Below are 72,089 nucleotides of genomic sequence, written 5' to 3'. Positions count from 1 at the left end.
AAGCAAACATAAAAAAATTATTAATAATGTAAACTTTTAGAGTGCAATTTTATTTTCTATCACAATATAGAAATATTGAAAAACACACAAAAGAAATTCTAAACACATCAATAAATCTCAAATTGATATATTGCTATGTAAATAAAAACTACAAATCTTAATTATCTAATAATACTGACCTCACCAATTAGAATTTTAAAGAAGACAAGTTGATTTTCGTTTGAAATCTGGGGGAGAACAGGAGAAGAAGATTCGATTTTGTTTTATTCCGCTTGTGTTTTCAATATTTACTCTTGCATAAGACAAAACCCTTTTCAAATTCAACACTTTACAAAAACGTGGTCAAATTTTATAAAGTGTAAGACATTTTTTATAATATTTGTAAAGCCTAAAACGTTACACTCAGTGAGGAATAGGATATTGACTTTTTCTTTTAATATTATTTTAATCATTTAAGTTTAAGTGTTGTTAATTCATTTTCTTCCTTCTTCCCAACTTTATTCACCGCCATTATTGTAAGTGGAGTAGTTTTTATCTGTAATTTTATTTTCAAGCCCCTCCTTCCATTAAACGTTACATTTAGACACCAAAGATATTACCTTGGGAAGAGCTGAAGATACATCCTGAAAAAGTTTGCAATAGATAGTAGCATTTTTTATGTTTTAAGTATTACTTGATTGTGTGAAACTAAATTGCTATATTTGTTCCCTAAAAATCATCACAACACGTATTTATTGAAAAGATGAGGAAGAGGAATCCTAGGTAGGAAAAAACATGTATTACCATAATGACATATAGTGTAAATAATAGTTTTTGTATTAGGATACGTGTGTTTGTCTAATAATAGAATGATTAATGCACAAGGCAAAAGGTCTTGGATACGATATCCAATCTATCTTAAGGTGGCCTTCAAATTTTGTTCCTTTATCCATTAAAAAAGTGTATTAAAGTGCTAGTTATATATTGAATTTCTATTTTAGATAGTGAACTATTGGAATAAAACGACTAAATAAAATAAGAAAAGATAGTCTATGAAATTAGAGGAATAGAGTATATCGAATTACATTATTATTCTCACACGAAAAATGAATTGAATTTACAAAATCAGTTAGTCATTTTATTGTACTAGTAACAAAATAGATTTAACTGTCCAATAGTCAAATTACTTGATTAAACGAAGGTCAGCTGAATATTTGATTGGTTTGGGCCACAAAATTTAACTTTTGGTGTAGCGTTAGATGAAGTCCAATTTTGTATGTGGGCATTTATATGGGTAGAGCTGCCATTGAGATTACACGCCCAACCAAAATATATATGTTAAGCCCATCATATTTTGGCCCATTTTCATCTAGGGAGAATAATATTTCGCCATGAATCCAACCTAAAAAGTAGAAAATTAAGAGGAAAGAAATGAAAAAGCAGTTCCATTAAACATAATGAAAACATCATTAAGAGATGCATTTGATTTTAGTCTATAACAAGTAGGTCCATTCTCTCTCTCCCACTTAGAACAATGATCACATACAAAAAAAAAAGCAAAAGAGAAGTGATGATTTTCATGCAATTCATTAGGGAGTACAAAATATAATATTTTCTTGTTTGATAGTGAGTCCGGAGACATTCTCAATGACCAATTAAAGTTATGTTTGGCATATTTGTCAATCCCTAAAAATTAGTACTATTAACCTCTCACTTTGCAAATTGCCAAACTCTATTTATTCTTTCTTGGGATTCCTAATTAACTACTATATAATTATTAGTTTAGGCATGCTTATTAGGTTGATAATCCTAGGATTCAGATTTATTAGGTTAAAAGTTCTCATATGAAATACTATGAAATAGAACATTATTACACTAGAATTTTCAATTGATCTTTCCTTGTGAGTGATTAGGGTATCAATCATGATCATCACTACCAAAAACTATTTGGTGAGCGTTAAAAAATAAAAATTAGATTGCTTGAATTTTTGAAATTGCCTAGAGATTGGCGTGGCCATAGCCACCATGTTTATATGTTTACAACAAATAAGCTAATTATTTGATATGCATTTTATTTTATTGGTGCTTTTGTCAAAACTTTGACTCCAAAATTGAATTTTTCCTAATATCCTATGACTATGACACTTTATAAGCAAAATGATAGTAGCAATTGGAGGCATACATCCTAGAGAATAATCAGGATACGAATATTATGATTGTGATTATGGTTAATAATTATATAGTCCTTAATATAAAACACAATTATTAGACATAATGGCCGCTGATAAATTTGTGACATTGGGCCGCACCGCACGCGTGAGGTTGATTTCTTGGTTATTTCTTTCACAGAGCAAAAAGTCTAAACCCAACTTGCTATAAAGTCTAAATTATGCAATTTACTATATAAGCTATTGAATTAAATAATCATATTCCCCAAAACAGTAAATAAATAATCATCATAGTACAGTTAATAATTCGGCTATATGAAGTATGGACTAGACAGTCAATTTTTAACTAATTCTAGATAATAATAAAACATTATAAGTATTACATATACTTATTAAAGTTTTTCTTCACTCTTTTCATCAAAACTATTTAGAGGCAAACACTAAACCTTTTTGTATGTATAAAAAGAAAAGGGATGGGAGAGCATACATAGAAGTGTATTTAGTTTCGAAGGGGCAAAATTACCAGAAGAAAAATGGACGGAAGAGGGTCGTCAGTCATTAATTATGAGGTATATGTGGTGTAATTAATACTAGTACCCGAAAAGTGAGTATTTGTATCCATTAGGCCATCCACAATGGGGCGCCCTAAGGTGCGTCCTATGACGCGTCACGTCATCAGTTTTATCCTCCTACCCACCACCTGCAATGGGGCGCCCTAAGGCGCGCCCTATATGTTTTACAATTGTTTTGTTAATTAATTTAAATATTTTTTTCAACAAAAACGTCATTTGTGGGCGGGAGGTTTAGGCAGACCTCCAACCCGTAAATAGAATCAAAATAAAATGTTCTAACAGCATAATCTTAGCCCAAAAGTAACTAGGATCTAAACAAAAACATGAAGAAGCCAAATAAAGGTCCCACAAGTCGAGATCCTCCGTACTATCAAGTGGAAAGAAACTGATTATATATATACGAGGGAGAAACGAAAATTATCAAAACCAGCCACCAAGGACGCTGGATCAACCTACATCTCTACGTCGGAAACGAAAGTTAGGATATCCCAGCTGGTCCATCCTAACCAGCGCCTTCAGATACCGAGGCGCAGAGATTGGATCATAGTAAGTAAGGGCAGGCGTCTGAACCCCCTACCTGCAAGAAAGTCAGCAGCTCGGTTCCCTTCTCTGTAGATGTGTGATTTTCAAATATATAATGCAAACTAATTAAAAAACAGAACGAGTAACTAAAAATAGGCGAAGATTGCATTAATTACACAAAAGTTACACGATTCAAGTTAGCTAATCTACGCAATTTCCAACTTCCGGCGCAGCTCATCGATCAACCCCGGAGATATTCGGCTTCGACGGGGTCCATACACTTCTTGAGGGCCCTGTGCGTCTGCAACAACCTCTTCGCCATCGAGGTTGTTGCCAACGACTCATACGCGGCGGCCGTCCGGCTCGGGGTCGGGATGGGGACCGGGATCGGCGATGGGGCGGCGGCGGTCGAGGATGATGTCGCCGCCGCCTTCCCCTTGGCCTTCGCAGCCTTGACGCCTATGGGACGCAGGGAGGACATCGGTGTGCCGGAACTCTCAATGTCCTCGTACGTCCGGTTGAGGTCCATCGGACGAGTTCCGCTTTCGCTGCTCGTGTAACCACCAGCTTCGGTGGTCTTCGTCCTCTTTGTCGCACCGGTGTGCAGAATCTCGCCTTGTAACTTCTGCTTGTCCCTCAAGAGCGCCCAGATGGCCTCATGCTTGAAGTCGCCGTACAGGCACTGGTACGACAACAGCGCTTTATCGCGCACGTCGCTCAAGCTCTTGCCGCTCCCCTGCTCCCTCGAGCACTTCTTGTACTCCGCCGCGAACAGGTTGACTTTATTCTTCACCTGATCCCAATGCTTGCGGAGCTGCTCCCGTTGGCGCTTGTACGCGCTCGGCGGCTTCGCCGTATTGTAGCGCTCGGCGATGCGCTCCCAGTACGCCACCTGCCTCTCGTTGTTCGCGAATATCGGATCCTCCGATATATCCACCCAACACCTCGCCAATACGAGGGTTTCATCCGGCTGGTAGTTCGTACGGCCGGGGGCGTACTCCTCACAATTGCCCGGAGGTGGCAAGTTTTCCGCGCGGTGTCGGATCCGCTTCTTTTTGGCGGGGGCGGAAGTTGCGGCGGCGGCGGATGGGGTGGCGTCGGTGACTGCGTCGGTGATGGCGGCGCGGCGAGAGGGGGCGACGAGTCGGTTTGGAGATGGCTCCATGTCATCCAAACCGTACGATTCCATACTGAATTTGGGATCGTACTGCGTGTTGGCGTCGAACGGCCGATATTCGTCGGGTTCTGTACCCGGCCAACGCGCCTCACCAAACATCGGACTATTGGGACTTGAATCCATTTCGTAGTAAATGTGAGTTTCGAGTGTGGAATCGTGAAATGAAATGTTACAAATGAAGGTGGGGTAGGGGTATTTATACAAAAAATAAAAAAAAAGCGTGCCATCGTCCGCGCCCATTGTCCGGGCGCCCGATGGCGCGGAAGAGCATGATCTTGTTGGTTGCGCATTGAGGCCTGTCTAGATAGAACGTCATTGTAGCCCATAGGTAATCCTCGAACGTGGGGCGGGGTCGCCGTGCTGGAGCTAGATCCAGCTTCATCATCGCCCCAATCGGTGACTCTTCCACCTTCGTGTTCGACTATCATGTTATGCAAGACATTGACGATGACTTCCTTGTATCAGAAACGCGTCGGACCTTTCACTATTTCCCACCGCGCTTGGAGCACACCAAATGTCCGCTCCACATCCTTCCAGCCTCCTGCTTTTGCGCAAATAAAACTCTCTTATCACCCATTGGGCAGTTGATCGCCTTCACAAAAACAGGCCACCTTGGGTATATGTCATCGGCCAAGTAGTACCCCATATGATATTGGCGTCCGTTGGCAGTGAACTCGATGGTCGGGTCGTTGCCATTGCATTGCTCGGTGAAGAGGTTGGATGAGTTGAGGACGTTGATGTCGTTGTTCGACACCGCTGTTAGAGTTTGTATACTAAAAATCACCTTTCGAGTGATTAAATACTGTAAAAATCTTTATTTTATTTCTCAATGGATGAAACAGATTATTTTTGTCATAATGTTGTTATGTTTTACATTTAATGGATGTTTATTGCATGTTTAAATGTAAGTAACTTAACAAAGCTAAGTCTTTGTCTTAGTAGACCGGTTGTGGGCGTCGTCTACTTTAAGGTAACACGGTCAGTTCTGAACAAAATAAAATAAGAATTTCACAACCCAGATAGGCCTAGACTACCTATCGTGAAGTTGCAATGTCAGTCCGCATATTTCTAAGTCTTACTGAAATAAGATGACATTGGTGTGGTAGAGCACTCAATTGGATCTAACATCGAGACAAGTCTTTATGCTATATACTGAAAGACGAGGTCTTGATAAATTATTTAATTCTTAATCAATGTACGTTAGCATTGAGCATACGGTATTGATTATGCACTACTTTGACTTACCAAATGGTGCGGGTTTTTTGCAACCCAATAATCATGATATATTGGGTAGTGATGATTAATATCTAGCGGTGCTAGGATTGCTATTATATTGAATCGTGCGCGAGGTGAGTCTCGTTTGATAACGTCCTCAAGAGGAGCTCGAAACAAGACTTTATTATTCGAAACCTAGCTAATTGGAATTTGATTACTTTGTGAATAATAAATAAGCATTTCTTTCTAAGTCCACTCTTGGAATTAATAAGATGTTAATTAATTAAGTTCATAGCAGACACTAATTAATTAATTGACGTTTCTATCTTAAGCGTGAGAAATGAACGACAAACAAATGGAAACCCTGATTACTTATAATTTCATATTTGGATGGACAGTGCAATATTACTTCTGTAGTGGGTGCTCGTAATATTCCAATATAAGCTTGTATTAAATTATGTGTTCAATTTAATTAGTAAAAAGCTAATTGGGGGAGGTCATATCCAAAACCTTCTATAGATCACTGACTGGGCCCAATATGTGACTTAATATAAATATGAGAATAAAGGAGATAGAAAATACACTTAATTTTACTCCAAATTTTAAGCCCCATCTCCTTCTCTGTGAGGGATGATTTTTTCTCTCCTCCGTGAGATAGGATTCTGCCTTCTTTATTTAAGTCCTAGTATTCTGGTGAGATCAGCCCACACTGATATCAGCATATAGTCCAGGAACCAGTCAGAAGATCCGTGGTTTAGTACTCAAGATCTTCACATGGAGAAGGAGCTAGCTATCTTTGATTCTTTGGAGAATCTTCAAGGTAAATTGACTAATCCGTATAAAGCATGTTTTAGGTTTCAATTACGCTAAATCATGATTTAATTCAAGTTATGAGCATGATACATGAGATAATTGCGCGAATAGAATTTGTCTAAATAATCTGCTAAATAGATCAGAATTGTTATGTGATCAATTTGATGCATGCTTCCGCTTCCAACCCCTTCAATTGGTATCAGAGCCAGTCTTTGGATCTGAATATTTGGATTAAAATTTTGTGAAATTCATGTATGCATGTGTTATTTGATTGCGAAGTATGGTCTTGTTGTTGTTATTATTTTATGCATGTTGAACATCGAATCAGAGAACTTGAATTATTCGAGCACACGAGACGTGCAATCTGTCGGCGCTTGCGCCGAGACGAATCGCGCAACGTGCGCACGAAGCGGGGGTGTCGAAACAGTGGGAGCAACTGGCAGCTATCACGGTGCGACGCGCAGACGAGCGAGGGCTCGTGCGCGCCGCCAACCGAGACCGCACAAGCCCTTCCGGATGCCGGAACAGATTCGATAAACGGGCAGCCACGGTGCGGCGGTTCGACCGAGAACTCGCCGAGACACCGCGAGCTACCAGCCCAAGCCCTAGGCGGAAGACCCGGCAGCAGCTTCTAGCACTGCCAAGAGCACCGTGCCCAGGCGCGGGTGCTGGCTGGTGCAGCGGGAGCGGCTGGGGACCGAGACAGGCGAGACGTACATCGCCTCGCTGGCCGAGAGGAATCACGCCATCGTGCGTGCTCCTGGCCGAGAGCAGGCACCGCCTGACGTGCCGAGACATTGATCCGGCTGGCACGAAGCGTGGCCGAGATCAGCGGTGCCCTGTACGCAGGCCGCTGGCTGAGACGTGTGTGCGGCTGGGCTCGTCGGATACCAACGACGTGTTCATCGGAGTTTTCATCATTGTCGATTCGTGTGAACCTCGATCGACGAGATAATGATGAAATAATTATTTTATGATTATTTAATTCTTGAAATTAAAAGAAATTATTAAAATATTATTATTTAATGGAAATAAAATATTTTGGGAAGATTTTCCTAGATTTTAGGAATATTTTAATTATTGACTATATCTATGGAAATAAATATATTTTATTATATTCCTAGATGATATGGACAAGATTAATTAAATAGTTTCCTAAATATAATATATATCTAGAATCCTAATTATGATAGATATGTAGGAATACATTAAATAATATAATATTCTCTTCCTAATCTTGAACGAGGAATTAATTTAAGTTTAATTATTCATGTCAGTCTGAGATATAAATAATTTAATTTATTTAAGATACATCTTATAGAAGACATGAATAAGAATAGAACTTTAAGTAATTAATATAACTTACTTAAATAAGATCTTTAAAGATGATAATGCTTTAATTATCTAGTCAATTAAATACCAACAGAATTTAATGAAGTCTTTTCTTCCTTTTAAGGCTAAGGATAATTAATGAAAAACCATAACTAAAATATTTAAGCGATAATTACGAAGCCATGTTTTGTATATGGTCTCCATCGATTGGTCCACAACTTATGAAGCCATTTTTTGAATATTATCGCCACCCATGCTGTGGGGACAATAATCCTAAGAAATTGCAAGTTTATATATGTGGACTTCTCAAATATAAATAGTATGAACTAGAAAGTAGTTTCCAATATTATCTCCACCCATGTTGTGGGGACAATAATCCTAAGAAATTACAAGCTTCAGAAGTCCAAACCGAATTTATGAGATAGCTTGGTCTTGTTATCAACGCATGAGCATTGTTGTGGGAGTGTGTTGTAGAAACGAGATTCTGTAATGCTAAATCTGATGGTCGTGCTTAGGCAACATTTGGAGGCCATGCCGTGCTGCGGTCTCTGGACTATTCGTCGGTGTTGTGACCAGTAAAAATGCTAAAATTTTAATGCGTATTGACCTCTGCTTGAGGGTACAAAATTTAAATTTTACAGTTGTAAGATTTTGAAATGTTATATGGTTAATCTCTTCAATTTCATTACATAAGTTTATGACAAATAGTAAATCTTCTGTTATGCGGTGCAACCTAAATCGTCAAAATGTCATTCAATCCTCTTTCTGCAATTCTTAAAGAAAAGAAACTCGGGAGCCAAAATTATATAGAATGGAAACAAAATTTGGACATCGTTCTCATAACCGATGAGTACAAGGTTGTGCTCACTGCTCCACGACCTCCTGTGCCGGCGGCTAATGCCACGCAGGCAGTAGGAGATGCACATAAACGGTGGCATAAGACGAATGAGAAGACTAGGTATTATATGTTGGCCTCCATGTCAACAGTGCTTAGACATCAGCATGCAGCCATGGCGACTGCCGCCGAGATTATGCAAAATCTCACAAATCTTTTTGGTACTGAGAATCGAACGACTAAGTGTCAAGCCTTTCGGAGTATCATGGCGAAGACTATGAAGGAAGGCACATCTGTACGGGACCATGTCCTCGAGATGATGAGCCACGTCAATCAAATTGAGGTTTTGGGAGGGACGATCGATCCCGAGTCCCAAGTCACTATAATCCTTCAAAGTCTACCTCCTAGCTTTCAGTAGTTCAAGCTCAACTTTGTGATGAACAAATGGGACTACACCTTGGCTGAATTGTTGACTGAACTTCAGTCGGCAGAGGATCTCATGATCCAAGCTAAGGCGGCGATGGTTATTTCGACACATCATTCCTCTGGCCCTAGGCCTGGCGTGAAAGAAGAAAGTGCCGAACCAGGTTGCCGCTAGGATGCTAAGGGAAAGAAGAAAAGGATGGTAAACAAGAAGCAAACTGGTAAGTGCTTCAAGTGTGGATAGAAGGGGCATTGGAAGCCAGACTGTCCTAGAAAGGGCAAGGCTACAGGTATGCACCAAGCTCTAGTGGTCGAGTTATGTTTGGCTTCGACGTTTACTCATACTTGGGTTATTGACACAGGAGCTACTGATCATATTTATTTTGATTCTGGTTTAATGCAAGTGACAAGGCGGCTATATAATCGTGAGATCGAGGTCCAGCTGGGCGATGCTACAAAAGTGGCAGTCGTTGCAGTGGGAGACGTTTATTTGCGTTTTAGTAGTGATAGATTTTTTATTTTGAAGAATGTTTTGTTGATACCTTCTTTTAAAAGAAATTTAATTTCATTTTCTAAATTAGTTTTTGATGGATATTCGATTTCTTTTAATGACAATTGCGTTATTAAAAAAGATGGTTCTTATATCTGTCGTGGTATCATGGAAAACAATATGTACACAATCACATCTACACAATTTAATGATCGCAAATCAGAACTCAATACAACATCAAAAATTTCAAGGAAAAGGAAAGAACCTTCAAGTTCAATTAATGAAACGTACTTATGGCTCCTTAGACTTGGTCATGCCAACAAAAGAAGGATCCATTCTCTTCTGGACCAAGACCTTATTAAAGGTCTAGAGAGGGAGCCATTTTCAACGTGAGAATCCTGCTTAGAAGGCAAGATGACTAAGAGACCTTTTAGGGTGAAAGGTAATAGGGCCAAGGAAGTACTAGAGCTCGTTCATACTGACGTGTGTGGACCAATGTCAACCGAGGCAAGAGGTGGCTATCGATATTTCATCACTTTTATTGATGATTATTCGAAAGTCGGACACGTTTATTTGATGCGTTTCAAGTTTGAATCTTTTGACAAGTTCAAAGAATTCAAGGCTTATGCAGAGACATATCATGGAAAACGTATCAAGAGCCTGCGATCCGATCGCGGAGGCGAATACCTAAGTGCCGAGTTTTTGGACTACTTGTCAGTAGAGGGAATTGAATCCCAATTGAATGCGCCGGGCACACCTCAGCTGAATGGCGTAGCTGAAAGAAGGAATAGGACCTTGTTGAACGTGGTTTGATCGATGATGAGTTATGCACGGCTACCTATTTCGTTTTGGGGACATGCCTTACTTTCTGCATATTTTAGACAATATACCATCAAAATCTGTTCCTACTACTCCATATGAGTTGTGGACTAGGCGCAAGCCCAATCTAGAACATCTCAAGATATGGGGTTATCCGGCTCATGTATTCGAAAAAGATCCAACTAAGTTGGAATCAAGGACGGAGGTATGTTTGTTTATAGGATACGCTAAAGGATCGAAAGCTTATGAATTCTATAGTCTCCAAGATAAGAAAGTCATCGTGAGCACTCACGCGACATTCTTAGAGGAAGACTTTGTAATGAATCATAAACCCAACAGTGAAGTGGCTCTTGACGAGCTAACTTCTGTCACAAGTTCCATTAACCAAGAACCAGTACCAAGTGTACAAACAATTCCCGTAACTTCAACTTCTACTCCAATTGTAGTAGTGCCGCGTCGCAGTGGGAGGGTCTTACATGAGCCCGATAGATACATTGGTTTGACGGAATCTATGGATCACTCCTCAGACAACAATGTATTAGATCCCTGGAACTTTGCAGAGGCGCAGACGGATGTCGATCATTGCGAATGGGTGAAAGCAATGGATTCGGAACTACAATCAATGATAGACAAAGACGTCTACGATCTGTCCATCCTACCCGAAGGCTGTACAGCTGAAATGCTCGTAGAAAGTATGTTGCACTATTGATATATCACAAACCCCTAGGTCCAGAGGATTCGCTAGATCACAGGGTCTAGGAGATCGTAGAACCTTCAGAATTCGGTCGTTGGACACACACTTTTCCCTCTTCAAAACCTCAACCCACTATACTATCGGCTAGTATAGGGAAGTAAAGGGTCGATCCCACTAGGACGGATGAGTTAGCATGCATTTGGAGGGTTTTGAGAGGGTTTGGCTGCTGCCACGCAACAAGTGGGTCGAGAATTTTAAACTATTGGGTCACGAGAATTAAAAGCACTCAAGTACTAACTAACTACTAGACCTAAGAAATAATAAGAACACGTACGCATGCATGATTCAAGACTTGAAATTAACTGCAGAGGGTTTATAAAACTACTAGGTCAAGTAAAAAGAATTTCCTACTACGGTGAGACAACAAAGCAAGAAAAAGTAGCAGGACAGATTCCCGATTTAACTACTATGACAGGTAAAGCTACAAAAGCAAACAAACAACGGATCTGGATCTAACTACCAAAGATTTTCATCTTCTTCAGCAAATAAACATGAACATGAACGAAACAGAGCATCAAAAATAGAGCAAACTCGGATCGAACGTCAAACATTATTATTAAGCAGGAAACTATCAGATCTAAGCTATCAGGTCAAGTAAATCGAAAGCAACAGACAGCCATGCAGATCCAACAAGTACGTATCAGATTCATCTCACGAAACCACAATCCACTTCAGATCCAACCGATCCAAACTCAACAACACCCAGATGCATATCCATTCACTCCGATTCAAACAATTCCTCAACAAGCAAACTCAGATTCAACCAACCACAACTCCAATTAAACAGTCAATTGCGGAAAGCATACAAAATCAGTAAAACCAACATCAAACATCAGAAGCCAAAGTAAAACAGAAAAGAGAAATTGCCATAACCACGGAAATAAGGTTCAAACACAAAAGCAGTCATCGAGCTCCCGGAAAGGAAGTTCACGGCGAGAATAAACGACATAAAATAAAAACAGATTGTATCTTCGCCCTCGTGAGGACGGTGTTACACGAAAGAGACTAACTATCGCCAAGCCTGCCCAGAATCTCCCATCGGTGCCAAGTGCGTGTGAAGTGAGCTAAGACTAGAAAATGAAACTAAGGAGACTAAGAGTGAAAAATAAAAAGTGATGAAAGAGGCTCTCTCTTCAAAAGGGGTCGTCCCTTTATATAGGCATGGATCCCTAGGGCACTCCTTCTTCGTAATTTGTCTTTTTTGCCCTTGATCCTTATACTTGCTCATTTCTCCATTTTTTGTATTCTGCCAGCGTTTCTTTTCATTTCCTTGGTCTGGTAAATTGCTGGCATTTTTCACTTCCTTTTCCTCTGCCCCTAGTAATTTGTATGCGCTTCCTAGGTTCGGCAGATTTTACACGCACCTAAACTTACAAACACATACTAGTTCATTGAATTTACATAATTTAACCCCATAACCAGTGCATGAAATGAGCCTTATCAACATCTATTGGGAGCAAGTGGATATACAAACGTAAGCGTGATTGTCGAGTTAAAGTCTTTAAGGCAAGACTAGTGGCTAAGGGGTATATCCAAAAGGAAGGTGTCGATTACGACGAGACCTTCTCACCGGTGGCCATACTCAAATCGATCTGGATACTTCTGTCTATAACAGCTTACATGGATTGGGATGTATGGAAGATGGACGTTTAAATTGTGTTCTTGAACGGTAGTATTGAGGAGACCATCTACATGGAACAACCCGAAGGATACGCCGTGAAGGGGCAAGGAACACATGGTTTGGAAGCTTAAGAAGGCCATTTATGGCCTCAAGCAAGCATCTAGATCATGGAACCAGTGTTTCGATCAGACTGTTCATAAGTTTGGATTCGAAAAGTGCCCGAATGAAAGCTGCGTGTATAAGAAGGTTGAAAATGGAAATGTTGTGTTCTTAGTTTTATATGTAGATGACATTCTTCTAATTGGAAACAATAAAAAGATGTTTCATCAGTACAAACTTGGTTATCAAACCAGTTCGAGATGAAGGATATGGGAGACACGGGACACATTTTAGGCATCAAGGTTCTTCGGAATCGTGAGAAGAGAACGTTGTGCTTATCTCAAGAACCTTACATCGATACTGAACTTAGTCGCTTTACCATGCAAGATGCCAAGAAAAGTTTCTTACCTTTTAGACATGATATCCATCTATCTCAAGAGATGAGTCCAAAGACGCCGTCTGATATAGAAGAGATAAGAAGGATACCATATGCTTCGGCAGTTGGTAGTCTCATGTATGCTATGCTTTGTACAAGGATTGATATTTGCTTTGCTGTTGGTATGGTAGCAAGATATCAGTCAAATCCGGGCCAAGGACATTGGACTGCCGTAAAGAACATACTCAAGTACCTTAAACGGACTAAGGACTATGCTCTAGTTTACAATGCAGCCGAGCGAATATACTGACTCAGATTTTCAAGCTGATTAGGACTCGAGAAAATCTACTTCTGGATATGTGTTCACCTTAGGAGATGAAGCCGTAATTTGGAAGAGGGTGAAGCATAAATACATCGCAGACTCTACCATGGAAGCCGAATATGTGGCCGCTTCGGAGGCTACAAAAGAGGCAATATGGCTTAAGAACTTCCTTATAGACTTAGGTGTGGTTACGAATCTGCCCAAGAGCATCACCATTTATTGTGGCAATTCTGGTGCTGTGGCAAACTCGAAAGAACCACGGGCTCACAAATCGAGCAAACATAGAGAGGAAGTATCATATCATTAGAGATATAGTGCAGAGAGGAGACATACAAGTGGTGCGGGTTTTTCGCCACCCAATATTCCTGGTATATTGGGTAGTTGTGATTAATATCTAGCAGTGCTAGGATTGCTATTATATTGAATCGTGCGCGAGGTGAGTCTCGTTTGATAACGTCCTCAAGAGAAGCTCGAAACAAGGCTTTATTATTCGAAACCTAGCTAGTTGGAGTTTGATTACTCTATGAATAATAAATAAGCGTGTCTTGCTAAGTCCACTCTTGGAATTAGTAAGATGTTAATTAATTAAGTTCATAGCAGACACTAATTAATTAATGAACGTTTCTATCTTAAGCGCGGGAAATGAACGACAAACAAATGGAAACCCGGATTACATATAATTTCAGATTTGGATGGGCAGTGCAATATTACTTCTGTAGTGGCTGCTCGTAATATTCCAATATAAGCTTGTATTAAATCATGGGTTCAATTTAATTAGTAAAAAGCTAATTGGGGGAGGTCATATCCAAAACCTCACATAGATCCCTGACTGGGCCTAATATGTGACTTAATATAAATAGGAGAATAAATGAGACAGAAAAAACACATAATTTTACTCCAAATTTTCGTCCCCCTCTCCTTCTATGTGAGGGACGATTTTTCCTCTCCTTCGTGAGATAGGATTTTGTCTTCTTTATTTAAGTCCTAGTATTCTGGTGAGATCAGCTCACACTGATATCAGCATATAGTCCGGGAACCAGTCAGAAGATCTGTGGTTTAGTACTCAAGATCTTCACGTGGAGATGGCGTTAGCTATCTTCGATTCTTTGGAGAATCTTCAAGGTAAATTGGCTAATTCGTAGAAAGCATGCTTTAGGTTTCAATTACGCTAAATCATGATTTAATTCAAGTTATGAGCATGATACATGAGATAATTGCATGAATAGAATTTGTCTAAATAATCTATTAAATAGATCAGAATTGTTATGTGATCAATTTGATGCATGTTTCCGCTGCCAACCCCTTCACCCGCTACACCGAAGTAAGCATGCCAGATCCAGAGCCGATGGTCAGCAATGGCTTCGAGGATCATCTTCGGGTGGCTGCCCTTGTATCCACTAGTAAATTGGCCTCTCCACGCCTTCGGGCAACTCTTCCACTCCCGGTGCATACAATCTATGCTCCCTAGCATTCCAGGAAAGTCGTGCACCGTCTCGTGCATCTTCATCAGGGCATGGCAATCCACAACAGTCGCCTTCGAAAATATGTGTTGCTATAAGCCTCCACAACTCCCCTACAAAAATTCTTAAGGCACTCGCGGCCAGTTGTCTCCCCGACGTGAAGTTACTCGTCGAACATGTCCGCCGTGGTGCCGTAGGCCAACTACCGGAGCTCAACCGTGCACTTCTGCAATGGCGTAAGTCCGGGTCTTCCGGTGCCATCTTCCCGATACTGGAAGTATTCATCACGTGCCTCCAACGTTTGGAAAATGCTGAAAAAAAGATCTCGACGCATTCTAAACCGACGGTGAAAAACCGTCGGGCCCCACCGTGGTTCCTCTGCAAAATAGTCTGTGAACAGGCGTTAATGAGCCAAGTCGTGCTCGCGGCGGACAAAGGTCCGACGTCGAATCGGCCTCCGGATCTGCTCCACTTGGATTTGCTCTGCCGCTTCACGCTCGCGCTCCATTTCGGCCAAGCATTGCGCCTCAGCCTCATGAACGCAATCGAATAAGGCCCGAGTAATGCTCTCCGAGGCACTCCAGTCATCGCCGGGTCTATTTTTTTAGTGAAAAAAAGAGTTGGTATGTGAGGAATAAAGAATTGATGGGAGATGGGAGAGAAAATTGGTGTGTGTTGAAGTGTGGAAAATGGAATGAAAATGTGAGGTATTTATAGATTAAGAAAATAAAAAAAAGGAAAACGCGTTGCATCGGGCGTGCTATCGTCCGCGTCGCCCGCAGTGGGGCGCACGACAGCACACAGCCAATTGTGAAATTGGAGAGGTTTAAGGATGGGGAGGAGGGGAGGGTGTCATGGTATAGCTTAGCGACGAAGCTGCCGTCGTCGTCGGCGTAGTATGAGGGGCAGGAAACTTGTGGCAAGTGCTCATTTTGATGGTTTTGAAAGGGCAATTAGTGATAGCGCAAAGATGGGAAGAGGGGAAGGAAGAGTGTGCGGTGCAGCAGAATGGGGAGTTGCAGGGAAGGGCGTAGCGCCACCATAGCTGGTGGAGAAGAAGCCGCCGAAGTAGTGGTTCAAACCGAAAAGAAAAAGAAAGAGTAATTTGGATTGTAGAATGTTTTGGGTGAAATGTGGAAGAAGACACGTTCTTTTTGATTAATTTTTTAAGAAATATTGAAATTCTAATTTCAAAATATTATATTAATTTGGGCTCACTTATTTGTGTTGACCGTTAACTTTTAACGGTTCCTTAAAATTTGGACCAAATGTGACCCGTTTTTATTTGTGATGGACCGAATAATTCAAAAGATAATGTTTTGGACCAAAATCAATAAATCGCAATATGTTAAGGACCAAAATGTGTCTTTAGTCTAAAATAAAATGAGAGCAACTTCGAGCACCATCTCACAATTTATTTTACATAACTTTTCAATTACTTTACTGCATTAAAAAATGAAACTTTATTATCAAACGTGGAAGGCAGCGGTTACATAATTTTTCAGCCATATTAGTAACGTTTAGGAAGAAATTATCTAATACTCCTACATAACTAATAAATATTTAAAAGTATGCAAAAAACTTATGAATATTCAAAACTATGCTCAGAACTCGCCTTTTATATTAGTATAGATACTACATAGAAACACAAATCCCGAAATTGCAAAGCATAGTAACCTTATGAGAAATAAATAAACTAATTTTGTCGACCCCTTTAATGTAATTATTCCATACTACAAATCAGATTTGTTTCGTGAATTAGTTATTTTTCGTTCTTTCAATTTACATTTGTAAAGTGTATATGTTCCATAATCATGAAAAGAGAAGGAGAAAATGGAGTCGCAATTTTTGCTAAAAATCATGTTAAAAAAAAGGCGCCAAGTCCAACCATGAAAAAGTAAAAAAGGAAGAAACAAAATAAAGGAATAGTAGAGAAAGCGATTTGAGAATGCAAACGCGTTCAGATTTCTGAGAGAGAAGTGAGGTGTAAATGGTGGCGTGCTTTTGCTTTTCCTTTCAGACAGTAATCTCTGAAAATCGAAATACTCCCACAAACAAAATTAAAACTATTTTTTTACTAAAGTTCAATTTTGATCTCTTATACTTGTCTTAAAAAAAATTTGGTCTCATACATTAAGTTTGTGATCTTTTGATTCCTAACATAATATTTTGGTACATCTTGGTCTCAAACAAGTTCACAAACTTAATATATGGGAACCGAAAAGAATTTTATGGAAAATGTACGAGATCAAAAATTGGACTTTAGTCCTAGATTATAATTATAATTAAGTTATTAAATTAATCAAATATTTTGACTGTTAATTTTAACATAAAATAGTAATTTTAGACCAAAACAATATATTTGGGACTAAAATGTACCAAAACAATATGTTAGTGACCAAAATGTCACAAACTTAATGTATGAGACCAAATAGAATTTTAGGGCAAATGTAAGTGACCAAAATTAGATTTTAAACTTTAATTTTTAACATGGAAAGAATATTACTTCCTCCGTCCCAATCCCAATTTAAGTGATTGATTTTTTTATTTTTCCGTTATTTTAAGAACATGATAATACTTCATCTATTTCTGAATAGTATGCACTATTTCCTTTTTTCATCCGTCCCAAAAGAGTATGAACATTCTAATTTTGGAAATCTATTCTTTTGAGGTGAGACTCATTCCCCACTAACAATACTTTAAAAACTTTATCTATCTATCTCTCTTATTTTACCAATAAAACATTAAAACTCATGTCGAACTCAAAGTTTATACTCTTTGGGGACGGAGGGAGTAGTTAAAATGGAGAGGACGTAAAGTAAAAGAGAGAATAAGAGAGCTACGACTACGTTATTCTCTCTCTTAATTTACTTTCTCTTCACTTTAACTATTTATTATATAATTTTCTTCAAATATGTACTAGAAAGCAGTCAATCACTTGAGATGGAACGGGTGAGTAATAAAATTTAAATCATAGGAGTATGCAATTGTTTACGCCTAATTTCATAATTTCAATGGTAAAACGCTCATAATTTTTAGAGTGAACTTCAAAAAACAGTCCATGGACTATGCGTTTATCCCGCTCTTAGTCCCTGGACTTTCAAAATATTCTCAGATAATTCTCGACTAAGCGTTTATCTCGAAAATGGTTATTCTGATATTTTTTCAGACGAAAATACCTTTTTAAGGGGCTTCAATTCGATCATTTTTTTAAAAAATTACTTTTTTGAGTGTGTGTGAGCTCGTTAATGATTTTGTGCATTGTTTTCTCTTTCTCTTGCCTCTCACATTCTCTTGCTCTCATCTATCTATCTCTCTTTCCTTCTTCTTCTTGGTCCTCTGTCTATCTCTCTTTCATCCATTGCCCCGCCGCTCCTCCGTCTTCACTCGATTATCAAATTCTCGATAAAATATCCTCCAATCCGAACTCGAAACCAGCTTCAACTTATTCCAATTAGACTTCAAATATTCGAATTGCGATACAGTGACACTCAATGCGGAGCTAGCTGGATTAACCGATCCCGATTCTTGAGCAGTTAACTATCAAGAAAAATGGAGATGTCTTCGTTAGGATCAAGATCTACAATACACCAGTCAAAGGACAAAATTGAATTAAAAAAAAACTCTGCAGCTAATTGGCATTAAGAGCCTGAATATTACATATTAGAAGGAATGTTGATATTTGATGAATCCGCGAATTTCTGATGTTTGTAAATGCTGGTAGAAGATAAAGACTACGACACAAAGAATTTACGTGGTTCGATTTACTGAAGTAAATCTACGTCCACGGGAAGAAGGGAGGGCAAGATTGTATTGCTTGATCTGGGATTACAGCTTACAACACAGACTTGCTATATGATGTTTTATCTCTAGAGAGCTTAACCCTTTTCTATCTGATCTAAGTTCTATTTATACATTGAACTAAGATCGTGGCTTGCATCACCACTAATGATGGTTGTGGATGTCGTGGAGGTCATGGAGGTCCTGCATGTAGCGTAGGTCATGGCCTACGATCGTGGCCTGAGCTGACACCACGTGGTAGTGGGTGTGTTGGAAGTTGTGGAAATCCTGTATGGGTCCACTAACTCCTTGTTCGGTCGAATACTGAGACCGAACTGCTTTGGTTGCCGATCTGAGAGTAGAGCTTGATGCCGACCTGAGAGCAGAGCTTGATTAGTTGGCTTTTACCGAGCTGTAGGCTGAGGCCGAACTCTTGGGTAATGCCGAACTCATACTCTTCCTTGGGCTTTGGGCTGATGGGCCGTCATTGCTGTTGGGCTTGTTTAGTACGCACCCCATCACTACCCCCCCCGGAAAGCGAAGTGAATTACTTCTGCATTCTGGATAAAGGTACGGGGTAAGTTGATGTTTGTCCTCGGTCTTATGAAGTGAACTCTTCTTTGACCGGACTCGTCTTTGGTCTGATGAAATAAACATCTTTGACCGGACTCGTCTTTGGTCTGATGAAATAAACATCTTTGACCGGACTCGTCTTGTGTCCTAATTTGGCGAGTTTTATCGCTCGGATCGGACTTTCCGTTGTCCTAATTTGGGGATCGGACTTTCCCTTGTCCTAATTCGGCGAGTTTTATCGCGTGGATCGGACTTTCCCTTGTCCTAATTCAGGCAAGTTTTATCGCGAGAATCGGACTTTCGTTGCAGTTCGTTTCAGACGAAGTGCTTGATTCTTAAGCTGAATTGCGGTCTTGTATCCTCTTTAGAAGCTTGGACTTCACAATCGTTGGCTTATTGCAGTTCGTTTCAGACGAACTGCTTGTTTAAGCTGAATTGTGGTCTTGTATCTTCTGTAGAAGCTTTGACTCACAATCGTTGGCTTATATATGTTCTAAAAAGGGGATCAGCCTTCGAAGAACAAGATACCTCAGCAACATTTGTAAGAGACGACACGCACATAGACAGACAAAACGCACATAGACAAAACGCACATAGACAAAAAGACCAAGCAAACCAAAGAAAGCACATTGACCGAACAGGACTCAAGACTGACTGACTGACCGGACTGTCTCTTACAAATGGAACTTCTTGAGGTTGGAAATGTGCCATGTTCGGGGTACCTGTTCTCCTGACATGTGAGCCAATTTGTAAGACCCTTTGCCGAGGACTTCTGACACCCGATACGGACCTTCCCATGTGGGTTCGAGTTTGCCTAGCTTTTCTGCTCGGCTTACTTCGTTGTTTCTCAAGACGAGATCTCCCACTTGAAATTGCAGCTTTTTCACCCTTTGGTTATAATACCGGGCTACTTGCTCCTTGTACTTGGCTGCTTTTATGCATGCCAATTCTCTTCTTTCTTCGGCAAGATCTAGCTCGGCTCTCAGTCCGTCGTCGTTCATTTCTGCTGAGAAATTTAGAGTTCGGGGACTGGGTATGCCGATCTCCACCGGAATCACGGCTTCAGTGCCGTACACAAGACTGTACGGAGTTTCACCGTTGGAGGTTGTGGGTGTGGTTCGGTAGGACCATAGGACTTGAGGGAGATTTTCTACCCATTGTCCTTTGGCTTGTTCTAACCGAGCTTTTAACCCTTTCACCAGGATACGATTTGTTACCTCCGTTTGTCCGTTTGCTTGTGGATGAGAGACCGAAGTGAACCGCTGTTGAATATTCAGCTCTTGGCACCAATTCTTGAACGTCTTGTCGGTGAATTGAGTCCCGTTATCCGAGATGAGGATGTGGGGTATGCCAAATCGGCACACTATGTTCTTCCAGACGAAATCCAATGCCTTCGAGCTCGTTATCGTAGCTAATGGTTCAGCTTCCACCCACTTCGTAAAGTAGTCCACGGCAACGATTAGGAATTTTATTTGCCGAGGAGCTTGTGGTAGTGGTCCTACTATGTCTATACCCCATTGCATAAAAGGCCAAGGGCTTTGCATAGTGGATAGATCGGTCTGCGGCATCCTTGGGATATTTGCATGGATTTGGCACTTCGGGCATGTCTTGACGAGCTGCACTGCCTCTTGTACCATGGTTGGCCAATAATATCCCCATCTCAGAACTTTTTTAGCTAAAGCTCTGGCTCCGATGTGGCTACCGCACGATCCTTCATGAACTTCTCTGAGGATGTAGTCCGTCTCTTCTGGTCCTACGCACCGCAATAACGGCTGGAGGTAAGACTTTCTAAAGAGGACTCCTTCATGAAGTTCGTACCGAAGTGCTCGGCACGTGATCTTCCGAGCTTCTCTCTTATCCTCGGGCAATTGTCCTTGATCCAGATACTGCAAGATCGGCGTCATCCAGTTCGGCGAGCTGGATACTGAATGTACCTCGGCTTCATCAATGCTTCGATGCATTAATTCTTCCGCCTTTGAGCTCGGATCTGAGGCCAACTTACTTAAGGTATCTGCTCGGCTATTTTCCGCTCTGGGAATGCGGATTATCCGAAAATAGGAGAAACTTCGGCTGATGCTTTGCGCTTTGTCCAAATACTTCTTCATTCTCTCGTCACGAGCTTCACTTGTACCCAACATGTGATTTACTATGACTTGTGAATCACAATGGATTTTGAGAGATTTGACGAGCAGACTTTGCGCTAACTGGAGTCCGGCAAGGAGGGCTTCGTATTCGGCTTCGTTATTAGTGGTTGGGAATGAGAACCGAAGTGAATAGGTTACCTCGTGTCCATCGGGAGCGATAAGCAGAATACCAGCTCCACTTCCCGTTTTATTCGAAGCTCCATCTACGAATCCGCTCCAGCAGTCCGGCGGCTCTACTTCGGATTCCAAGGGCTGTGCTAGTTCGGCATTGGCAGAATTTTTCTGTTCGGCAATGACAGGGATTGCTTGATCGAACTTGGCCTCTGCAAGAAAATCTGCCAAGGCTTGTCCCTTGATGGCTTTCCGAGGTAGGTACTCGATTGAGTGTTCTCCCAGCTCTATGGCCCATTTGGCGATTCTGCCTGATGCTTCTGGCTTGGTCAAAACTTGCCGAAGAGGCAGATCGGTTAAGACGCATACCTTGTGAGCATAGAAGTATGGCCGCAGTCTCCTTGCTGCATTTACTAACGCCAGAGCAATTTTTTCCAGAGGTTGATACCTTGTTTCTGGACCTCTTAATGCTCGGCTTGTAAAGTAGATGGGAAACTGCTTTAGGCCTTCTTCTCGTACAAGCACCGCGCTAATGGTTTGATCGGATGCCGCTAAGTATAAGAAAATCACTTCGGCATCTGTTGGAGCAGAGAGAATTGGAAGCTCGGCTAAATAACTTTTGAGCTCGTCAAAAGCCTTTTTCTGCTCGGCTCCCCACTCAAACTTTGGTGCCTTTTTTAACACTTTGAAGAACGGCAGTTGCTTTTCGGCTGCTTGGGAAAGGAATCTATTCAATGCGGCTAGACATCCAGTTAGTCTTTGCACATCGTGTATGGACTTCGGCATCGCCATGTTCTGAATAACCTGAACTTTTGAGGGATTTGCCTTGAGTCCGTCCTTTGAAACCCAACAACCCAGAAATTTTCCCGAATCTACCAAAAAGGTACATTTTTGGGGGTTGAGCTTGAGGTTGGCTTTTCGGAGCACGTCGAGAGTGGATTTGAGGTTGTCTTCGTACTCCGAAGTGCTTTTGCTTTTGACAACTATGTCGTCGACATACACTTCAACCTGTTTTCCGATTAGGTGCCGAAAAAGCTTGTCTACCATCCTTTGATAAGTGGCTCCGGCATTCTTTAAACCGAATGGCATCTTTTTATAAGCGAAAATGCCGAAATCGGTAATGAAAGCTGTTTTCGGAGCGTCACTCTCATCCATCAACACTTGGTGATATCCTTTGTATAAATCAAGAAAACAGAAAATTTCGAAGCCGATCAAAGCTTCTACTTTTTTATCTATATTCGGAAGGGGATAGCAATCTTTAGGACAGTGCTTGTTTAGATCGGTAAAATCTATGCACATCCGCCATCCTCCTCCTTTTTTCTTGATCATCACAGGATTGGCCACCCAAGAAGGATATTTCACCTCGAATAGTACATCCGCTTTTAGTAATTTGCGGACTTCGTCATGGATGACTTGGCTTCTTTCTGCCGCAAAGAGTCTTTGCTTCTGTTTTACTGGCCGGATTGAAGGATCAATATTTAACCGATGAGTGATTACCTCGGGGGGCACTCCGGTCATGTCCAACGAAGACCATGCAAAGACATCTTTGTACTCCTTGAGGAGCTGAATGGTCTTTTCCCGGAGTAGAGGCGTTCCTGTGAAGCCGATCTTGACCGTTCTGGATGGATCATCTTCGTATAACTGAACGGTCATTGAGTTCGGCTCTGAAGTGACTTCGGTCATCTCGCTTGCCTCTGACTCCGGTTGCTGTGATTGCTATGCTTGATGGTGCCGAACTGATTGCTCGGCACTTTTAAGCGCAATCTGCAGACATTCTTTTGCTCTCTTTTGATCACCTCGGATGACCGCTATCCCACCTTTAGTGGGGAAGGTGTTCGGCGAGGAAGCCTCTGATCGCTATGATCGGGCTTCTTTTCGTCTCCTCTAGATGAGCTGTCTAAAGACCGTTTTCGACGGTCTGCCTCATCGGCTCGGGAGAACTGGTCCGCAATGTCCCACATCTCTTGAGCTGTTTGCGGACTGCATTCCACGGGCTTTCTGTAGAGAGCTCCGGGCAGGATTCCATTTTGGAATGCCGAAATGACAAGTAGATCATTGAGATTATCTACTTGTAGGCATTCCTTATGGAATCTCGTCAGGAAGTCGCTGATCTTTTCGTCGCGACCTTGACGTATAGAAAGCAGCTGAGCCGAAGTAATCCGGGCTTCTGCTTTCTGAAAGAACCTCCTTCTGGCGTTCCCGATGAGCAGCTCGGGGAACAGCTTGCACATATGGACCTCATTGAGACCCTGGTTCGCCATATTATATTAATAGCATCCCAAGAAGTCATGAGGATCCACTAGCCCGTCATAAGTCATTGACGGTGTCCGGTAGTTCCGCGGCAAAGGAGTTCGGGTGATATCGTCCGAGAACGGAGTCTTCAATGCTCCGTACATGGCGAACCCGACATCTCTTCGGTACGGAGGAGATGGAGTTCTCCTGTGGTTCCGGTGCCGAGGAGGAACAGGAACATGTCGGGGTTGAGGATTCTTTCTCCTGGAAGACACGTCACTACTGCGGTAGTGACTTTCATGTCTGGATGAGGAGGGAGAATCCGCCGTTGTCTTCTCCGGCTGTTGGCTCTTCTGCAGGAAGGTTAAGAACTCCTCCTGCTTCTCGGCCAAGAACAGCTTGACAGCTTCATTTAAATCGGGCTGCTGGGAAGACTCGGTGCGATCTCTCCTGGAGTGGCTTGTTCCTTCGTCGTGAGAACTGGAGACAGATTTCTCACGAGGCTGCTTTCCAGGCCTATGGGCTGCTGGATTAGCTTCCTCATGGTTATCACGGACGGAGGCACGGGTGTTATGTGATCTGGTATGCATTTTATTTTTTTTTTTTAGTGGTGGAAAAAGGATCAGAAATTCGCTTTATCACAGATTTGGTTCTCTGGTTTCCCACAGACGGCGCCAGTGATGAATCCGCGAATTTCTGATGTTTGTAAATGCTGGTAGAAGATAAAGACTACGACACAAAGAATTTACGTGGTTCGATTTACTGAAGTAAATCTACGTCCACGGGAAGAAGGGAGGGCAAGATTGTATTGCTTGATCTGGGATTACAGCTTACAACACAGACTTGCTATATGATGTTTTATCTCTAGAGAGCTTAACCCTTTTCTATCTGATCTAAGTTCTATTTATACATTGAACTAAGATCGTGGCTTGCATCACCACTAATGATGGTTGTGGATGTCGTGGAGGTCATGGAGGTCCTGCATGTAGCGTAGGTCATGGCCTACGATCGTGGCCTGAGCTGACACCACGTGGTAGTGGGTGTGTTGGAAGTTGTGGAAATCCTGTATGGGTCCACTAACTCCTTGTTCGGTCGAATACTGAGACCGAACTGCTTTGGTTGCCGATCTGAGAGTAGAGCTTGATGCCGACCTGAGAGCAGAGCTTGATTAGTTGGCTTTTACCGAGCTGTAGGCTGAGGCCGAACTCTTGGGTAATGCCGAACTCATACTCTTCCTTGGGCTTTGGGCTGATGGGCCGTCATTGCTGTTGGGCTTGTTTAGTACGCACCCCATCAATATTCTCGTGATTGTATCAGCTTCTTCAGGCCTTCAGATATACTGGCACGCAGGTCTCCCTCCCTTCTCTATATATATGTAGTATGTCGAAAACTATGTAACTGAGTGCTCTAATTCTGTATAAGTATATTCCTTTAGATTTATCTCTTTAAGCTGAGAAACTAGGAGGAAGAAGAAGAGAAGAGGGATAGATAGACGAGAGAAAGAGAAGGTGAGAGGCAAGAAAGAGAAAAAACAATGTACAAAATCATCAATGAGCTGACCCACTCAAAAAAGTAAATTTTTTAAAATGACCGAATTATCCAAACCCCATATGGGTATTTTCATCTGAAAAAAGGTGAAGGATAATTTTCGAGTCCAGAGTTTTCTGGATATATTTTTGAAAGTCCAGGCACGAAGGCCGAGAACCGTTTTTTTTATGTTCACTCGAATTTTTAATACCGAAATCACATATCAATTTGTGTATTGTGTAACAAAGAAAAAAAGCAAAAGAAAAAGTAATGCAGAGAATTGACTACTACTCCATCTAGGTTTCTCTCTCCTCTTTCTTTTAATTCCAATCTCCCTCTTCACAGCTCACACAATCACACTCACATTCTAGTTCTCTCCGTTGAGTATAACACTTCCCACTCCCAAACACACAGTGAATTATCACACACATTGTGCAAATGCAATGTTGGCGGCGTAGGTTACTAACATGAGCGGAGGGTGCACAGCATTAACCACTTCCTCCATATGAATACCACTTCTGCAGACCCAACTGCGCCTCCACCTCCGCCGCCGCCGCAGCAGCAACCGCCACGGTCATCCTTCAGCTGCGATCGCCACCCCGTCGAGCAATTCACTGGATTCTGCCCATCCTGCCTCTGCGAGCGCCTCACCACCCTCGACAGCTCCTCCTCCAACACCCCTTCCTCCTCTCGCCGCCCCTCTTCCGCCGCCGCCGCCGCAATCAAATCCCTCTTCTCATCCACTTCCAAGCCCAAGCCCTTAAAACCCGCCACCTTCCTCCCCGAACTCCGCCGCTCCAAATCATTCTCCTCATCCAAGAATGAAGCTTTAGGGCTATCAATCGAGCCCCAGAGAAAATCCTGCGACGTTAGAGCCAGAAGCTCTCTTTCCACGCTCTTCTCGCTCCACGAACCCACCAACAACCCAATTCCTTCTTTTTCATCCAATCAAAGCCATCAATTTACCAAAAAAATCGAATCTTGCGTAGTCGGAGAGGTCGAAAATGGGGAAAGTTTCAGAGATCCTCGAAATGTAGAGGAGGGAAGAAGTATCGCATTCGTGGACGACGAAGGAGATGAAATTAGGCCTGTTCAAGATTCCCATTTGGAGGGTTTGAGAAAATCGGTGGAGTTAAGCTTAACCAGCGGCGAAATCGTGGAGGAAGTGTTTAGTTTGAGTACGATGAAGGATCACATAAATCTCAATTCTCAGGAAAAGAAGAGCTCAGGAGGGAAAATCTGGGCCGCTGCTTCTGTTTTCAGCAAGAAATGGAATAACTGGAGAAGGAAACACAAGGTCAAGAAACAGAGCAATGGCGAAAACTTTGCTACATTGCCTGTCGAAAAGCCGATTTCGAGGCAGTTTAGGGAGACTCAGTCTGAGGTTGCTGATTATGGATTCGGGAGGAGATCTTGCGACACCGATCCTAGATTCTCTCTTGATGCCGGGAGGATGAGCTTTGACGATGCACGATACTCGTTTGAGGAGCCTCGTGCATCTTGGGATGGCCATCTCATCGGGAGGAGTTTCCCGAGAATGGCGCCTATGGTCTCTGTGATGGAGGATGCACGCCCTGATATGCAGATTCCGGTGGAGGAGCTGACTAAGAAGTGTGGTGGTGGTGATGATGAAGGTGTGCCCGGGGGGTCATCGCAGACGAGGGAGTACTATCTAGATTCTTCCTCCTCGAGGGGGAGGAAGAGTATTGATCGGTCTAGTTCGATTAGGAAGGGTGTTGTTGCTGAGATTGATGAGCATAAAATGGCTTATAATGCCAAGGTTTCACCTGCCACTGCTGATTCCTTCCATGTGGCGAAGGTGTTGGTGGATTCGAACTCAAACTCAAACTTGATGAGAGATGATCTGTCGGAGACGTTTGAGCTGAGCAGTGGATTGAGGGATATCAACTCTGTGGTTGGGGCGAAGGAGACGACGAACAAGTCTAGGAGGTGGAGTTGGAGGATATGGAGGTTTATGCAGGGACGGAGCGGTGGGAACAAGGACGGGGATGAGGAGGAGGATGCCAAGTACACTAGGGTTAACGGGGTGGAGAGGTCGCTCTCTGAGTCTTGGCAGGAGACGAGGGGAGGCGGATTCAACGGGAATATGTATAGAAGCAATAGTAGTGTGAGCTGGAGAAACGGTGGAGCTCCTCCATTTGCTAGTGGGAGGAAATCGAGCGTGGAGATGTATGGGAACGGGAAGAAGAGGAAGGAGTTGGTGTTGGAGAAGAATCGGAGTGGGAGATATTCGCCCCAAAACGCTGACAACGGGCTCCTCCGGTTTTACTTGACGCCTATGAGGGGCAGCCGGAGAGGGGGGACGGGAAAGATCAAGCCGGCAAACTCACAGCCGATTGCAAGAAGTGTGCTGCGCCTCTACTGAGATGCTTTTCTTTCATTCTTCAAGGCAATTTGCAATTTGTTGTGTGATGATCACATAAGCCAACCCTACATGAGTTGTTTCAATAATGACTACTCTTGTTTGCCATTGTGGAAACAGATCTTGCCTACATATAATTGTCATTTGAGATCATATATATGGATACTAATTTAGTTCCTAATTCTTGTCTTTGATATTTAATCAGGGCCTGTAAAGTAAACATCACAATCTCTTGTCTTTCTTCTGGAGCTGCCTGATTTTGTTAGTACAAAGCCTAAGTTCACTCTATCAAAATTGTGTTTATAGGCGAAAATTCGAATCTTGTTGCACCAATGAAAGTAGCCGTAGCCATTTGGGCCAAGTATAGCGAGCTTGATGATTTGGAATGTTGCATTGCATTGCATGGTAAAATAGAGATGTGATAACTTGATGGTTGAATAATAGATGAGTAAAAATGTAAGGCCACCCGCTGGTTGAATAATAGATGAGTAAAAATGTAAGGCCACCCGCGTGACAACGGTCACGCCGGGACGAGACGACATCGTGACGCGTTAAAGCGCCCCGTCTCATCCCCAGCCCGCTAAGCGTTCCGTCCCGGCGAGACGTCTCGCCACGCGCCAGCGCGACGTGGCGCGCTCTGGCGCCATGCGTGACACTCACTCGCCAGCCCGCGAGTGGGCATCGTTACGCTGGCGCAATAAATCATTTTTTTATTTATTTTTTATTTTTTACTCTTTAAATACTCCTAATTCATCCTCACTTCACACACAAATACACATCTATTCTTCCCAAATCATCTCCATTTCCTCTCCAATTTTCATCTAACCTCTCATCACAAAATGCCGGCGACGGAAACTCTGGCGATGGCTGCTCCGGCGGGTTCGACATCAACGTGTTCGGCGACTGGGGGGGCATGTACAATGTCTTGGGTGGTGGTTCCGCTTCGTCGACGCTGGGCACCCAAGGGTCGTCGATGCGGGGGGTACCAACCACCCCATTTTGATGTGGATGCATACGCCCGTCCCTCCGCCCCGAGGTATTCGCATGGATTATCCCAGATTCGGGAGGATTATTCCGTTGAACCCACTCCGGAAGAAGGCCGAGGCGGTGGAAGCTCTAGGGCGAAGGCGGATGAGGAGGAGGAGGAGGAGGATGATCTAGGCCGACATCCGTACAGCCCCAAAGAAACGCTGGCGGTGTACAACATCAGGATCAGCGTCTCGTACGATCCCATCGTCGGGAATCAATAATCCCGGAAGTGCTTTTGGGAAAAGGTCACCGAGGCCTACCACGAGATTAAGCCGAAGGGGTCCCGCCGCCGCACATATAAGATGCTCCGCGCTCACTTGGACCGAGTCAACAGAGAGGTCAAAAAATTCTGCACCATCTACAAGAGTGAAGCGGCTCATTACCAAAGCGGAGCCACGGGAGCCGACATTCTGAGGTCGGCTTTGCGAGTCTACTTCGACGACACCGCCAAACAATTCAAACATGTCGATGTTTGGGAGGTCGTCAAAGACGAGGAAAGGTGGGCCGACGGTGTCCGTTTCAGCTCGGGCTCGACCTCGAAGCGCATGAAGCACACGGCGGGTGGCCAGTACTCGTCTAGTGAGGGCGGTTCGGGCAGCGCCGCACAAGAGTTTGCTTCACATGAGGTTGAGGGCATGGCAGACGAAGCCGGTGGGTCCTCCCGTGGGCGTCGTCGGCTGCAAGGGAGAAATGCGGCGAAGGCGGCTAGAGGGAGGAGGGGCCGAGCCGAATCAAGCCAGGCGGGCTCGGGCTCGGGGGCACCCTCGAACTCCCTAATGTCCATGTACATAACCGCCACAATGACGGACACTTCCCGCATGACGTCTCCCCAATACCAAGCCTATCTTGCCGGAATTGAGTTTATGGCAAGACAACTTGGTATTCCGCCTCTAGGTGGCTTCAGTGCACCTCCATCGCCTTCGGGGGATGATTCACCGGCGGAGTAGTTTTTTTTATTTTCTATATTAAATTATGTAATTTTTATTTTTTTAGGATTTTAATTATGTGTTTTTTTTATTTTTTTGAATTTTAAGTTGTATTTTTATTTTATGTTGTAATTTTATTTTATTTAATGAAGTGTGTTTTTATTAATTGAATTTGGTTGGAAATAAAAATAAAAAATAAAATTGAATGCATAGTAATTTAAGAGACGGTTAAGGGAAGAATAAGAGATAGAGGGTTGCAGGTTCCGTCTCTTAGTTAAGAGATGGAGTAAAAAAGTACAGTGGGGCCCATGAATAGTAATTTAAGGGACGAATAAGAGACAGCGTTGCAGATGACCTAATGGTCCGTACATTATTACAATTGTTGAATGTCAATTTTTGCTTGATTTTTTTATATGCCAAATAAATAATTTGGAATTATTCTCTCTGTCCGTCCGTCAATAGATATCTCATTTTGACTGACTATGTTTTAAGAAATTATTTGACTTTGTAAACAAAAATGGTAGAAAAAGTTAATGGAATATGGTTCAATTTATGATATTGACTAATACTAAAATAAAATATAAGTGAACTAATTTAGCGGAATGTGGAGTCAACTTACCAAAAATGATAAAAATGACATGAAATTTTTTTGACATACAGATGAAAAAGACAAAACAAATATTTAATGGCCGACAAATGTAATATAATTTCATATTATTATTAAGGATTTGGAAATAAATAATAATTTCATATTTGTTTTTCAAATTCAATTCAATAAAATTCCAATTAACATTCCATTCAAATCATAGATCATATAGGGCCTGTTTGTCTGCTAGAATTTCATCTGAGAAAATAATTGGACTGTTGTAATTTTTAATTTCGATATTTTTTAATTAAAATCCAAAAATAAAAATATTCAGAATATTCAAAACATATCATTAATACATATATTTAAATATTTATTATTGGTTAAATTGTTTTATGATTCAACTTTCTATGATTCTTACTCTCTAGCTTTTCTTATGCAATTTTTAAATTTATGATTATTACATACTATATTTAAATATTTATTTTATTATTTTATACAATAATATTAAAAATAATGATTAATATATTATTATTTTTTTGAATATTAGAGTATCATTTTAAAATTACTAAATCTTATGCAGTTTAAGAGTCCTGTTTTGTCATTTCCGTCCGTCCCAGTTTAAGAGTCTCATTTAGAATTTACCATATTTGGACTTAAAATTTAACCTCGTTGTTGATGAAATTTACACTCAAATGCCATTATTTTCATAAAAATAAAACAAAAGAAACACCTTATACATACAAAAAGTCAAAATGGTATCACTTTCTATTACCCCACTTCAATTATTACACACTCCAGTAATTTCTTAAAACCTGTTGCATAACTAAATTGCACTCCTAAACTGGGACGGAGGGAGTAGTATTAATTTATAATATAGTAATAAGGGAATAATCATAATTATAATAGTGATAGATGGATACTAATAAAATGCAAACTTTAAATATTGTACAAACTTTAAACTATGATTTGAACCATTGAAAAATGTCAAAAGATGATAAAATTATATCAACACAAAATGTCAACATGATGTTAACACAATGTCAACCGTTGATATTTTTCAACGGTGCAGATCATAGTTTGGAGTTTGTAAGGTATTTAGGGCATCGTTAACGCAAGGGGCCGGGCCGCAAATCGCGAGTCCCGGCCTGAGACACGCGTTGGAGGCGACGGAGTTCCGGCCCAGGCCGGTCTCGGGGCCGCAGTTGCGGCCTGGGGACGGTCCCAGGGTCCGGCCTGGCGGGCGATGGAGCTTCCGGTTGGAGGGGGTTCGGGCCGCTACTGTTCACCAATTTTTGAATTTTTACAGTTCGGAAGAGGGAGAGGGAGAGGGAGAGGGAGAGGGAAAGGGGCGACATCAATTTTCTAATTTTTAATTTTTTTTGCATTTTTTGTATATTATAATTTTTAGTTTTTTAGTTTATATTTTATTATTTTTGAATTAAGAATAAATTTCTTGTGTTATAATTGTTCAACGTTTCCAATTTTTACGCGTAAAATAGGTCGAAGTTGTGAATAATGTCATTTATTAGTTGCGACCCTGGTTGTGGCCTGAAGGGTTAGAGCAGTTGGGGTCTGGGCTGCAACTATAAAGGAATGATGACGTGTAGGGGACTTGGGGTCTGAAACCGGGCCGGGGTTAATGATGCTCTTAGAATTTGCATTTGATTAGATCCAAGTGATAAGTAAAATTTATTATATTTATTACTACTAGTATTAATATGGAGTAATGTTTTTCTAAAAAACAAAACCACAAAATTAAATTCGAATATATCCCGCCTCTCTCTCCGCAAATACATACAAATCCATACAGAGTTTACTTCCACGGTTCCACCGTGCTACTGTTTTCTAGCTAGGGCTTCTCACTGATTCAGCGCCGGACAACATGAAACGAGGCAGAAATCGAAGCAAACCAAATGCGCCTCAAAATGTTTGCATATACCAATCTCCTCGGCATTATCTGATTTTGATTATTTGTTTAATTTCTAAATCATTTGAATGCTTTGTTCTGAGCCCCTTCTTTTGCAGCTGATTTTGGAGGAAGTAATTGGTTTAACTATAAAAAACGGGAATGGGTTGTCGTCGAGCGTTTCGAGTTCGAAATGCGCGTATATTGCCGGTTGCGTGGTGGTGCTGTACGATGTAGTTTCAGGCACTCAATCACATTTAATTGCGCCGAATCGAGTCCCAAAACCATTGAGCTGCGTGGCTTTATCGAGCAATGCAGGTATCGTTGCAGCAGGCGAGGTATAAGCTTTGTTTCTAGCCACATCCTAACTTGTTATTTTCGTGTGCCATATTTTTCTACTTGGTAGCTCACTTGGAATTTGTCTTGTGGTTTTGCGCCAAACAAGATTTTTTTAACAACCGTGGATACCTTTTTTGGATAGTAATTAACTAATTATTAAAGAAACTAGAATATGATTGGAAATTGATGTTGGCTCAGTTAAGGCTTTATATAAAGCTACATATCAGCAAGTACGTTCGGTAGTATGTGTGTGAAGAAGCAATTTATTAATCATTGTTAACAAATATGGCAATATAATACTATTAGTCAGCCTGTTTTTTGTTAAAGAAGTGAATTTGCACACTGAAAAAAGTTTTTAGATGTTTTTGTTTTAATATATACTACATAGATTTATGTTTTCTCAAGTAGTGATTCATATTCAAGTTTGGGATCTAATTTGGTGTTCCAGTCAGGGCATCAACCTGCAGTACTGATATGGAATTGTGATACCTTAGCCTTCAAATGCGAGTTCAAATGCCACACATACAGCGTGGCATGCATTGCTCTGTCTGCTGATGGTTAGTTGAATTTAATCACACTATATTTATGCTTGGAAAGTTTGATTCACTTGTGATTATTCGTTGATGGAACCATCTACCAATAATTATAGGCAAATATGTGGTCTCTGCTGGATTACCTCGTGATGGATATATATGTCTCTGGGATTGGCAAAATAAGGTTTTAGCTGCAAGAGTTAAATCATCTTCAGTTTCTTCTCCTATTGCATCCATTGAGTTTTCAACAGATAGCAAGTTCATTGTTGCTGCTGAGAAGAATCAGCTAAAGTTCTGGAGAGTTCGGTGGTCACCAGTGTCTCGTATGGCTACTAGATCTGTGTCACTAACCTTGCTGAGGAAAGTTGATCTTGGTCCCAAGGAATTGTCATTTGTAGCTGTTACATCTCACAGGTGTAAGAGCAGTAGTGCCAATTACATTCAGGCTGCTGAGCAAATTCCTTTCTATGCAGTTACCAATAAAGGCAAGGACAAACTTATAGTCAACAAGAAACTTTTTTCTGATAAACTCAACAATTTTTAAGTGATAAATTTTCTCCACTTGTATTTATCAACAGGGACTTTATACATGGTATGTCCTGGCTTGCAGGTCAATCAATCAGTGGAGTTAGAGGTAGATACATCATGCATCTGTTACTCCTGCATATTCTTCTTAAAATTTGAGATGACCTACGTACCATTATCAAATGCTTGGTGTATAGCGGGGGATCATGTATGCACAATGGTTATTTGAACTAGCTATATGTCTCATTTTGGAAACTTATTGCTGTGGTTAACTTCTTCTGATGGATCGTCAAACTAAGCCTGTTTCAATATAAGCATGTGCTTTGCTATCACATAAAAAAATAAACTCACGTTCGCACGAGGGGTTTGTTATATTTAACTAGCAAAACAACATGAATTGATGCATATACAATGTCAACTATGAAACTGAATGTCTGAATCTATCATTGCCACCACTTTTTTGGAACAACTGGATTTCTGGATCGGATTTTAACTAATTTAGACCAATTTTGAAAAATAGCTACGAGATTGACAGTCATTCGTGATATACCCCATTTTATGTTTCAATTCAGGTCGAGAAATGTTATGCAATATCGGCATCCTCAAATTTGGTTGCTTGTGCATGCAATAATGGAGTTGTAAAACTATTTTCCTCCCACTCTCTTGAGTATGCTGGTGGACTATGTTATGTTGAAACCAAAAGATGCAAAGAGTCCAGTTCTATAGATTGTGAAGCAGAAAGTGGCCAAGTTGAATTTCAAACTTTGCCTGCATTTCCAGATGCCATTGCTTGTCAATTTTCGACTTCTGAAAAGCTTGGCAAGTTACTATGGTTCTTAATTGTTGAAACTTTTCAATGCAGTCTGCTAAGCAATATTTTTACTTTGCAGTGGTGGTTTATAATGACAATAGCCTTTACATATGGAATATTAAAGATGTGCACAAGGTACTTATGATATTTTTATTTTTCTCAATCTTATCTCCAATATTTAGTTCATTAATAAATTTTAATTTTGATCCCTGAAGACACAATCTTGAACTTATTGCAGTAACGGAATCCTATCTTATCCAGGCTACCAGGTGTTGTGTGCTCGTCTCACATAGTGGATGCATATGGGATATTAAAAATGTTCCATGTGAAAATCTGCATGATCCATCTCTGTATTGTGTTGCTAAAGGCTGTTCTGGTGGACTATCTTTTGCAACATGTTCAGCTGATGGTATCATTCGGTTGTGGGATTTTACGGTTCAGTCTGCCTCATCAGACAGTAGTTTGTTTCATCCTGGGAGTGATAGCTCTGGTAGAGCCATGTGTTTAGGTAGTTTCTAACTTCTTGGCTTTTTTAATCGAACAATCTAAGCATCTCCTTTTGCTAATAAGAATTCATCACGTCTGCTCTGTTTCCATGCTGCAGTAAGCGCTGGCATCTTTGAACGCGACTCTGTTGCTAAAGATATTTCCCCTCACGGGTTTAGAGCAATGGCAGTTAGTTCAGATGGACAGCACCTGGCAGCAGGTGATTGCCAGGGAAACATCCATATCTTTAATTTACACACTTCTGAATATATGTTCATTCAGGTACATATATCGATTGCATTCATCTTCAAGAATCAAAATAACAGATGATATTACCAGAATATAACATCACCTCTTTTTTTTATTTAAAAAGATTTGTATTCATCGTTCGCCTCTACCTTTCTTTGTGTGTGGGTACTTGTAGAATGCTCATAGCCTAGAAGTTCTTTCCTTGAGTTTCAACTTGGCAGGCAAGGATGATTTTCCTTCTAGTGAAGCTTTAGAAAATCGCCTCTTTCTTACCTCAGCAGGACGGGATGGACTAATCAATCTTTTTGATGTTTCCAGGTATTTTTTTTAGTTTTTACATTATAGTCTCTTTGCAAGTGGTAAAATAGCTGAACGCGAGTTCCTTAATACTATGAACCAGGAACTTTACTCTCCAAGAAAGTTTTGATTACCACTCACCTGGCATTACTGTAGTAAAGGTTGGCCGAAGTGGTCGTGAGATTCTCAGTTGCGGTGCTGATAGGTGAGTCATCTGACTGATTTCGGGCCTCTGATTGGCATAGGATATGGACATAAAGTTACTTTGTATTCCATATAGGTTTGAATGTTTACACAAGGAACCTGGAGTCTACATCATTGTTTTGTTAACTGAAACTGGTTGCTGTTATGTTTATTAACTGTTGGATGGTAATGTTATGTAATATGCTGCATGTGGGATGCGGCACACCTAAAGATAACTTTAGGTTAATGCTCGGTTGTTGCATGTCCAACTGACATTGCTGTTTCCTGGTGCAGGTCCCTGGTTCTTCATAGTCTGGATGTCAGTGATGCAGGATGTAAGATTTCTTGCCTTCATAGAATTGCAGCTAATGGGATCATTTACGATGTGGCTGTTGATCATCCAATGAATGTAGCAGTTACAGTTGGCGATGTAAGAATGATGAAGTCCCTTATCTTCAGATTTTCTGTTGAAATGATGAATGGAACGCGGGTCTTTATAAACATTGTTATCAGGAATCATTAACTTTTATGCAATTATGTGTTATGTATCACGATTAGTTGGTGAGATTGTTCTATTATATTGGCCACGTCATATTCGTGCAGGATAAGAAGATAAATGCATTTGATATTCGATCTGGAAAGCTAATTAGATGGTTTCAGCACGATGGAGACGTTGGTGACCCAATAAAGGTATGCCTTCACAGTTTTAAGAAGTTTCATCCAGATATCCTTATCTTACATGTTGACTACAGGTTGCTGTCGATGGAAGCGGCAGTTATCTAGCCTGCGCTTACTCTAATAGATGCATCTACATCTATGACTATGCAACTGGGGAGATGGCTGCACAAGCCACAGGGCACAGTGGTCTTGTTACAGGACTCATCTTTTTATCTGACTGCTCGCATCTTGTCTCTGTAAGTCATTTTTACTTTAAACTTCGCAAAAGAAGCGGACATTGCAATATTGTATACTTATACAGGACAAATGTTAACGTGCTCTGTTTTGATTGCCCTTTCCTGAAATTTACTCACTTCAGGTTGGTTCTGATGGTTGTATCTTTGTCTGGAAGCTCCCTGCTCTTCTTTCTTCAAAAATGTTGCAGAGATATAATAGAATCTCTAGTGAGTTTCCACAGGAAAGCATAAATATTCCTGTGGCTTTCAATCAGATAAAATCCAATCAATTTGACCTCCTGCAAAAAGACTGCAGCAAAGAAGAACCTGCAAATAGAAATGTTAGACACTGGTCCCGTGACACATTATACCAAGACGGAAACAGTCTGGAGAAAACAGGATTTAGGTTCAGTGTATCACGACTTCCAAAATGGGCACGGCATCAATTTACTGACAATTCAGTACCTGTGGAGAACTCTAATTCATCCAAGGTAGAACCGCTACGTCTTTCATTTTGTTTTGTTGTAAAAATTAACTTCTGGACGAAAAGGATAATTTTATTTGAATCATCCTGGAAACAGCTATATTAATGGACATTATTTTTCACTAATTCACCATGTTTATGGAAATTGTATAACAGTGCAGTTCACTTCTTATGAATTGTGTCTTTAGGTTGATTCACAACAAGATTTTGCATGTCATCAATCTCAAAGTCTGTCTAAAGATAATGAAGAAGTTGGCCAGCATTATTCTAGCACCTTATCCAGACATTTCTCAGAGACAGAAAGCAGTCCATCTCCAAGTCCTTTAGAAAGTTACAAGTGAGATGACAACTTATTTGCTTTTACAGGGTAAATCTGCTTTTGTAAGGGTGTCTAACATTATTTGTTTGGTTGAGTAGCAGGGCATCAAACACTCGATGGTTAACAATACATACTGTTTGCATGGATTTTCTTGATACCCCTGCAACCTGTGACATGAAGGGCCTAAATATTCAGCGATCAACGACAGACAGCATATGCATGGGTAAGATACTTACACTTCTCTAGATGCATTTGATCAGAGAAGAGTCTTCCAAAGGCATTATGAAATACATGAAGGAACTAGATTCTTTACTATGCAGAGACTACTAACAAGCGCATCAAGCTTTCTTCTCCGAGCACCAGCATAGAAAATCCTCCTGCAGAACCCAATTCTGGGAGTAGCGAGCAAGCTAATTTACACGATGCACCTTTGGACAAGTGCAAGAACGGTTGTGCAGATGACTTCTGGACTGACAGTTCAAGCTTTTCTACTGCCACAGACGAAGAACAAAATATCTACAAAATGAATTTTGAGAATTTCTCTGCAGAACAGAAGGTTTGAATATAAGAAAATCATATGGTTTACAGGAGGAAAACCCTCTTTCTAGAACAGATATGCTTACACTTTTCTCTCCCTACACTGATTGTGCTAAGTTAGCGAAGTGCCAAATTTTCTTTTTTCTTGCAGAAAAAAAGGGGATCATCAATGAGCAGGAGTAACTGCCCTCCCGGATTTTTCATACGAAAAGAACATGTTGAAGGAAGAAAGAGCTCTTTATGCATGCATGCTCAAGATTCCGTTAGTGGATCCCCAAAGACTGACTCCTCTTTTTTGCCAAACATATGTTCCCATAAGGTATGTAATGTGACATAAAAAGAAACTTGTGAAATCTTTTAGAACAATTCAACAAAAACTTAGTCGCTTGTTATTCAGTAATGCCATTAAAAACCGCACTGTTTTGATGCTGCGTTGAAATGAAAATCTCTCTACAGGATGCAGGAAATGCACCAGCCGGTTGCAGTGACATCCCTGATGTTGGCAACGAGGGTGACTCGTCGTTGAACTTGAAAATATGGAAGAGTGGAGGCAAGGAAGCACTTGATGTCGATAAAGCAGGAGAATCGGAAATCATGAGGTCGTGTGAAGAAGCATTGCATAATCTGGAAGCTGCAGCTGAGAAAGCACTGCAGGCATTTTGCAAACTAACAACTGTAAATATTGGAGAAGAGGAATCAAAGAGGTTTCAACGGCTTCATATAATAGAGAGAAAGGTTGAGGCTCTAGCGAAACTACTGTACCCGTCCCATTGCGAAAAATGAAGGGAATATTTCGACGAGCTAGTTTCTTTAGGACTTTAATATAACGATCGATTTCTAGGTCTAAATGATTTAACTTCTATGTATAGTAATGTTTAATATATTCTTTTGCCTAATTAATTAAATCAATCATCATCGAACAATTGAAATACTAGCACGTGCACACGGCTCGAATAAAATGGATACACAGGTTAAGAAGCTGGGGAGAAAGGGGTTTGACAATCAATGGATATAGTCGGCCTCAACACATGCTGAAATAACAATTATAAAAAAAAGTTTGTTAAGCCAATCAGTAGATGGACTCGGAGTTTTTTTTTTAAATGCCCAAATTCACTAAAACATTTCCATTTTGTAAAAGTTGGTTGTCGCCATTTTTTAATCACATACCATATCTGAAGTCTGAACTAATATGTGAACTAGGAATGTGGTCACATTTTACGAGTTTAATAAACCTGAGCAAAGGTTTACAGCTTTTAGTGAGACCAGAATTCGATTTCCATTATACTTATTTTAGCATAAGCTGCATAACCAAATAAATAGATAGTCCATAAAATAAAACTTGACAAGACAAACATTAATAAAAAGATATTTAACGTAGAATGTGTTTGAAATACAAAATCATTTGATCAATTTGCCAACATAAAATAGGGTTAAAAAGCCCACTATAATAATGTAGACTAAGAAGGCCTATCTCGTTCGCTTAATAAATCTTTAACTTGTCACCCGCAACGCGTCTCGTTGCGGGATCTATCTCGTCTCGGAGAGACGAGACCGCATCGAGACAGCGTTGCGGGCTCCGTCTCGTCCCGGTCTCGTCCCCATCCCGTCCCTTGTCTCGCCGCGGAGGGAAGTCACGCGAGACAGCTCGCCACGCGCGTGGGCGACGTGGTGAGCTCCGGTTCGTCCGTGACGCCCACTCGCCGGCCCGCGAGTGGGCGTCGTTTTTATCCGAAAAAATGTTTTTTTTTTTTTTTTTTTTTTAAATTCAGGAAAGATTTGAAAATTAAAAAAAAACCTAAAAAATATACTAGCCGTTTATAGCTGTTTTTTTTGCAAATTTTTAATTTTTTTAAAATTTTTTAAAGCCCCCAATCACTTCTATAAATATCAAATCATTCCCAAAAATTAATCCACCATTAAAAAAAACTCTTTATTCTCACTCAAACACTCTACATTCTTCATCTCAAAACATTATTCTTCTCCCAAATTTAATCCATTCATGGATCCATTTGAGCAAATGCAGCGAATAAAAAAATCAAACACCCTAAATTTTCAAGTATCGTTGGAATCCACAGACTAAAAGTTCGTCGGAGCTCTCTCCCAAATTCGAAATAAAATCCTTCACCTCCCCAAGTCTATCGCTGCGAATTTTTGTTGCCTCGAGCTTTGATCCCACGGAATAAGACGTCGCATCTGATGATATCTTGTTCTGCTTCTTTGAATTTTGAGATTTTGAATTTAGGGAGAGTGAGCGGAAGATTTTAAATTATGTATTTTTTATTTTTTAGGATTTTATTAATGTGGTTTTTTTATTTTTTTAGAATTTTAAGTTGTAATTTTATTTTATTTAATGAATTGTATTTTTATTAATTGAATTTGTTGGAAATAAAAATAAAAAATTAAATTAAATGAATAGTTAAGGGATGAGATGGTTAAGAGATGAGTTAAGAGATGAAGGGATGCATGTGTTATCTCTTAGTTAAGAGATGAGGTGAAAAGTACAGTGAGATCCATGAATAGTGAAGAGATGGGACGGTTAAGAGACAGATAAGAGATAGCGTTGCGGATGACCTTAATCTAATCCTTCATTGGCTGGCAAAGACGCCACTTTTAAAGATAAACTACTTATCAGCTCAAGCAAAACACTTAGCTAGAATGCATGCGTCTGGTGATTGTTTTCCGTCATTGGCGGTCGCCCGAGACGTCGTGTCATGTGTGACGATGGTTGACCAAATGACATTCCCTCTTCTAAACTCACTCTTTCGCCCCTTTATTATTCTCGGTTGGTGTTCAAAATTTGATTAAATCTAGGATTTAATTAAATGAGTTTGTTTGGACCAAAAAGTGCAAGAATTCATCCACCAATAAAATATCCAAATTCAGAGACGCTGAAGATATTAAAAATGAGGAGCATAAAAATATTTTAGCAAAATATAAGGACTAAAATATACTCCTAGTTTTAAGATAGTCGTAAATGAATTGCCATACAATTAAACACAACCCAAAATAAGCAAAAAAGAGGAACCAAAGAATTTTGTCTTTTCTATGATTCTACAATTTCTACCAATCTGTCTCTCTTATCCCTCACATCAATGATTACTTTATAAATCGAAAAAAAAGAAAAGTCTTGAACCTAAAAAGCAAATTAAAGGCCGTAACTCCACATCTCTCTTTTTTGAAATCCTTCACCATTGGGAATTCACACAATGATGATTTTCATGCAATATCAATAATATTAAAATTGAAAAGAAAAAGAAGTAAGCACCGCAAAAGCCCTTTTTCCTTGTTTATTTTGAATTACGTTGTAATAAACCCTAGAAAACATTCAAAGTGATCGGCTAAAGATCTGCTAATTAGGAATATTTGCCAATCCCCAAGAAAATATGCATACAATTATACAAATCTCTCACTGGCTATGTTCCTTTGTCTGGCTTTAGTAACATGCCAAACTCTATATTCTTTCTTGGGATTCCTTCACTCATATATATGCATATCCATTTTTATTTAGATGTTGTGCATGTGCTTAGGTGCATTATCATATCTTATTATATCATTTATATTTAACAGCTAATTAGCAGTCCAATATATAATGGAGTATCATGCATATGGTATTGGTACTGCCTTTTTTTTTGTAGTGGTCTGTGTTTGTGGAAAATTAAGATGTTAATCATCAGCGATATATAGTTAGGCCATAGACTCATAGGCCTGTGAAATAATAAACTCTCAGTCCCATAAAAAGATCCGCTTTCCATTTCTGTCCATACTATAAAATTTGGAAATTTATATTTATGGAAAATTCTCCAACTCATATCCATACACATTAATTTATTTACACCACTATGACCCATCATTATATCTCATTAAACATATAATGTGGATCTCACTATTCACTAACACTATCATTCTCATCATCTCTCTTACTTTACTAATTGTGCATTAATTCTCATGTCATTTCAAATCCATATATTTTTATGGGACAGAGGGAGTATATATTATTTTCTTCAATTAATCCATATTACATTTGGTCATGTAAAAATTGCAAATCCTATTCATATTATATTTGGTCATGTAAAAATTGCAAATCCTATTTGATAACGGTTTTAATGGATCTTGTTTGATTAATTAGCAGTAGGAGATTATGAATAAAATTTTAGTGATATGGACATAGTGTTACACAATTTCAAAACTTCCATGGCTCTAGTTATATCCAATGTCATCCTGATTTTTCCAAAAATAAAAATAAAGACACGCATATAGCTAGGTCATTTGTAACAAATCTTAATATGAATGCTCTAATGGCAACACATCGGATGAAATTTAGATGCTGTCAACGTCACATTCCCTTTGTACCAAGTCAATTATGTACAAATTTGGAGAGAATTTTCTTGTCCATTTTTTAAGTTTTGCATCGCACCAAATTATTGTTTCTCTTTTTTTAGGTGGATTTCCCACTCTGGTTTGTTCCTATGATAATGACTAACAACAATGAGCCCTCCTTGACAGTAATCATTGCCTAAAATCATTAACATAATCACCTCCCAAATTCTTTTCCACCACCTCCTTCATTACATTTTTATTTTATTTCACAAACTAATAGTCTGTTCATTTTGATTAAAATGACACATTTCATAGCCAATGAATTTTATGAATTATTGGTTAATAAATTAGTGAGGGAAAATGTAAGTGTTAGTATTAAATGGAGCTAAGGAGATCACACCTTATTAAAGAAAAAGAAATTTCTTAAAATAGAGAGTTTTTATTTTTGGGAGACATACCAAAAAAAAGTTTTTATTTTTACAAGACAAAATGAATATTATAAGGTGCATATTATAGTTGGAGAGAGAACCGTGTTTGAGTATATTAATTCTAGAGAAAAATTGCTATATTATTTTAAAAAATAAAAGTATGTCATTTTATATAGTAGGATAAATTAAAAGCAAAAAAAGTATTCCTATCATTTTTAGTAGGAAAGGAGAAAGTATTTCATTTATAGCTTAATATACACTTGTGAGTACAGCAAAATACAAATGATTTGAAAACTGAAATGGGACCCTAGTGGCCATCAGCTTAGACGATCTCCAACCATACTTCAAAAATGAGTTTTGATTTAGAAATCTTCTCCAATCATACACCAAACTCAAATCCATTTTTGTTGTTTTTTGTGAAACAACACCATATTTGGTGTTACTGTAAAATTTTGTGAGACAAAAACTAAAAAATGGTGTAAATTTTGAATTTGGTGTAAATGGTTGGAGTAAAACTACTTTTTGGGGTGACGTATACTCGAAAATGGGTTTGAGTTCGGTGTAAATGGTTGGAGATGATCTTATACATATTCATGTTTCTGAAAATTTTGCCTTTATAATTCTGAAATCACAAAAGCATATAAATAATTGTAAAGCACACAGCTCAAAGAAGAAAAAAGAAAAGAGAATATGATACATGTGGCCAAAGGTCTTGAATTCGAGTTCACTATTTGCGGCCAAAGGTCTTGAATTCGAGGTCACTATTTGCTTATACACCCGATGGATGGCCTTTAAATTTATATTATTTTAGAGAAAAAGAAAAAGAGAATGTGATGCACAACACCATTCAAGCATACAATGAGTCCTTGAAACATAATAAACTTCCAAGATTGAATCAAGATCATATTATGACACCCAAAACAAGAGAAATTCTAATTACTGCAAGAAACAAACCCCATAGTAATCTGATAAAGCATAGCAAACAACAATATAACTGATGTGATTACACAGATGAACATAGCAGAGAAGCCATCTTAGTAGAGGTGCAGCAAACTTGTTGCAATCGGCTGCGAGTTTGCCGGCTTGATCTTCCCCATCCCCCCTCCTCGCCCGCCTCCCCTCATCAAGTAGAACTGGAGGAGCCCGTTGTCGATCTCTTTAGGCGAATATCTACCACTACGATTCCAATTCCAATCCCGATTCCTCTCCACCGTGAACTCACTCCCCCTCCTCTTCCCCTCCACACTCGATCTCCTACCACTACCCTCAACGTTGCTCCCGTTTCTCCAACTCACACTGCTATTGCTCCTCAACATGCTCCTATTCCCCTGCCACGACTCAGACAGCGACCTCTCCACCCCGTTCCCCCTACCATCCTGCTCCTCCTTGCTCACACCATTCCGTCGTTGTATAAACCCCCAAATCTTCCACCCCCATCTCCTCGACTTCTTTTCCTCCTTCCCCTCGCTTGGATTGAGACCGCTGCTCAATTCAAACGTCTCCGAGAGATCATCTTTCATAGAGTTCGAGACCAATCCTTTCGCGACCGGTGAAATCTTAACTTCATCAATCTCAGCAGCCACAGCCTTCCTTATCGAACTAGACCTATCGAGACTCTTCCTCCTCCGCGAGTCTAGATAGTACTCCCTCGTCTGCGATGATCCCCCGGGCACACCTTCATCATCACCACCACCACACTTCTTAGTCAGCTCCTCCACCGGAATCTGCATATCAGGGCGTGCATCCTCCATCACAGAGACCATAGGCGCCATTCTCGGGAAACTCCTCCCGATGAGATGGCCATCCCAAGATGCACGAGGCTCCTCAAACGAATATCGTGCATCGTCAAAGCTCATCCTCCCGGCGTCAAGAGAGAATCTAGGATCGGTGTCGCAAGATCTCCTCCCAAATCCATAATCAGCAACCTCAGACTGAGTCTCCCTAAACTGCCTCGAAATCGGCTTTTCGACAGGCAATGTGGCAAGGTTTTCGCCATTGCTCTGTTTCTTGACCTTGTGTTTCCTTCTCCAGTTACTCCATTTCTTGCTGAAAACAGAAGCAGCAGCCCAGATTTTCCCTCCTGAGCTCTTCTTTTCCTGAGAATTGAGATCTATGTGATCCTTCATCGGCTTCAGATTACTCAAACTAAAAACTTCCTCCACGATTTCGCCGCTGGTTAAGCTTAACTCCACCGATTCCAAATGGGAATCTTGAACAGGCCTAATTTCATCTCCTTCGTCGTCCACGAATGCGATACTTCTTCCTTCCTCTACATTTTGGGGATCTCTGAAACTTTCCCCATTTTGGACTTCTCCGACTACGCAAGATTCGATTTTTTTGGTAATTTGATGACTTTGATTGGATGAAAAAGAAGGAATTGGGTTGTTAGTGGGTTCGTCGAGCGTGGAAAGAGAGCTTCTGGCTCTAACGTCGCAGGATTTCCTCTGGGGCTCGAAGGATAGCCCTAAAGCTTCATTCTTGGATGAGGAGAATGATTTCGAGCGGCGGAGTTCGGGGAGGAAGGTGGCGGGTTTTAAGGGCTTGGGCTTGGAAATGGATGAGAAGAGGGATTTGATTGCGACGGCGGCGGCGGAAGAGGGGCGGCGAGAGGAGGAAGGGGTGTCGGAGGAGGAGCTGTCGAGGATGGTGAGGCGCTCGCAGAGGCAGGACGGGCAGAATCCGGTGAATTGCTCGATGGGGTGGCGATCGCAGCTGAAAGATGACCGCGGCGGTTGCTGCTGCGGCGGAGGTGGAGGTGCAGTTGGGTCTGCAGAAGTGGTATTCATATGGAGGAAGTGGTCAATGCTGTGCACCCTCCGCTCATGTTAATAACCTACGACGGCAACATTGCATTGCACAATGTGTATTGAGAGATGAAACTATCAAATTAAAGAGGGGAGAGAGTAAGAGACTAATATTGAGAGCATCCACACTAGTGCGGATGTCTCGGCGGACATCCCAGCGGGCATTCCAAAAACACCTTCTATCACGTCATAAGGACTTCTCACTGCACTGTCACGTCATAAGGACTTCTCACTGCACAGTGGTGGACATCCCCAAGGACATCCCGAGACTTCCCACAATAATAAAAATTTACAAATTCACCAAATTAAACAATTTACGAAATTAAACAATTTACGGAATTAAAATTTCACCACGATTAAGGAATAAAAAATTCATTAAATAAAAAAAAGAAAGGTACATTTCAACAAAAAAAACTAAAAAAAGTACACTTCAATAAATACAAATTCCATCAACGACGAACCCTCATCTGCCATACTTCTTTAATTATATCGTTCTAGAGTCGAATATGGACTTGTTTTAGGGTTTAGGGACGTCCGTGCGGAAGTCCGTGGGGCCAACGCAATGGCGGACGTCCACAAGGACGTCGCGACAGACGTCCTGGAACGCCGCGGAACTGCGGTGTCCGCAGCGGACATCCGTATCCGCGTCACCGCTGCGCAATGGTGGACGTCCCGCGCGGAACTCCGGCACACCGCCCGGACGTCCGCCGGGACGGGCGCCATTGTGGATGCTCTGATAAACTCTTTCTACTTTACTTTTTTTTATTAAATCTTTCCTACTCTACCTCGGCTGTATAATAGTGGTCCATCCATCTCATGATAAGCAAATCACTTCTTTTAAACACCGAATTTAAGGAATTTATATTTAAAGAATTAGAATAGAGAGAGCTAGTATATAAGCAAGAGAAAGTAAAGAAGTAAAAAAAGAATAAAACAAATGAAGAATAAATGGAGTATTATTGTCCGTATCTCATATTCTTATTTAAAATTATCTTAGTACATAAAAATATTAAAAATATTACTGTATTCTTTTCGTTTCTTTTCGTCACAATGAAGATGTATCCTATTTATTTTGGAATATCTCAATTAAATTGAGTCATTTTATTTTATGAAAAATAACAAAACATATTGTCATTTACTTTAATCTCTCTTGATATTCTTCTTATTTAATACTCCTTTCATTTCTTAAAAGGAAACTTTTGAAACGATATAAGTTGTAATACAAAATTGATAAAATAAAGAATATAATAATAAAATTGGATTAGTAAAAAATAGGTCTCATTTTATTAAAGATTTTTTTTTCTTATATACAAAGTTTATGGAGTATTAGAAAACAGAAAAAAAATGAAAGAATATTATTTTTCGGAGACAGAGTGATGTATAATTTTTTTATTTTCATGCTCACTACAATTTTTCATTCGTTCATACACATCAAAGGAGTATTTCATGTGTTGGTGAATGGTGAGTGGCTTTAGATTTTCAAAAGATTCCTGTCTGAAATGAAAGGAAAAGCAAATCACGCATTACAATTTACAACTCTCTGTAAAATCTGAATATGTTGCATCCGCAAATTCCTTTCTCTACTTTCTTTTCTTAATATTTTATTTAGTTAATTTGCTCCACTCTCCCCTTTATTCCTTTGGAGCAATTTTCCAGTCGCCTTTAAATTGTTAGAAACATCAAGTTCATCATTGTTGGTATACATTTTCCTTTTTATCTTTCTAGTTCACTCTTTTTTATTCTTAAAGCAATGGATCATTGTTCCTTTTTATGCGGTTAATTTCAGGAGGTAGAGAATTCAATTACAATATGTGAATGTTAATATGCATTTAATTATAATAAAAGTTGTTTTTTCAACACCCTACGAGAAAACCTTCTTCCAATTTTATTTGAACATTTCGGGTTCTTAATTTATTTAATTTTTTAGGTTTATGAAGAATTTTGACTAACATGATAATTGATACATGTCCACATTAATATTGCATTTGACACATCTGTGTTTCACTATTTTAGGCTTAAACTGTAATATTAGGATATGATTAACTGGAGGAATGATATGCTACATACCATATGTGAACATCACTCTCATTTAACGTGCGTTTAACGTTGTTCGTTTCGATTTACATATTTAGTTTAATTCTAATACATTAAAAAATGTTATTGAAGTTTTTAATTTCACAAAATTCATAAGTTTTTAATTTCACAAAATTCATAAAAATCAAAGCTCGTTTTGCTTGTTTATTAATATATTTGAAATTGTAGAGAAAACGAGCAAATCGAGCTTTGCTTTTTATGAATTTTGTGAAATTAAAAACTTCAATAACATTTTTTAATATATAAGAATTAAACTAAATATATAAATCGAAACGAACAACGTTAAACGTACGTTAAATGAGAGTGGTGCTCAGATAAGGTATGTAGCATATCATTCCTCTGATTATTCCCTATAAATAAATGTTTGTTTGTAAATTATTAGTAGTAATATATTTTCATAGAAAAATCCTCGCCGTTTATTGCGTTCGAGTACTATTAATTCCAAGAGTCAAACTCTTAAAGGTCATTTAATTTTTTCAGTAAGAGAGTATCTTTCTTTACACACTGATTACTCTTATAATTATGCTATATAAACGGCTACTTGACAGAGTGTAGATCGAAAAAGTACAAATTAAAAACTGTTAAACAAAGCACTTTAGGAGATGGAATAATTACCTTGTCCATTAAACGGATGAAAAATGGTTTTCATTGCGATTAAATTCACAGTTAAAGATTGTTTGTATTTCAAACTAACTCTATAGAAATTTTGTGAAAAATTTGACGGTACGTTATGTGTGTGGTATGTTATGTGAGTCGCACTGTTATAAATGAAAATAACAAATTTGTTTGAATGAATCGAAAAGAAATTGTGGTACTACTATATTTTTGTGGAACACAAAAAATATTACAGTATTATTTGTTATCCGAGATGTGAAATAGTATGAGCAAAAGGAATGAAGGGAAGTGGGGACATATGTGTCCAAATGAGTCCAAATTGTGTTTTCTAAAGAAAAAGAAACGACCCTGTCATCTTAGACAATCATTTTGCTTTTATTCCATTATTATTATTATTATTATTATTATTATTATTATTATTATTATTATTATTATTATTATTATTATTATTACGGCTATAAGTTTTTTTTTCAATGTTCAAATAAATGTAAGACTAAAGTATGGCCTCTTGTAAATAAGGGTAAGATGGCGCCGACGTGTGATTTGAGATTTTAAGTCAGACATGCGCAGGTGTATAGAGCTATTGTAGTAAAGACAAGATAGAATATCGTATCCTCAGAGATTAAATAGCACTTGACTATCTTGAATTATTGTCGATTACTATTTAGACTACGGAAAGTGGTTTGTTCTATGAATTATAAAATTACTAACTAAAGCTAGTAAAAGTAAATAAAGCAAAAGACAATTTGAGTTTTGATAAAATAGAAACAAGCAGAGCTTCCGGATCTAATTACAAAGTCTCCGCCTTGATTCAATTAACTAAACATATTACCTATTTTGCGTCTCCATGATTGTTAGGAATGTCGCGACCGTAGGATAAGAGAGTCGCTCGGTGTGCAGCCAACGACTCGCTGGGACTGTTCTGACATCCGTTCCAAGTCAACGAGCCGCTGGTTTGACACAGCTTCACGCAGTCTTCGTAAAACAACTAACTTTCTCCATCGAACTTGTTGGAATCGTGCTTGGTCAAATGATTTTTTACTAATAATAAATGTTACAAGACATTTAATTTTGTGAAATTAAATGCAATAACGTCGATCTACGTTCCGAGTAGATGACCGTAGTATATTCATTTTCTCAAATCCGATTCCCGGTGAGTGAAAAATAATATTTAAAGTTGGTTACAATAAAGCTAGAAATGAGCTATGTGAAAAGACTAAGAGATTAATTAACTAGGTGTTAATTATCCCACATCGGGGATGATAAACTTCTTTGATGAAGTATTTAATCAGATGAATTATCATGTGTAATAATTATCGTGGAATAAGACGGGTGACAGAGCCCACAAGCGTGCACACGCGCGCCGCCGCCGCCGCCCGCCCGCGACCCGCGCACCGGGTGCCTTGGATCTTGGATCTTGGCAATTGGTCACGTCACCGCTGGACCCCGACGCATGACGGGAGACAAAAGGTTCCCGCTGGACCCCGACTCACAACGGGAGTCAAAAGGTCCCCGCTGGACCCCGACGCATAACGGGGGATAAAAGGTCCCCCGATGGACCCCGACGGTCCATGGTGTATCCCGTCGTGTAGCATGTCCAGGTGCATCGTGTCTATTCAGCTCCCACTGGCTAGTGCACCAGTCAATAACCCCGGCGGTTACAGTCAAGCCATTATGACACACATAATAGTTGTTGACTCCATCTATGCCCTGCAGGTGGACTTGGCCTATAAATAGACATGCATCCATTGCATTCTACGATAGAACATACACAAACATCTTGCATACACGCTCTCTCGCTCTCTGCATAACCTTCCTCGTCGAAGCTCTGCCTCCGCCTTACTCCCGTTCGCCGGAGCTCTGTTGCTAGCGGTGCTGCACTTCAGAGACGAAGCCGTTTTATCTTTGGGGACGACACGCAAACTGTGAGCACTACCGGGGCGTATCTCGTCTTGCGGAAAGAGGACTCCTCGACTCGGCTTACCACTTTCCACAAGTTTTTCCGTGTAATTTTGTTTAGTTATTTTCCGTGTAATTTCTTTGTTTTATTTTCCATTGTAATTTCGCCCGGCAAGATTTGTATATCTCATTTCCACAACAGAACTCTGATTAACACGTGCGGGGTAGCCACACAAAGTTTTTTCGATGACAAAGAGAATTATGATCTTTGAAGAGAATTTGGAGATCGTATTGGTAGCCAGATTACCGTTGACATTCTAAATTCCTTCATTTGTCCACCTTACCTTGAGTGATAAATGTGTTTTTGGCTTGTTTTCACATGTTTTCTTGCACAATTCACACAAAACGATCAAAATACCAAAATAGTAGAGTACATCATGTCAATTCTTGGCCAAATATGAACAAATACAAGCAACTCTAGCCTCTAAGCTCTTGCAAAACCCAACCTTATCAAACCCCCTAAACTTAACTATTTGCTAGTCCTCGGGCAAGAAAAAAATAAACCAAAAAAAACTTGGTTTCCAAGGGGTTTAGACATCATCGTTGTTTCAGAAAGATAGAATAAAATAAAGCATATCTGAATACAATCTCTTTCAAGTTAAGCCTTCTGGTACATGTTCACTACTAGCTCGTGTATCACCTTGGGTTAATGCTTTGCTCAGATAAAGTTTATGATCCTTTGCACTCTCAAATTGTATAGGTTTAAAAATAAACTCTCAAATCATTCAAATGTGCAAAGTTTACTACATGCTTATTCAAAATCTACATCATCCACCACTATGGCGTGAGTGTGACAATAAATCTAGGATCCGAAAGCTCTTGTTTTAGGTTGCAATGTTATTATGCAGGCTTTCTAGATAGTTGGGGAAGTTTATAGCTAAACTAATTAAAATTCCAAAATCGAAACTTTCATCAACTTACTTTTGACAACTCGAATTCTAGATTGTACTAGGCTTTGCCTAGACATCTAGATATTTCGCATCTCCCAAATTCCTTCAATTTTTTCATTCGTTCCTATTTCATTTTCAATAAAACATTTTTTCTCTAGGCAACAAATTTTTCACATTTTTTCTTTCTTCATGATTTGCATGTTGTTCTTTTGCTACTTCCCTTTTTCTTTTTATTTCATTTTCTCCTTCTAACCACAACTTTCTTTCTTCCTTCCTTAAAAGTGATTTTCATAAATAAAGCTTCAAGGAATCTTAATCCATAGATCAGTTCAACAAATAAAAAAACTTATAAGCTAAAAATTGGCTAACAAGGGATTATAAATATGGATTAGTGCATAGATAAAGAGAAGACTATGAAGGATGAACTTTGAAAATTCCCCTGGTAGAGTTGTTGGTTGTGTGAATGAAAATGTGAAATAAGTGATGGGGTGTGAGAATGAGTGCAATGTGAGGATTTATGGAGGAATTTGTGGCGAAAAATGATGAAATTTGAAAATGAGAGAGATCATATTATTAAAAGCTAATGAATTGATTAAATTGTCCTACATAATCATAAAATTAAGAATATCAATTGAGCCAGCCCAGCGGGTCGAGTTAACCCTATTCGAGTTACAGACTAATCAGGTGCGGGCTAATCAGATTATAATTTTATCTGTCTACACACAACATATTTAAAACAAAAAAATTAGAAAAAAATCAAATTTTATTGTATCCTAGTGGGTTGACCGGCCACCTAAACAGGTTGGCTCGTTTAGCCTGATTTCTTTATCGGGCTGTGAATTCTCAGCCATAACCCTTTATTTTTAGCGGGTTATCTGGATTAGCCCCACAGGTTCATATTGAATTGACATCCCTACATAAAATACATCAATGGTATTCCGCTAACCAAATATGTACTATTTCGCACAAAGGAAAATTATGTCATTTTACATGTTACTCCATCCATCCACGAATAGGAGTCCCGTTTACTTTTTTGCACTTGTTTTATAAAAATGATAATAAATAATTAAAGTGGAGACATGATAAAGTAAGAGAGCGAATAATGCAGATAAGACAAGACAATATCTTGTAAAACCACAGGGAGAATAAGCATGCATATTAAAAATATTAATATTCCCACTGCACACATATTTAATTATATACAATAATTTTTTTGTTTTTAGAAGTTATAGTTATGTAATTTAATTTTTTTTAATTTAAGCAGTAGTTTTTAGGTAATTATATATTTAAATTAAAGATATTTTAACTAATTGCAATTTTCATTTAAAAAATAAAAAATGGGATCTATTATGAATAATTAAAGTTGAGTGTCGCGTGAAATTTATTGACCTAATATTCGATATAAATACAGCCACATTTCTTTGAGACAGATGACCCTAAATTACATCCCCAAAACGTAACCAGCATCATCGACCTATTTGCTGAAGATTTATTCGAGAAATCAGATGTTAGAGCAGGCTGTGGAGATTTTCGAGAAAATGAAGGACAATTTTTGGCTGTGAGTCGTAATATAGTTTAACGAATGCGTTTGTGGCTTTAAATGAACTGATTTTAAAGGAATTTTAGGGTTATGAGTGCATCTCCGAATTCAGAAACTTTTAATATAGTATTGCTCAAAATCGCTTGTAGAGAGAGGGAATTCGGCAAGGCGAGAGGCTGATTGATGTTGGCTCTGAACAGTAGTTTGAAGTGTGGAAAATTGATCTATTGTTGGGGATAGTGCAAGTCTGGGGATATTGTTGGGGCAGAGGGGGTTTATTTGAGTATGATGAAACTTGAAGAGCTATTTGATCACAACTCATGGAATTTTAGTTCACTAGCTTTGTGAGAATGAATACATTTTAAATGTATTGAAGACTGCTGAGGAGAAAGGATGTGTTCTTGATTGTTTTGCTTATTAAGCAATGGTATCACTTGCGTGCTTTGTTTTTTTAATCTACTGTTATTCTTGTGTTTGACTGTTTTCAGAAACTGTTGATGCAGGGTTAGATAATTTCCCCCAAGGGAAGATCACAAATTCTGAATTAAAGCAAGTTATGTTGACTCCAGGTCTGTTATACCCTTGTCTTGCCTAACACTAAATAGTCATTATGTTGCATGCTTTAAGCTAGAAGCCTGGAAATTTTATTGAGTAAAATTGATAGTAGAACATGTCAATACACAGACAGGCATCGACAATAACATGTCTTCGGTGAACATAAGTTTTGTATCACGGAACTTGAAATTGATGCAACAGCAAGTTCAGCCTGATATATCAGCCCCAAATTGTAATGTTTAATTTGGAGTTATGACTCATGCTACATTTCGGTGAGAATTAGTAATTATGTTGTATGGTTTAAGCAAACTAAATACAAGATAAGTATAAGGTTTCAGTCTTCATGTTAGCCCCTAAGCTAGAAACCTGGAGGTTCTGGAAATTTTATTGATGAAACATGAATGTTGTTGAATTTTTCATCTTATATGTAGAAATTCAATACGCAGCATCAACATGGCTTCAGTGATCATAATTTTTGTATCACGGAACTTGATTGATGCAACAGCCCCAACATTATTTGGAGTTATAAGTTATAACTCATGCTACATTCATGGTTGGATTCTTTTTGTTAGCCCTCTAAGTATTTCATTTCTGGCATGCTCGTTCGCACCTTTCCCCTTTTGGGTAGAAAAACTGAAAACCAACTACTCAAAAGACCACTATTTACAAAATACATGTGAAGGAATTCGTATATTCTTTACAAAAGAAAATTTTCAGTCACTCTTAGATTCTTTACTCTTCTCTTGTTCTGTTTCTGATGACATACTCTTTTCATAGAAGAATTGAGTGATCAGTCCCGCCAAAATAACTCCAAGAAACGCTACCTTCCTCCAGTCAGGCGATGAAGATACTGAGGCATCAGCAATTCCAATAACGACCAACCCCATCAGAGCAAGGTAAATATTCCGTCTCATCACCGAACCAGCACTTTTCTTGGTCACCTCCTTGATCTTTTCCGCCTCTTCCTTAGCTTGTGCAATGTCGACGGGCTTTTTCTCCCCCAAGTTCTTGAAGAACATCCCTTCGTTTCGTTCCTTCTGAATCTGGCCTTCGAAGTTCTCCACCATTTTCTCATTCTCCTCAATCTCCACCTTGTTGAGCTCCATAGACTCCTCGAACGCTTGCATTCGACTCTCTATATTTCCCATTATCTGCTCAAGAAAATGAAAAAACAAAATTTTCCTAACAAGTCCACTTTTGTATGGCAGTTCAGTTCACAAGGGAAGAAGAAAAATACCCTGGCACCAGCTTCATCCAATTCCTTGAGGGCATTTTCTCCAATCAGGTCGATTTCGGCATTGGCTTCCTCGGCAAACTGGGTTAGATATTCCGATCTTTCGTCCAAGAAATCGGTGAGCCGGACCTTTTGGGTTTGGAGCATTGCAATCCTGGCAAGGAGTTCCTGCTTGCGCTTGTCCCCTTGTTGTGTTGGTGGAGTTTCTTCATCTGAGTTTTTGGAGTTGCAGAGGGAGAGGCTTGTCCTCCTCTTCTTCAAGGATTCTCTTCTTGGGAAGGGGCCATGGTTGGGGGTGAAGGCAGTTTGGATTGCTTTCAGAGATATCATAGTGTATATTGCTGGGGGAATTGGGTGGAGAGAGAAAGTAAGAAGAGAGAGAGAGTACACACTTTTGGACCTCCCAATATGTATGCATTATCTGGTTTAAATATGGCAGCTAAAGAAGTGTTGTGTAATTGTGTTTGGCCTAGATTGATACAAAGTAACTGTCACAAAAGAAGTTTGAACCGTCGTACTCATACACGTATACTGAAGAATAATTATTTTAATTTATTTAGGTTAAACAATTTTAAAATGAATACAATAAAAAATTAGTATAGTAATGGAGTTTTTCATGGAAAATTATTATGCAAGTGGTTAGAGTATGAGTTGTGAAAAACAAGAAAGAGAAATTTATTTTAATAAGATAACGCCTAATTTTGATTGATTGTATAAAATAAAAAATGTATAGTTATTTTTTGTAGATAGATGTAATAAATATCCCGTTTCAGCTAATAAAAATTACTATTAACATAAATAACGTGCGGATTGATAATTATAGAAACTATTTTTACTCTTTCTATTTTAAAAGATAAAAAAACCTTCCCTCTACGCAAACTTGTGGATATTTGGGCTGGAGATGTTGGGCACAATTCACTAGGCTCAATCTATTTTCAGACCATAGGCTGCTGAAGTAGCTTAGGCCCTTAAATATTACTCCCTCCGTCCCAAGGTAGTTGAGTCGTATTCCTTTTTAGTTTGTCCCAAGGTAGTTGAGTCATTTCCTTTTTTGGTAAAATTTTTATTCCTTCTCTTACTTTCCTCTCTCCACTTTAACCTTTAACAAATCAATTTCTTAAATCCCGTGCCCAAAAGAAATGCCTCAACTACCTTGGGACGGAGGGAGTATACCTATAGGACTGTTGATGCACGACTGGGCCTATTCTATTGGGTTCTCCCATTTTGCATTTCTACTTATATTTATACTCATACAAAACAGATATCTATTTTGGTCACTCACAAAATATAGGGATACATTCATATCCTTTTTCTAATTATTGTTCATTCTTCCAACTAAATCTCAGATCCACAATTTAAAGATTTAATGGCCAAAAATAGTACCACATCTATTTAATTAAAATATTTAAAAAATTCAAAAAGGTCATTTTGGGAAGCCATTAGGCATCGGTTATTTCATTTCATAAATCTCTCCCTTTAATATCAACACATGATTAATGAAGATTGATTCTAAATTTTTTTCCTAAATTAAACTAGATTTTCTCTCTCATCTCTCTCTCCATTATAGACGTCCGGTGTTCTACTTTGTAATTCAAATTCTTTGTAACAAGAGATCTCGAATCTGGCTCAACTCCTACTCCACATGTATTTAATTAAAACTTATTTCAATCACGACGCCGATTTCCAATTCCTCCACAATTGCATTTCCGATCTCTTCGCGCAGCGGTTGAGATCGGATATGGAGATGTTGAAATTGGGGGAATTGAACAATCTTTCTTCTCTCCCTCATCGTTTTCTCCATTGAAGACATTCTCAAGAAATTGCTGTCGTCTTTTTTCAATTGAAGACGTCTGTTTTTTATTGATAAATTTTGGTTGAAAGCTATTGTATTAGTCGTGTAATTGACATCTATGGTTTTCTGTATTTGTTTTTGAGTAGTTCGTTCTTGTATTTAGTTTTATTTTGCATCAATTGTCGTTTTATTTTCATGAAATCATCCATTGCTTACAGATTTTCGTGTTTGCTTTTCGTAAGTTACAGCTTGTAAATTTTCGACAAGTAATGTACTATATTAAGTGTATAATGTAGATTGTATTAATGTACGATTATAGTTGTATAATGTATATGTCGTCTTTGAATAATGTACATCACAATGGGTTTAATGTGTGACACAAGTTAAATTCATTCCCCAAAGGATTTAACAATCCATGGGGCTAGGGTATAGTACCGACTCACTAACAAAACCTTGACTACGGGAAGGGAGTTAGAGCCATTAGGGTTTAGCAATCCATAGGGCTAGGGCATATTACTAACCCATACATCAAAATTCATTTTTGAATTATGTACGTGTTTCAAGAAATAATGTTTAGGCTAAGTAGAACTAAATAATGTATGCGAAGTGGCCTTTAATGTACATGTGTAATACTAAATGATGTACCTGTGTAAGTATTTAATGTTTGGCGAGAGTTGAATCCATACTCTTTGGGTTCAACAATCCATGGGGCTAGGTTGTAGTACCCACTAAACGAAACCATCACCAAGCGCACAGAGTTTGAATCATTCCCCTTGGGTTTAGCAACCCATGGGGCTAGGTTATATCACCACCACATGAATTAAATTTTATTTTTTAATGCGTTTAAGATTTGGTATATTAAATAATGTACCAATAGTATCTAATAATGTGCACGGATCAGTGAATAATGTACAGATTGAAGAGAATAATGTTGAAAGGAACTTGAATTCATGCCCTTTGGGTTTAGCAATCCATAGGGCTAAGTTGTAGTACCCACTCACAAACGGAACCATCACAAAGGGCAGAGAGTTTGAATCATCCCCCTTGGGTTTAGCAACCCATGGGGCTAGGTTATAGCACCACCACATGAATTAAATTTTATTTTTTAACGCGTTTAAGATTTGATATAGTAAATAATGTACCAATAGTATCTTATAATGTGCACGGATCAGTGAATAATGTACAGATTGAAGAGAATAATGTTGAAAGGAAATTGAATTCATGCCATTTTGGTTTAGCAATCCATGGGGCTAGGTTGTAGTACCCACTTACATTATTTCATGTGTTGTCTACATTATAATATTAACACACGATATTGTTATGATTCTACTTTACTGATTACTAAAGGTTTACATTACTTTGAAGTATATTTACATTATCAAAATATTGAGGCATCAACATATGTATGTTCAATAATAATGTATATGTTTTACATCAAGTAATGTAATGGAATCCTCTCTGTCCACATCATTAGATCGTAAATGTACATTATTTGAAAGATAAATGTTACACTATTTAGATGTGAATGTACATCACAACTCTTTTACATCTCCAAAATCTAAGTTTAACAGTTTCAAAAACATTTATTGTTTTCTGTTTCCATCATATTACAACAAACCAAAAAAAAAAAAATCTAATACAAGCAGACTCCTCACTGTCATCGAATTCAACTTGAGACATCTGTGTACCTATTCATAAACAGATACATTGATTAGTCAAAATGTTACATTACTGGTTAATACAGATTTACATTACTACAAATAACAAATAATAATAATGTAACACATCAGTGCGAAATAATGTAAATATTTGATCAAACAATGTCTAAAGGCCTAATGTATGCATATTTACTGTAACCTTATGAAGCCGGTAATGTAAGTAAAAAAGTGTATTAATATAACACATCCTTATATAACACACAATAATGTAGCACATCCGTATCAAATAATGTAAAATTTTGAGTAAATAATGTAACAGCTCATACTATAACACAAAATAATGTAGCACATTAGTATGAAGTAATGTAAATATTGGGTTAAATAATGTGCATATGACTTTTGAAAGAAGATACAGAGGACCATATAGAGCAGAAACTGTAACACAATAATGTAGCACATTCGTATCGAATAATGTAAAATTTTGAGTAAATAATGTACAGAAAAAATGAAAAAATGTAACAGATCATACATTCATACTATAACATAAAATCATGTAGCACATCAGTATGAAGTAATGTAAATATTGGGTTAAATAATGTGCATATGCCTTTTGAAAGAAGATACAAATGACCATATAGAGGAGAAACTATAACTCAAAAAATTTAAAAATCGGATCCCAATAACAACCCATTCAAATTAAAATCAGAATAATGTAGTAACAAAACATTTCACAGAAACACACAACTATGCATAACAAATGACCACATTAACTGTATCAAGATTCAAATTTGGCAAAAATTGGATCCCAATAACAACCCATTCAATTAAAATCAGAACTAAGTAGATTCATCAAAGAATTACTCAAACCTAAACACATCTCAAATCAACCAAAATAAAAAAAATTCCCCGCATTTTGGCTGAGGGTTGACCGAAAATTACCTTATTACTGACCAAAGAGTAAGAGACTATGAGATGATGTATGGTCGATCGTCAACACACGTTGAGATGAAGGAAATCAGTATACGAACTACTGAAAGTCGTCGTCGGGGATTGAATCGGCGTTGATTGGAGTTTTTCCGACTTCTGAGCGGTGGTTAGGGTTTTTTGGGTGATTTCAGAGGCGGTTAGGGTTTTGGAAGAGATGAGAATTGAGGGAGAAGAGGGAGACGAAGTGATGGTGAGAGAGTGGAAGGTCAATGGTCTCTCAAAATTGGAATGATATCATTTTGCTGAAATCTCGGATTTAGCAGTTTTGAAACGCATGTATAAAATCTTGTGTTTCCTATTCTACCCCCATAATGTACCAAATCGACCTAATAATGTAACAAAGACTATCACATCTCCTACTAATCTAATCCGTCCAACATCTTAATCCAATGGTTGATATTAAGTTGGAACTTAACACTAAGGGGACAATAGGACCTTAATGCTCCCCAATATAAATTCAATATATTTTACAAACTCCAAATTATGATCTAGATTGTTAGAAAATGTCAACAGATGATAAAATACCATTAACAAAAAATATAAACATAGTATCAAATTCTATAAATTCCACTGTTTTTTTCTCCCACTTACCTTATTTTTTCAAACTCATGGCAAATTTAATTGGGACTCCTAATTACATATATGGATAGTAAATTAGTAATATCTATAGAATTATATGTCTACATGATTTTGTAATCATGCTTGATTGTATAATTAGGAGTTCTAGATCAAAAGGCTTGATAATTCAAGAACCGCCAAAATGTGTCAACTCCAGTCGTATGCCCACATCGATTTCCAATACAGGTAAGACCAGTTCAGAACTTTTGATTTAAAATCATTTTGGTAGATTAATCTAAATTTAAAAGGAATATAAATATTCAATATACGTCAAAATGTACAACCAATAGGAGTTCAACAACTCTATAACATTATACTTTTGGGAAATGTGGAAACATACAATCTTTCCAGCTGTGGAAAAGTTTTAACTTTTTAAATAGAGTATTTTTTTTCCATTTCCAATGTTTCTTCATGATATGGGCAAAGCTCGTCCACTATTTCTTCATTAACTTTTGTTCTTCTTAACTGCTCCATCCGTCCATCATTTAAAGAGTGACTCGGCACGAGTTTTAAAAAATTGTTTAACTTTATGAAGAAAAGTAAATAAAGAAAGTGAGTGAATTGTGAGACCCATTTAAAGTATTAGTTTTATATTAGACTGTGAGTATAAAAAGTTGGCGGGATGTGGATCCGCACACTAAAAGTAGAATAAATAAATGGTTCTATAAATCGTGGACAAACCAAAATAGCAAAAGAGTTATTTAAATGGTAGACGGAGGAGGGAGTACTTACTGAATATCCTAAAATGGTAAATATAGACTATTTTAAAGAAGAGAAATGAATAATATTAAAAAATATTTTTAGCCATTTTTGTTATTATATGCAGAATATAAATGAAGAATGATATTAAGAATTAAATATGACTTCAATGGAAAAGCCAGCCAATAGATGGTCTCATGGTCCCAAAAAACTTAACAACTGCTGGAAAATATATTTTTAAATGCTCCAACTTATTCTTTATAATACCTACATCCAATAATTGAAATTAGCGAATTAGCGAATAATGTGCAGAAACATACCCACAAAATAATAGTAATAAACTCTAATGTAAAAAAAGTAGGGCGATTGTGACAAGGGAGATCTTCTCCTTGTGACAAGATAGTCAAATTATAGTTTATTACCTATACAATTTTATACTAGATCGTACGCTGCTAAGTACGTTGAACCTTGAAAGATTAAAATATTTATTTTCCTGCCTAATCTGCAAAAAAACAACTACTGCAATTAATTATATAAGATCAATTATTTTATCATTTGGAGACTCTAGTTAATTTACTCGATTGTTTAAGCATGCAAATGTCTTTTTATACTTTCTACATCAGAATATAAAATTTCTAGACTTTTTAATTTACGAGAATTGAACTTCCTTTTCAATCATTTACTCACAATCTTCAAATAAAAACTTTTTCCTTGTTTGTTCATTTCTTTAAAATAGAAACTTTCATTTTAAAAAATATCATCACAGTCAACTAATACTAGTTTCACTATTTTTTCTCATTCTCTTTTTTAATTTACACAATTATTTTCTCTTTCTCTTTCTTATTTTACTAATTTTACATTAAAATTCTTATCGTTTCAAAAGTTTTTACTTTTAAAAAATGCGAGTAAACTATATTCCTTAGTCTCATGAACTCAATAACGTTATTGCATGATGATGAACTTTTTCTCGAGCAAATGGGAAATGCTTTATTGTCTAAAAACTAAAGACTAGTAGTATAATTTTAAAAATAATGAAATTAGAGCAAAAATTGTATTTTGATGAAACTATTAAAGGGTAAACTGTCTTAAAATAACAAACTTTGTGATTTTCCGATTTTTCTCGTGAACTATGAAAATAGCATCCATAGTCATGAACGTATCAACTGTGTGCCGATTTTCCAGGTCAGGTATTCCAGCTACGAAGCGAGATGACATGTCTTTTCCTTCTAAATAGGTCAAAGATAGATGAAGTGTAGATTTTAGAACGTTGTTGTAATATAGGAGCTCTCTAACCTCAATCTGGATAGTTTTTAGCATGCCTCAAAATCACACTTTAGTTCATTATACTGTTTCTCCTCCACAACTTGCTCGAAATTCTTAAAAAATTGATCAATGTTTAAGTTGGGCTTCGTACAATTCTTTATACTTGAATTGACACTCTCACTAATTTGTGTGTTTCTCATACCAAGTGTGAAGACATAGCTACATGCCCATTTTTTCTTCACATTGTATATATGTTTTAACCATGTGTTGTCTCCAAGTTTAAATTCAGTCAATAAAGTATTCCAAGCCTTCTCAAATTGTCAAGAAACATGATCCTTCCTTTATAAGGTTTCCTAGGTGCTTGATTCCATTTTGCATTAAGTGTCATGCGCACAATCCATTAAATGTATCTTGCATTACCTCATGCAACACTATTGCGCTTGATCCTGATCAATGAAGACGGTAATTAAGATGCCTTTTATATTTTTTTTGCCTCCAAAGAAGTTTTGAACAACCAATTAAATAATGCTGATGTTTCATTATATAAAAGTGATGCACCGAAAATCACGACCTTCCTATGATGATTAAAATCCGAGAATGCAACAAGTGGTCTATTATCACGATTTGTACAATATGTGGTATCCAATGACACAACATCACCAAAGTACTCATAATCAATCAACATTTTTGCATCTTCCCAAAAGACATTAGTTATCCGTTCACCTATATCCATTTGGCTTGCATGATAAAATTATGGTTATTAGATAACTGGTCTTGAAAGTATCTCATTAGACAACCAGCTTTGCAATATATCATGCTTTTTTGTCTCTTAGATCGAAGAAAATCCTTAGCATCCAATATAGTGTAACCAGTCTCATTTCTTCCTCCATCTTGTATAGTCATCAAATTAAAAGTTAATTTTTGTATGATTCCAAAATCATCTGCCAAATCAATCTCATTGTCAAATCAATCTCATGTACGTGAACGTCTGTAAAGTTACGTTGAGAAGATAACATGTGCACTGTCTCATGAAGATGGAGAAGATGATTATGCTCTTTCATAAACTCATTTAGTTTATATATACCCTTCACCGAAGTGACCCTCAATCATAGTACTTTACAATTTGTTCGAGTGTCCTGTCCGGAATTGAGCACCAAGCAATCTCTTTTGTCTTCTTTACGCACACATTCCTTACAACAAACATTTTCATAGGATGTTGTTTGTCCAGTTTTTTTTTAATTTTTATTTAATAATTATGTTTTCTTACTTTGAATCCAACTTTTCCTCCATATTGAACCCAAAACCTCCAAGCGTCATCTAAGCTGTTAAATTCCATACCAATTCTAGGCTTGTAATCAAAATCCGAACTTAATCCATTAGTGATATGTTGGAAAGAAATCAAGGGAAGATCAAATCACAAGAGAATAATCAAGGAGATATGGAATTAATGGAATTACCGTGTAATAAGGCAATATGAACTAGGGTAAATCTTACCTTATTTTGTATGATCTCTCTAGTATATAGTAGGCTTTAAATCAATGGAAATATAGAATTTTTTAGAGTGAAATATAAACCATTTCAACATGGCATCAGAGCAAAGGCTCAGAAAAAACATCATCACAACCAAATAACCTTTCTCGACCTAAGGCAAAAATCAAGTCATGGCCGAAGGAACCGAAAACAAACCAATCATCCCAGACGATCACAAACTGAGGGTGAGTAAGAATGTTACCGTAGCAGTGAAGCTCAATGGAACCAATTACCTGATATGGGAGCGACTCATGAAGATTCAGATCGGGAGTAGGAGGGTACTCCGACACATCAACGGCAACCCGCCACCGCCCGAACGAGGAACGGCCGGTTACACGGAGTGGGAGGAAACAGACTTAATCGTTTTCTCGTGGATTTTGGACAATATCGAAACCGATATCGTCATCGATTTTGCCCATCACCAAACGACAGAGGCCTTATGGAAAAGCCTAGCCGTGACCTTTGAAAGCATGTCGGACCCGTTTCTACTGTTCGATCTGGAGGAGAAAGCAGAGAACGTTAAGCAAGGAGAACAAAGTCTCGAGACTTATTGGCGGCACTTACATGAAACGTGGGTAGATGTGGATCGGTGCCAAGATCAACCCGTCACTTGTTGTGACAAAGGAATCAGACAATTCCGGAAATACATCGAAACCCGACAATTGTTCAAGTTCTTAACCGGGCTCAATCCGAGGTATGATCAGATGAAACGAGAAGTCCTTAGAGACCGTCCGTGGCCCTCAGCCGAGGTCGCGTATGGCTGGATCAAAAGGGAGACCGCCCGGCTCAAGGTCATGCCATCAATCTCCACCGAGTCAGCCGGTGCAACCAACGACACCAATTCATCATCGGGCAGCGGGATCGGACTTGGATTCGCCGCTCGGAGCCAACCGCGAGGTGGACCACCGCCAAACCGAACAGGGACAGGAGCCCCCCCAAATCGACGGCCATTCAAGGTGGATAAATCGAAATTGTGGTGCACACATTGTGGAAAACAAAAGCACACCAAGGAAACATGCTTCCTTCTCGTCGGATTTCCCGAATGGTGGGACGAGAATCAGAAAGCGAAGGCCAAGCTAGCCATCGGAATGACCGACAACGGAGGGGGTCTGTTTCCTACGGCCGGAGTGGGCAACCAGGAGGCCACCGACGCTCAAGGCCGACCGGAGAACAGGGGAGGAACGATCGGTGAAGCAGCGGTCGCCGAAATGAGGAGGGGCGGCGGATCGATAGGAGGTAAAGGGTTAGGGTTTTTTAATCCTAACCCTAATTTCCCTTTTGGTATTAAATCCTCCAGTTCCGAAAAATCCCAAATAACACCCCCAGATTCTGATTTATTATGCCATGAACCCCACCAGCCTAATAAATTGCAGTTTAGCCCCCCAGGAGTTAGTAATACGAAAAATGACCCCCAGAATTCAGAAAATTCCTATGTTAGCCCTAATTATTTTGCACCCCTTGAAAGTACACATATTGCATGTATGGCAAAAAAATTAGAGGGTAGCAGTGGGGAATGGATATTTGATTGTGGGGCTACAGATACTATGACCTATGATATGGAGGATTTTTCCGTTTTTAATGAGACAACTAAAAGCCAAATTCAAACTGCAGATGGGGAATTAACATCCGTACATGGGAGTGGAACAATTGAGATATCCCCAAGCTTGAAACTTAAGAACTGTCTTTATGTACCCAAACTGAGTCACAAATTGATGTCTATTAGTCATGTGACTAAGGAACTAAATTGTACCTTACTGATGCACCTGAATTTCTGCGTGTTACAGGATATCAGGACGAGGAGGATAATTGGGCGTGGCACTGAGCGGCAAGGCCTCTATTACGTGGATGAGATAGCTCACCAAGGTGGCACCGCGATGCTTGCTCACGGATCTGCTGATAGAGAAGCTTGGTTGTGGCACCGAAGAGTGGGTCATCCATCTGCGGGTTATTTTAAATTGTTTTTTCCAAAATTTTCGCACTTAAAAGACATTTCTTGTGAGTCATGTGTTTTTGCTAAAAATCATAGACAATCGTTTAAATCCAGTGATACGCGTGTTAAAAACATTTTTTCTCTAGTTCATGCTGATGTGTGGGGCCCTGCGCCTATTACTGGTGATCATGGTTTTAAGTATTTTCTTCTGTTTGTTGATGATTGCACAAGATAGACTTGGGTGTATTTTCTGCGAAATAAATCTGAAGTGTTTGAAAAATTTGTCATATTTTTTAAAATGATTCAGACACAATTTCACAAAACCATTTCGGTCTTTAGGTCGGATAATGGGAGGGAGTTTGTCAATAAATACATGGAAAACTTTTTTCAAACACACGGATTAGTACACCAAACCTCATGTCCTTATAAGCCAGAACAAAACGGGGTAGCTGAGAGAAAAAATAGAATTCTTCTTGAAATAACTAGAGCTTTATTTTTTGATTCAAATGTCCCAAAGTTCCTCTGGCCAGAGGCAGTAGCTACCTCGGTCTATCTTGTAAACCGACTTCCTACAAAAGTGCTTGATATGAAAACACCCCTCCAAGTCCTTTCAAAACAGACAAAAATCCCTGAACCCCTCACTCTTCCGCTCAAAATTTTTGGATGTTCTGTCTATGTGCATGTCCCGAAACACGAACGAACTAAATTCTCTGCGTGTGCTGTGAAATGTGTTTTTCTTGGGTATGGGACTAATCAGAAGGGATATAGGTGCTAGATCCATCATCTAGGAAAATAGTCACTACTATGAATTGTAATTTCCTTGAGTGCGAATATTTTTATCAAACCCTACTTCGGGGTCAGGGGGAGAGTACTAAAAATGGCCTAGGAGATATAAGTGGACCCCCAAGTTGGCTGGTGCCTCAATCAAGCAACTCCGAGGCGGAACCAACAGAACAAACTAGCACCACCGCCGAGCAAGTCACGTCTACCGTAGATCATCCTCAACCAACCACGCTACAGTCCAATCCTCCTCCAGTGATATCTGAGGTAATCCCCGAATCCGAACTTGAAAATACATCTATGGTTGATAATCCTGACACAGAGGAAGTCACTACCATTGACGGAGACACTGGCCGTTATATTCTTCCCCAACGGAGCACTCGAGGAATTCCACCTAGAAGATACAGTCCGGAGAAGATCGGGACTAAGAACAGATACTCAATAGCCAACCTTGCTAAGGCCAATCTCACTGAAATGGCTAAAGCATTCACGACCGCCCTATATGAAGAAGAGGAAATACCTCAAACAGCAGAAGAGGCAATGCAGATAACTCATTGGAGGAAAGCAATGATGGTAGAAATGAGTGCCCTGATGAAGAGCGAGACATGGGAAGTGTGCAACAAACCAGAAGGAGTACGAGCTGTAGGATGCAGGTGGGTCTTTACCATCAAAAGGAGACCTGATGGATCAATTGAGAGATACAAGGCGAGGTTAGTAGCCAAGGGGTACACTCAAACGTATGGGGTTGATTATGCGGAGACCTTCTACCCGGTGGCCAAAATGAACACTATCCGAGTCCTATTTTCTATTGCGGCAAACAAGGAGTGGCCTCTGCACCAGTTCGATGTGACTAATGCTTTTCTACATGGGGAACTCTTGAAGCCAATATACATGGAAGCCCCACCCGGTTTCTCTGAAGATTTCAAAGGTGGGCAAGTTTGCAAACTCAAGAAGACGCTGTATGGATTGAAACAATCACCACGAGCATGGTTTGGGAGATTTACAGAAGTAATGAAGAAGTACGGATACAAGCAGAGCAGTTCTGATCATACTCTGTTTCTAAAGAAGAGGGACGGAAAGATCACCTGCCTGATTATCTACGTAGATGATATGATCCTCACTGGCGACGATGAGGAAGAAATCAAGATGTTAAGACAGAACCTGTTTTCAGAATTTCAGATGAATGATATTGGATTGCTGAAGTATTTTCTGGGAATAGAGGTTTTGAGATCAAAGAGGGGAATCTTCATTAACCAGAGGAAATATGTACTCGACTTACTGGCGGAAACCGGGATGTTGGATTGTAAGCCAGCAGATACTCCTTTGGTGCAGAATCATGGACTACTGATAGTAGAAGGAGCTGAACCTACACATCGCACGAGGTACCAACGCTTGGTTGGTAAGCTAATTTACATATCCCATACGAGGCCTGACATTGCATACGCAGTTGGAGTGGTGAGTCAGTTCATGCACAAACCTCAAGAAGCTCATTGGGAAGCAGCGATGCGGATCGTTCGATACCTAAAAGGAACTCCGGGACATGGAGTGATGTTTAAGAAACATGGCCATATGGACATATACGGATTTACAGATGCCGATTGGGCCGGAAACCCGAATGATCGAAAGTCAACCGCAGGGTACTTCACATTCGTTGGTGGGAATTTGGTCACCTGGCGAAGCAAGAAACAAAAGGTGATAGCTTTGTCAAGTGCTGAAGCAGAATTTCGAGGGATCAAGAGTGGATTGACTGAGATCCTATGGCTAAAAATGCTAATGACCGAGTTGGAGTTGATGCCGTCAGGACCCTGCAAGCTCTTCTGCGATAACAACGCAGCCATCAGCATATCTGAGAATCCGGTACAACATGACCGGACGAAACATGTTGAAGTCGATCGGCACTTTATCAAAGACAACATTGAAGCCAAGGTTGTGGAACTACCTTTTGTCAGATCAGAAGACCAGCTAGCTGATATCCTTACTAAAGCAGTGGACTCTAGAAGCTTTTATGAAGTATTGGGCAAGTTAAGCTTGGATGATCCCCGCACTTAACTTGAGGGGGAGTGTTGGAAAGAAATCAAGGGAAGATCAAATCACAAGAGAATAATCAAGGAGATATGGAATTAATGGAATTACCGTGTAATAAGGCAATATGAACTAGGGTAAATCTTACCTTATTTTGTAAGATCTCTCTACTATATAGTATGCTGTAAATCAATGGAAATATAGATTTTTTAGAGTGAAATATCAATATTGCTTTTCATATAAACTGAAAAATAAACAAACACAATATGATTCTATAATTAAAAGCAAACTACTTTGTTTAAAATACGTTATATATATATTAAAAAACATGAACACAAATTGATGAATCCAAATTCATATGATTAAATTGATGAATAGCTAGTGTTTTGAGTAAGAATTCAGAATTATATGCATAAACCATTTTCCACAAAATTTAATCGAATAATTTTCTAGAAATTAGTTCATTGTCCTCAACATTGCTCATGTAATAAAGTTATAAACCAAATTATATATGCAAAAGCAAAAAGCTACATAAATTTAATTGTATTTAAAAACTATTTTAACACTTAATTTTTGGCAGTTGATATCTAAGAGTTCTCAAACTACTTGGGAATTCTTGAAATATCCAGGAGTTCTTGAAGAGTGCAAGCTTAGAGATTAAAATCTAGCTTTCTTGAATTCTAACAACACCATTTATCGACTGAGGAGAAAGATAAAAGTGTAGTGTGGAGAGAAAGAAAGAAAGAAAGAAAGAAAATGGAGAATATGGAATGTTTTGGATATTTTGAAAATGAAAGGGAAGGAAAATTGAGTTTAAGAAATGAAATCGTTCCGATGCACAAGATTATGCACTTGTAATTTTGATTTTTTTTATTCTTTTTAATGAGATGGGACCTATTATCTATTAATAATATTTTAATTATTTTTTCTTTCTATCTTTTACTTTATCAATTGTGTATTAAATTTCTGACCAAGAGTTCATGCTTTTGTCAAGGAAGATTATGATTTCTTTAAAACACTTAAAAAAAGAAGGGTTTCACTTAATCTTAGACAGAGTCGAGATTGTAAAATTCAAAGTCCCTTTTATTTTATAGTTTATACCATAAGTCTTACTCTTTTATATATCCCTCTCTCTCTCAAATAAAGCTTAGTCAGCTGATTCCGACCAATCATTAACAAACACATTAGGCTCTCTGGCCATCTTCCTATTGTTGAAAATCTCTTCATCCAACAAAACGCAAAATTCGAACTAACTAAGCTTCGAAACACCAACGATCTTCATCATTCCTCCCGATTTTAGTAACTCAAACAACCCTCTTTGAAAATTCTACCTTTTCTGCCAATCCATCCCCACCTGCGCTTCATTTGGTCATATCTTTATTTCTTTTTTCTTCACTAATTGCAAAAAAAAAAAAAAAGTAAATTCGAAACACGTTTTATGGAATTTGTTTTTCTTCCTTGGATTTAGGAAAGCTTGAGCCACTTTTTCTCAGATTCCGCCCCATGTGTCAAAAAGTTACCAGATTCCAACCAAATACACAATAATTATCCCAAATTTTAATCCGACCATAACTAACTCCTCTCTTTCTCTCTCCACACCTCTCTCTACTTTGATGAAAAATTGGAGATGAAGAGAGAAATCGCTTCCTATATTAGCAATTCATCCAACTGGCTGTTCGAAGACGGCTCGAAATGGACGGCGGAGGAGAACAAGCGCTTCGAGACTGCGCTGGCATTGTTCGACAAGGACACCCCCGACCGCTGGCACAATGTGGCCTCCATGATCCCGGGAAAATCTGTCGCCGACGTCATTAGACAGTACCGTGATTTAGTCGATGACGTCAGCGACATCGAAGCCGGCCTCATCCCGGTTCCCGGCTACTCCAACAACTCATTCACACTCGAGTGGACGGCCGATCACGGCCTCCCCAAACGCAGCGCCTCAGCCCACAACCGCAAGAAGGGCGTCCCGTGGACCGAAGATGAACACAGGTCAAATTTCATTTACAATGTTTTTTTAAAAAATTAATTACTTAACCATTAGGCCGCTGATATTTTATAATACTATATAAAATCAATAACCTAATGGTTAAGTGGTTATATATTTTTTTTTGGACGAAGAGAGTATTTATTAGTAGGTCTTAACTTTTTATATATTCAGACAGTTTTTGTTGGGATTGAACAAGTATGGTAAGGGGGATTGGAGGAACATCTCGCGCAATTTTGTGACAACGAGGACTCCAACACAGGTTGCTAGCCATGCTCAGAAGTATTTCATTAGGCAGTTGTCGGGAGGGAAGGATAAAAGGAGATCGAGCATACACGACATCACGACCGTTGATCTTGATGAAACGAAATCGCACAAGGACGGCTCTGATTCGCCGAGCATGGTTAGAGCCACAGATGATTCCGAGCTGAGTGATCAAATGGGGTTTGGCCCTTCAACAAATATTGACTATCATCTACTGAGGAATTCATCCATTGGGCACCAGCATTTTCATGGTAGTACTATTTTTCACATTAATCCAACTCCAAATCTTTGACCTTGTTAGGTTAGTACTGAATTAGCAACTTCTTCATATATAATTTGGAGGAGATTCTTGATTTCTTCTTCTTTTTTTCTACTAGTGTACAATTATCTCCTTTTCCATGAAAGGGTTGATGAGGAGCACAACCTCATCTAATAAAAACTTAAGGCTTCAACAAATGTATGTATATTCTAAATTTATTATTGTTACTATTGTTCATAAGAATTCAAATTGATAATGTACAATGTTGCTTGTTCTAAGGTTGCTCTGTCTCTTAATGTGATTGTGCATTTGATTCTTGATTAGAAGTTCATTAATTTAGTCTTGTTTCATTGACTAAAATCGACATTAGCATCCGATGTTAATAGGATAAGATTGATGCTCACTTTTCTTGCTTGTTTGAATGAGATTTCTAATGTGAGACCGATGAATTATATTCTGATTTTATCGCATAATTCATTATCCACTTATTAATTTAATTACTTCGATTCTCTATTACTAATACCATATCTTCCCATAAAGTTATTGTTAAGAAAAGAGAAGATTCATCACAATGAAATCTCAACAAATTGGGAGCCAATCACCCAAATCAATCACTGTGTGAATATTTCTTCTAAAATAGGATTATTGACTTACCATGTATATTGTATTCCTACACCCTATTTAAAGGGAACATTATACAGTAAATAAATCATCCCATTCAACACAATACATTGCTTTCTATCCCTTTCTCTCCAAAAATGTTTCTTGTACCGTTGAACATGGTATCAGAGCGGGTTTGGACTCAGAATATCATCATCGTCCTTGATACCTTTTTCGGCCCTTTCCTGTACCGTTGAAGAGTTATTGCCTATAAAGTTTTTTCCAGAGTGTTTAAGTAAAGCAACTTAAGATATTCAGATAGTTGAGATCCTTTTTTATTAGTGGAATGAAACTATTGTAATACTATTAGATTCTCATCAAGGCTAATCTAGTGGTATGTGGCAGTTGATTTTGATCAAACACATTCACATTGTCACATAATAACCTTTAACATGAATCTCATCAGAATTAAATGATGTAAATCAAATTATTCACGTTTTTACATTGATTTCATGCTCCCATATACTGTTTGGGAGCAGAATTGTTGGTTTAGGTCCCACTGTTTTCCTTTTTTTCAAAGGTGCAACTTTTTGCAAGTTGCACCACTAAAATAAACTTTATTGCTTTATTCTGATGTGATATTCCCCTCTTCATCACAAGTATATTTAGACCTTATACCAAATCTCACCAAAATAAATAGGAAAAAAACAGAACAACATTAATTGTGTGTGTTCTTTTTTCTAGCTCTCATTTGATTCTGTTACCTTTTTCTCTAATATAATGTTAAATTGATGCAACACTATTGATTCTACAAAAGAAGAGAGAAAATGATCTTAGCTGACTAGATCCTTTGTGGCATAAAGTAATTATTTGTGTCCCTACTAAAGGATGCACAAGAATAAATTTTTATAATGAAATTAGTTTAAATTCTAATAGGCTTATAATTTCATGACAAAACAGTACATATGCCGTTTGATATTTTGGTCCACTCAAGCTAAGCTACCAAGAGATTCATGGAATTTACAGCTGCAGAAGTTGATTATATTACAGCTGTGATTCGATGCCCTTGCAGCTACACTAAAAGTAAAAGGTCTATATTCAATGAAGAAAAACATTATGTGACAAACTGATATAATGTCAGAAATCTGTGATTAATTCATCTTTATGTGTACAAGTTCTTATATCATGAGGCATGTGACGTGAATCTAGAGCAACTAATGTTGGGTTGCGATGCCGCTGATCTCACACACGTAATCGAGAAAATAAAGCACGCAGACGATATAACGTGGTTCGGTGATAAACCACCTACGTCCACGGAGAAGATGACCGGAATCTTATTGATGAACTCTTTACAATTACAATGAACTCACACTCACACTCTACCGCTCACAACCGCTCGCTATCTTGAGAATTAATCTCTCTGGGTGTGTG

At 38.9% G+C, this 72,089-nt stretch overlaps 5 protein-coding genes and 1 long non-coding RNA gene across 12 annotated transcripts; 4 read left to right on the top strand and 2 right to left on the bottom strand.

Moving 5' to 3' along the window:
* The first annotated feature begins 25,575 nt into the window (after positions 1-25,575).
* Positions 25,576-27,908, top strand: LOC121763924 (protein OCTOPUS-like). The gene has a single exon (XM_042160017.1). The coding sequence runs from the start codon at positions 25,850-25,852 to the stop codon at positions 27,728-27,730; it is 1,881 nt and encodes a 626-aa protein (XP_042015951.1). The 5' UTR covers positions 25,576-25,849; the 3' UTR covers positions 27,731-27,908.
* A 4,141-nt stretch (positions 27,909-32,049) lies between these two features.
* On the top strand, positions 32,050-38,716 carry LOC121792112 (mitogen-activated protein kinase-binding protein 1). Of its 6 annotated transcripts, none has more exons than XM_042189929.1 (20): positions 32,050-32,198; positions 32,297-32,495; positions 32,969-33,073; positions 33,166-33,534; positions 33,628-33,683; positions 34,147-34,393; positions 34,465-34,520; positions 34,647-34,893; positions 34,990-35,153; positions 35,296-35,438; positions 35,521-35,622; positions 35,895-36,030; positions 36,204-36,290; positions 36,353-36,514; positions 36,637-36,984; positions 37,166-37,314; positions 37,395-37,519; positions 37,617-37,852; positions 37,985-38,152; positions 38,290-38,716. In XM_042189929.1, the coding sequence occupies exons 1-20, from the start codon at positions 32,154-32,156 to the stop codon at positions 38,614-38,616; spliced, it is 3,471 nt and encodes a 1,156-aa protein (XP_042045863.1). In that variant the 5' UTR covers positions 32,050-32,153; the 3' UTR covers positions 38,617-38,716. The 6 variants fall into 6 exon arrangements, with proteins under 6 accessions (XP_042045863.1, XP_042045862.1, XP_042045861.1 ...); XM_042189928.1 differs by having other exon boundaries at positions 32,297-32,515; positions 32,965-33,073; positions 37,398-37,519; XM_042189927.1 differs by having other exon boundaries at positions 32,297-32,515; positions 32,965-33,073.
* A 4,723-nt stretch (positions 38,717-43,439) lies between these two features.
* LOC121763914 (protein OCTOPUS-like) lies at positions 43,440-45,451 on the bottom strand. The gene has a single exon (XM_042160008.1). The coding sequence runs from the start codon at positions 45,362-45,364 to the stop codon at positions 43,613-43,615; it is 1,752 nt and encodes a 583-aa protein (XP_042015942.1). The 5' UTR covers positions 45,365-45,451; the 3' UTR covers positions 43,440-43,612.
* A 6,917-nt stretch (positions 45,452-52,368) lies between these two features.
* Positions 52,369-54,385, top strand: LOC121763904. 2 transcript variants are annotated; one of them, XR_006042518.1, is made up of 4 exons: positions 52,369-52,498; positions 52,984-53,049; positions 53,813-53,931; positions 54,244-54,385. It is a non-coding gene; the product is annotated as an uncharacterized LOC121763904 (long non-coding RNA). The 2 variants fall into 2 exon arrangements; XR_006042516.1 differs by having other exon boundaries at positions 52,370-52,907.
* Positions 53,598-54,756, bottom strand: LOC121763893. The gene is made up of 2 exons (XM_042159992.1): positions 54,273-54,756; positions 53,598-54,186 (listed from the first exon to the last, which is right to left on the bottom strand). The coding sequence occupies exons 1-2, from the start codon at positions 54,597-54,599 to the stop codon at positions 53,749-53,751; spliced, it is 765 nt and encodes a 254-aa protein (XP_042015926.1). The 5' UTR covers positions 54,600-54,756; the 3' UTR covers positions 53,598-53,748.
* Positions 54,757-68,813: 14,057 nt separating this feature from the next.
* Positions 68,814-70,301, top strand: LOC121763882 (transcription factor DIVARICATA-like). The gene is made up of 2 exons (XM_042159982.1): positions 68,814-69,540; positions 69,710-70,301. The coding sequence occupies exons 1-2, from the start codon at positions 69,176-69,178 to the stop codon at positions 70,089-70,091; spliced, it is 747 nt and encodes a 248-aa protein (XP_042015916.1). The 5' UTR covers positions 68,814-69,175; the 3' UTR covers positions 70,092-70,301.
* The last annotated feature ends 1,788 nt before the right edge of the window (positions 70,302-72,089 follow it).

Source organism: Salvia splendens, chromosome 2 (assembly GCF_004379255.2).
Source record: "Salvia splendens isolate huo1 chromosome 2, SspV2, whole genome shotgun sequence".
Classification (NCBI taxonomy): Eukaryota; Viridiplantae; Streptophyta; class Magnoliopsida; order Lamiales; family Lamiaceae; genus Salvia; species Salvia splendens.
The sequence above is the reverse complement of the archived record's forward strand: the minus strand, read 5'-3'. Positions and strand labels throughout refer to the sequence as shown.

Coding starts and splice junctions, on each gene's coding strand:
- LOC121792112 (XM_042189927.1), top strand. CDS start 32,154: ATGAAACGAGGCAGAAATCGAAGCAAACCAAATGCGCCTCAAAAT. Junction 35,623..35,894: donor CTCAGTTGCGGTGCTGATAG/GTGAGTCATCTG, acceptor TTCCTGGTGCAG/GTCCCTGGTTCTTCATAGTC. Junction 36,515..36,636: donor ACTGCTCGCATCTTGTCTCT/GTAAGTCATTTT, acceptor TACTCACTTCAG/GTTGGTTCTGATGGTTGTAT.
- LOC121763924 (XM_042160017.1), top strand. CDS start 25,850: ATGAATACCACTTCTGCAGACCCAACTGCGCCTCCACCTCCGCCGCCG.
- LOC121763882 (XM_042159982.1), top strand. CDS start 69,176: ATGAAGAGAGAAATCGCTTCCTATATTAGCAATTCATCCAACTGGCTG. Junction 69,541..69,709: donor TGGACCGAAGATGAACACAG/GTCAAATTTCAT, acceptor TTATATATTCAG/ACAGTTTTTGTTGGGATTGA.
- LOC121763893 (XM_042159992.1), bottom strand. CDS start 54,599: ATGATATCTCTGAAAGCAATCCAAACTGCCTTCACCCCCAACCATGGC. Junction 54,187..54,272: donor TGGATGAAGCTGGTGCCAGG/GTATTTTTCTTC, acceptor TTTCTTGAGCAG/ATAATGGGAAATATAGAGAG.
- LOC121763914 (XM_042160008.1), bottom strand. CDS start 45,364: ATGAATACCACTTCTGCAGACCCAACTGCACCTCCACCTCCGCCGCAG.